The 72,089-nt window shown below is 44.3% G+C and overlaps 1 protein-coding gene and 1 long non-coding RNA gene across 7 annotated transcripts in view; both read left to right on the forward strand.

Annotated features, from left to right (window-relative positions):
• LOC120663318 overlaps window positions 1-1,575 on the forward strand; it is a 2,726-nt gene extending 1,151 nt beyond the window's left edge. The window contains exons 3-5 of one of the 2 annotated variants that reach the window (XR_005670469.1): window positions 473-532; window positions 743-802; window positions 1,244-1,575. This is a non-coding gene — a long non-coding RNA (uncharacterized LOC120663318). The remainder of the gene's footprint in view (window positions 1-472; window positions 533-742; window positions 803-1,243) is intronic. The other variant, XR_005670470.1, reaches the window with a different exon arrangement.
• A 25,019-nt stretch (window positions 1,576-26,594) lies between these two features.
• LOC120666046 (helicase and polymerase-containing protein TEBICHI-like) lies at window positions 26,595-57,434 on the forward strand. 5 transcript variants are annotated; one of them, XR_005671522.1, is made up of 29 exons: window positions 26,595-26,733; window positions 26,818-27,131; window positions 27,226-27,379; window positions 27,470-27,538; window positions 27,623-28,555; window positions 28,964-29,028; window positions 29,172-29,277; window positions 29,346-29,546; window positions 35,659-35,856; window positions 36,824-36,985; window positions 37,078-37,317; window positions 37,664-37,876; window positions 38,018-38,368; window positions 38,441-38,593; window positions 39,149-39,358; window positions 41,189-41,407; window positions 41,496-41,613; window positions 41,898-42,880; window positions 43,057-43,254; window positions 52,057-52,316; window positions 53,767-53,956; window positions 54,045-54,158; window positions 54,279-54,631; window positions 55,634-55,742; window positions 55,818-55,958; window positions 56,062-56,158; window positions 56,250-56,439; window positions 56,525-56,698; window positions 56,783-57,434. XR_005671522.1 is itself a non-coding variant. In XM_039945835.1 (28 exons), the coding sequence occupies exons 1-27, from the start codon at window positions 26,698-26,700 to the stop codon at window positions 56,668-56,670; spliced, it is 6,333 nt and encodes a 2,110-aa protein (XP_039801769.1). In that variant the 5' UTR covers window positions 26,595-26,697; the 3' UTR covers window positions 56,671-56,698; window positions 56,783-57,434. The 5 variants fall into 5 exon arrangements, 3 of the variants coding, with proteins under 3 accessions (XP_039801769.1, XP_039801770.1, XP_039801771.1); XR_005671523.1 differs by having other exon boundaries at window positions 27,626-28,555; XM_039945835.1 differs by lacking the exon at window positions 56,250-56,439.
• Window positions 57,435-72,089: the final 14,655 nt, after the last annotated feature.

A 72,089-nucleotide genomic window follows, 5' to 3' on the forward strand; every position in this document is an offset into this window, starting at 1 on the left:
AAAGCAACAGTAACAGAAATACATATTAATGACACGAATTATAGTAAAGGGAAGACTACATCCAAAGAAGACTACATATTTAATTTTTGCATATTTTTCGATTCGACACAGTTCAGATATCTAGAAAAACTTACTTTGTTATGCTTCACTTATTGAAATAGCATGCTTATTTTAAAAAAAAAGGACTAGATTTTTTAATGGTTACTTTTTCTGTACTTTTGGTATGATTTGTTATAAAAGAATAAAAACTATGCCTTTTTATTGACTGGATTGACGAGGTTAACCTGATTAGGCTTATAAATGCCAGGTGGTCTTGTGGATAAGATTGTATATGTAGTGATGCATTTTATATTACCACATTTTTATGACTACACAATTAATATGGATGATATAACTGTATCTGTGTTAACTATCAATTTTGTTCCTCAATACTTGGTGGTTACTAATTAGTTTTTACCTGAAATTCTGGTAGGTTCCAACTGCTAAAGTATTCTCATCTCCTTTGTGATTTGGATCTACTATAATTAATCAGGTACATCACTCTAAATGCTTCTTGTGGATAAGATTGTATATGTAGTGATGACTTTTATATTACTATATTTTCATGGCTAAACAATTATTACTGGTAATATAACTGTTTCTGTGCCATCTATTATAACTGTTTCTTTGCCATCTATTTAGTTTTGTCCCTCAATACTTGGTGGTTACTAATTAGTTTTTTTTTCCTATGAATTTCTGGTAGGTTCCAGCTGCTGAAGTATTCTTATCTCGTTTGTGACTTGGCTCCAGTTTAAATATTTAGGTACATCACTCTAAATGCTTAATAGTTGTTAATTTCAGAATTATGATTTTGACAATGCTGTCCTTACATCGAGCTAAAAAATATTTATAGAGCTATATGTCCTCTTAAATACTATATTGCATATTATTGGTACAACAAATTGATGATTTTCTTGGTACACGTGTGTTTTAATTTGTCCAGTAACTATCTTAGATCGCTGCCTGCGTGTATACAATATGATTCCGTCCGGTGGGAGCTCCATAGATTTTTCTTGCTATCTTGTCTAGACATTACTGCCTGCCATATACCTCTCTGATAATCGAGATTGGGTCTGACGGCGATATATTGTGCGGAGTTGAATTGGCATTACCTCAACTAGAGCTTGTTATACCTTGCCATCGTTATTTTTTTAGTACTGTTACTACCTTTTTTGTTGTGGCTTATGAGCAGTCGGCTTTGCAGGCTATAGCTTTTACCTCCTCAAGAACTCCTCTCCTCCAGTGTGAACTCGGCATGCAACACTGAGAAGCTAGCATCTTCGCTCACAATTCAAAATCAGCAACCAGGTACACACAGTTCGACAAAGTTGCAATTCCTAATTCAAAAGGAAAACTAAGAAACCTTCTATTAATATTCTCAGATCTGATATTTCAGCTGAACTATATGTTTGCTTGGCTTTCTAAACAGTTTTTATCTTTCCCCTCTCTTAGATTACCTCTAACAAGCATGTTGGTGCTCTTCTGTTACTTGAGTTATTGTAAATTGTAATATCTGTATATTATCATATTATTTCTCTATGCTTATTGTGACAACTAAATTTAAAAGGGTTCCAATGCATGGAAAAGTTAGGTCACTCTTTCAAAAGGGTCAACATGAACGTTTCAAGGTATAATCGCATCCACCTTCCTTTATAAAACTTTAACTCTGACCTTCCTTTATCCAGTTTCCTATCAGATCTTAAAAAATTTACATACTAAACATCTACTACTACCATAATAATTACCAGTAAAATTACAAAGGAATTATGCACGCGCAACGCGCGCGCAATCCACTAGTTCGTTCTCGTGCCACGTGCTGTGCAGGATCGGTGCTTCCGCGAACCCTGGTGCGAACGGGCAATTTGTATTCATTTTTGGTAGGTTTTCGGGAAAGCTTCTTTAAAATTAGGACAGGTTGAGAGGTTGCTTGAGTTGACTTTTAAATTCTACAAGTCAAATAAATTACTAAAAAGTCTTAGAAGTTTAAGAATTCTTAATAGATCCAAACACGATAGGTTACTGCAAATGTAAACACTAGGTTAGCTGGCATACCTAAACAGGCATGCAAGCGGGCTTTAGCCCGGCTGGTGGAAGTCTGTGATGGGAACCAACAACTCAGGAGTTCAACTCCTGGCTTGCATGAAAAAAATTTGTGTCCCATGTACAAATCATAGTTAGAGATCCGGCCTTTCTTAGGGGTAACGGACCACTATATATAGTACAGTGGAGCAGGGGTTCGAAGATTTTCTTGACCTGTATGAAAAAAATCTTCTTCTTAATGTCATGGGACGATCCTTCCTCCTGCAGGTTAAGTTTTTTTTAGGTTAGCAGGCGTCACGCAGCGAACTAGCGGAAACGGCTATGTTCGTACGGAATTACTATGGTTGTGATTGGTTAGGTGGATAGGTTATAGTTTGGGCAAGAGTTATGCATGGCTAATTTAATTAGTACAGATGAAAAGGTTGTGTCAGACCCGGGGCAGCGGGACTACTTATAGGCATAGAATGTTCTAGAGTAAGGGATAGCCCATGGATGTACCTTACCTCTTTTGTAACTACTCGAATAAGCGTAGAACTAGCTGTAGTACAAAGGAAACTACCCGATTATGTTGTAGTAGGATTCCAACTGTATTCGGCTAGGACTTTCCATGTAACCCTGTCCCCCCGAATATATAAGGGCGGGCAGGGGTCCCCTCTAAACAATCATCAACACATAAGGCAATATAAACCACACAGAATGTAGGGTATTACGCACACTCGCGGCCCGAACCTATCTAAATCTTTGTGTTTTTTGTACCATCGAGTTTCAGAGCAGTCGATCCCTACCTACAATCCCTACTGCTAAGGGTATCCCTCAGCAGATTTGGCGGTAAACACTGACAGGTGGTGCGCCAGGTAGGGGATTCAGCGAGTTCATCAGCGAATTTGATGGCCAGATCAAGCGACGCCAACAACGTGCCGGAAGGCACAACCCTCGTTTTCGGTTCATGGGCTTGCACGGCTGACGAAACGGGAGGCTTCTCCAACCACCTTGTCATGACTAATTCGCCTAAACCGAAAATCAGCTCCCCAGTCACCGACATCCACGAGTATGCGGATCTCGACGAAAAAAGAGTTCCAACCGAACTCGTTTCGGACAACCCAGAAAACGTGTCAACCCCAAACCGAACCCTTGGTTCGGTCGGGTTCGACACAAACTCTGACTCCGAAAAACCCCACTTTTCCAAAACTCTTGCAAAATACTTGAATCATCTCAAGACGGTAAAACGCCCCAAGATCAAAAACTCAGAACTACTCGCTGGAGTAGATCAAGTTTCACGGTCAATTGAGGGTTGTATTAAACTTGCAGAAACTGCTCTCGGCTCATAAAGTGTTAAACCCACCACAAAAAAAGGTCGGGTGATATACTCTCAGGGATCGATCAGGTGAACTCCAAGCTTGCCGACAACATCAAGTTAGCTGAAAGCACTCTGCAAAACAAGGGGTAGAAAACGGGAGGAGGAATCTGTGGGGGATCTGGTGAGACAAACCCCCGGCTTGTTCGAATGGGACCGTCTATCTCGAGGATACCTCAGAGCCCTTCACTGAAACCTGCTCACACTCGGATTCCAGAACCAGTCAAGTCCTCATTCGATCAAGACTTTGATCGTTTCATGAATGGCCTCGAGAACTTTGAACCATTCGATGATCTCGAAGATTGGTCTGATAACGTCGAGCTATTCATGGATGCTATGGCCAATCCACCCGAACGCGCTGACGCGCTGTAGGAACTAACCAAGCTTAAAAAAGGAAAAGCCAAAACTTCAGAACAATCCAGTGAATCAACTTTTGACAAACCTTGGATTAAGGAGCCTGAAGGGTTGACTCCCACTCAGTCATGGCTACACTGGATGAACGAGAACGCCCTCCGTTTAGAGATGGGCATCCCGCTTCTCGCTCACCCAAAGCATATATACTCTAAAATCGGTGGGCTAACCAATTCTGAATCCGAGTACTCTTCCAACTCGGAGGACGAGCTGGATAACTTAATCCAGTACAGCAAACAAGTCGAGTCCAACTCGGCTAAGTACTCCAAGTCCGATCAGTACTCCCTCCCTAACTTGGTCATATATGCAACGCCGCAAGGACGGAAGGTGCATCTAAGGAAGACTCAAGATCCCAACACCTCCGGCGCACTGCCATCGGATCTATCTTACCAATAGAGTACCCCTCTAGACCCGTCCTCAAGCAAACAAGACAAAGAAGTTCAAGATCTCTGCCGTGAAATCCTCATGGTTCGTATCTCCGAAGAACCTGAGGGCGATCCCACGGAGTGTGTCAACCTCGATGACTATAACTCTGATGATTTCGACGAGTACCTCTCCGACAACATGGAAACTACTCCTCCCACAATCACAGAGCCCCAAGCTACTACCAAGCAAGATTCGCCTGCTCCTCCTCCAGCAGTGACTGTCACTGTCCAGCTGGAAGAGCAGCATCCACCGGAGGATCTCTACGAGCGTCGTCACCTGCTCAACCAGAAAAGGGCGTTCAGGTGCCAGCGCCTCGCTAACAACCTACAGGAACAGCAGGGCGACAACTATGACTACTCCAACTGCGATCGCCGCAGCGTGATCAATGTTGGGCGCGACGCGCGCAATATCATCTTCTCAAGGAGAAAGGAATGTGAGGAAATCGAGGCATACAACCCTTCTTCCAACTACCGCATCCCGCCAAAGGCTTCCACATCCTTCAAGAAGCACAAGCCGGCAACCACCAGTACCCGTCCTCAGGGTAAACCGCGCACCCCACATCAAGGAGAACCATCTCAGAGCGGAAATAGGATCAAGAAAGTACTGCTACGCAAGTGCTTCATCCTCCCAAAGAGCTCTCACACGATCTTTCAGTGTGACTCACTCTGCAAGGCCCTTGGGGCACCACTCCTGAAGGAGACCCTGCCACAAATCTAGTCGACCCCACCATCGACTAGTTTTATCTTCGAATAAAGTTTCGTTCAGTCGTATAAACAATTGCTCACGTCCAACGAGCAAAGGGGTAGGTCTTAAGAGTCAGAATCTGTCAATTTACAACTATTGTAATTTCGACAAATCCAAATAAAGTTGATTTTTTCCTATATCGACTACTTGGCTCTCGCTCACAGGGAAAAATACCCCATCTCGAAAGTAAAGCTCAGCATTGGAGCAACTATCGAGTAGATTTCATGGTTTACACTTGAGTGCTTCTATGACATTTACGTCTTGGGCAACCCGACGGGGTTTGTACCTAACAGTTCTGTCTTAAAAGTTACTCCAGTCCATGTTATGGACATCCTACTCGCCCCGCTCGAGTAGGCCTTGGATATCCCTTTGACATTTACGTCTTGGGCAACCCGACGAGGTTCGTACCTAATAGTTCTGTCTTACGGATTACTCCAGTCCTTGGTTAAAAGGACACCTTACTCGCCTCGCTCGAGTAAGTTTTGGATATCCCTTCGACATTTATGTCTTGGGCAACCCGATGGGGTTCGTACCTAATAGTTCTGTCTTACGGATTACTCCAGTCCTTGGTTAAAAGGACATCTTACTCGCCTCACTCGAGTAGGTTTTGGATATCCCTTCGACATTTACGTCTTGGGCAACCCGACGGGGTTCGTACCTAACAGTTCTGGCCTACGGATTACTCCCGTCCTCGGTTAAAGGACACCCTACTCGCCTCGCTCGATTAGGTTTTGGATATCTTTTCGACATTTACGTCTTGGGCAACCCGACGGGGTTTGTACCTAACAGTTCAGTCCTTGTTAAAGGACACACTACTTGCTAGCTCGAGTAGGTTTTGGATACTCTTTCGGCACCTTCATCTTGGACAACCCAATGGGGTTAGTACCTAACAGACTTGCCCTAGAGTTACTCCAGTCCTCAGGTAGGACACCTTACTCGCCCTGCTCGAGTAAGTTTGGGATATTTCTAGAATATTCATGTCTTGGTTAACTCGACGGAGTTCAATCCTAACAGTCCTATCCTAGAAATAAATCCAGTCCATGTATAGGACATACTACTCGATGCAATCGAGTAGTCTGGGATACTTTCGCAATAGTTGTACGCTATCTGGGCAGCCAAGCAAGGTCTATCCTAAATGGTCAACTACGGAATTCCCTTAAAGAGTTTAGATAAGTTCTTGATACTCTAAAATAGGTCGACACATGTTTCCCCGTCTACTATGGGAATCTCTGTTACAGAATCTTTTCGCCTCGAGTACTTGACTGGTGTTACTTGCTTGCTTGAGACACTAAAGAAGTCCTATTTTCCCTTAGCATTCTGAGTAGTTGTTGAGAGCTGCTTATCGTCCTATCTATCAAGTAGCATCTTATAGCTCCTAAATACTCGATAAGAGTTCTCCCCTGGAGTGGACAACAAAGTCCACAATAGCTGCGCGCTAACAAAGAATTTCCTTCATAAAGGAAATCCACAATAAGCTACGGCTTTTACACTCTTGTAGTGCTATTCCCACTTGGTTAATCCTACGGGATTCAATCCTAACCAGCCAGCACTATTGTTTCGATTCAGGACCATACAAACTCGATCCTATTCGAAGAAAACTTTGCCGCCCAAGGCACCGACGGATACAATTCCTTGTATCTACTACTATGACTGAGTAGGCGCGATGCTGCCTACACTCAGGATCTTCGAGTACCACTACTCGGCACAGCAAAGGATTCCACAATCCTACCAACAAGTACTTAACATTACAACAAATATTCAGTATTTGTTCAACAGTACTCCCGGCCCACACACCAACTTAATTACAATAAAAAGTTCAAGGAGACTCAGCCTTGCTCAAGAATTCTACGATTTGATCAGCCACCCTAGAAGTCTCCGCCAAATACTGACGGAATTGATCATCCGTACACTCTGCTTTGGCTCCTTGTCCAAGCGCGTCTAGGCGAGTGGTTGGCCAATAAGATTTCACCAACCCAAGTACGTGACCTACGTACTGGCGGGTGATGGTGGAGACAAACCTTTCGAAGGCTCCGGGCACTTTGCGAAGCCTCCCTGCCAGCGTGAGTGGTTCATTTCCATCCCTTTCTGGGATATCCATGGCTTCGACTACATCCAGGGCGGCATCTCTGACCTCTCTCAGCGCCACGAGTTCTCGATGCATCGAGTCTCGTGACTCCGACAGTGTCTTGAGCTGTTGTAGAGTCGATGCCGCCTCCCGATCAGAGTCCTCCTTGATCTTCTTGAGCTTCTCTATTTCATCTGTGTTGCGGTACATAAGAATCTTTAGATCCAGTACCAATCTTTTCTGAATCTTTAAAGATTCTGCACAAGCTGTGTACTCGATCGAAAGAAAATTTTATAAACACCAAGCAGATCTACTAGTCGAATGCATATTAAATGCTAAAGACTAACCTTTCTTCGACTGGGAGAGCTTCTTCAGCTTTCCCTCGAGAGCACTCTTCTCGGACGAGAGCGTCTTGACCCACTCTTTAAGAGCATTCAGCTCTGTCTCATCCGCTTACTGGATGCCCTTCCGTCCCAGTGCTTCCTGCCAAATAAAAAGATTAGTATACTACTCGATCTACTACAAAAAGTACTCGAAGTATTCGACTACTTACCTCCAGCAGCTTCACAGCAAGCTCCACCTTCTCTCGTGGCAAGCCACTTCCCGATGTGACCTGGGAAGTACTCGCCAGCACCTCAGCTACGGCCCTTTTGGGCACATCTTCAACTCTCCCTGCCGCATTCCCTGTATTTTGGGAATCTAGAGGAAGAACATGCTACTTAATCACATTAAGAGCAATAAAAGATACCTTTCCTACAAGGTGTTAAAAGCTTAACTGTAGGGGTCGTCTCGGGCTGTTTATTATTGCCTCCCTCAGGAAGCTTCTCGCCTTCTCCCTCTTCTAGAAGCTTGCCGCTTCCGCCATTCTCCGAAACCCTCTCATTAACCCTTTCAGGGTCAGACAATGGAGAATCATGAAGCATGGCGTTGGCCATGGCCTCCGCATCTAGAGCACTCATTTCAGGAGTGTTCGGGGGCTTGTCCAGCGCCGATATGGAAGTCGAGGTGTCCTTAACCACCAAATTCCCCCCTAGGACTGCATCGCTGAAAAGTCAAAAGTAGTTAAAAACTACCAGACTCAAAGTCAGATCATATGGCTACAAGTTCTAAGGAACTTACGTAGGAGCTCTTATTAGAGTAAGCCCCTTGATGCCAAATTTGCGGGCAGGCTTTACAATCATAGCCCGCTTACCGACATTGCCGGCAACATTTACATCGGAACTACTAGCCGAAAGAGTAGCCCCGATCCCACTTGATGGGTCCACTGTGGTGGAGGGGACAGTCTGTCTCACCACAGTATCATCCCCAGATGAGGATATCCGTGGCACTTTAGCCACCGGACTTAAAAAAGAATACAAATTAGCAAATCGATATTAAAAGTACTCGATTCTAAAAACAACTAGCTATTTACCTATCGCTAGTAGTTTTGGAGGAGCTACGACGCTTCCTCGCTGCAGATCGAGTACCCCTGGGATGTCCAGTTTGGGTATCGGTGCTTGGAGTAGGGCTGAGATCCCTATCACTCCTCCCCTAGCTTCTTCTTCATCTGCACAATCAAAATTATGCATAAGTATTGTTTGTATGAAACTTCATATGAACATACTCAGACTTGGTTAGCAGATCGAAAAGCTTGGAAGAACAAAAGAGGCGAATAAATGCCTGGTAGTGAAGGACTACTTTTAAAGTGCTCCACGTCCTCCTACAGAAAGCAAAATCCTATCAGATTTGTACTATGGTATAGTACTCGATTTCTACGCATCGACTACTCTTGTCAAGTACCTGCTTTGGTGGATTCGCAGCAGAAAAAGTATCAGGAACAATTGGAACTTTCTTTATGTTCCTCAGCAGTTGTTTTACTCGACTAAATGCTACATCATCCGAGATCTCTTCCTTCGAGTATCTTGATGGATCAGCTGTACCTCGGAACTGAAATCCAAGCGTTTCCTGAGCCTGCAACGGCTGGATCCTTCTCCTCATCCAGTCGAGTACGACTGCTTCTCCAGTCAACATATTTTGCCTTAAAACGGCAATTCGCTCGAGTAGTTCAGGAATCTGACTCTCGTCGACTGGCTTTTTATTCCACTCAGGCCATTGGATTGGAGGGCCTGGAGTAATTGGTGGGAAGCTTCCTAACTAGTTCTCGACATAGAACGACTTGGGTTTCCACTCGATTACTTTATTGCTAAGACTATAAGAGATGTACTCTCTATTCTTTCTTTGCCTAAGTTGGAGACCCACACCTCCTACTACATCTAAAACAAAGGAGTCGGGCTGCGGCTTCAAATGGAAAAGATAGCGGAAGAGCTCAAAATGGGGCTCAATGTCCAGAAAAGCTTCGCACAAATGCACGAAGATAGACATATGAACAAAGGAATTGGGAGTCAGATGATGCAGCTGGATACTGTAGTAGCGCAGCAATCTAGAAAAGAAAAAAGAACAAGGAAACCCCAATCCTCGTTCCAAGAAAGAGGTGAAAGCAACGATTTCCCCCGTATTTTTATACGGATGATCTCTTACCAAGGCAGGACCCCATTGAACAACAGATCTGGGAGTCAAAAGACCTTGCTTTGCCAAAGATTCCAAATCAGATTGGGAACACTTACTTGTGTTCCAGCCTTCATCACGGGTTGGCTCCGCAGCCACACCCTTCCCCTTGGTTGCCTTCTTGGGTGCCATCCGAAAATCTACGGATCGTTTCACGCGCATAAACTGGCGGAAACCCTAGGCCGAGAGTGGGGAGCAGAGGAGAGCAAGAACTTTAGATCTGGTAGTTTCAGGACGAGGACAGATCTAAAGCAGTAAAGGCAAATGGCGGACGGTGGGGTAAAACCTAAGTTACCGTTTTCATTTTATAATGGCGGTGGAAGTATGGTAAAAACACCCAATAGGCCAGTAGTCCGTTGCAAATCGCGGAAAGGACAGTATTTTAAAGAGTCATTCCTTTTTCCAAGATTACATTTTGGAAAAAGAAAAACACTTACATCCTTAGTCAACTACTTGATTTTCCCTTCCTTAACTGGGATTACATTCCAGAACAAGAAAAAGTATTCGACACAATACAACTACTCGATATTACAACTCGAGTACTTTTTCTTACATAACTTTACAAACGACTCGGGTCTGCACGCACACTTCTTGGCTTCCTGAGAAGCCTGTTGTAGCTAGATCAGCCCGAGGTCGTGACAAAGTACAAATGTGTTATTCCCATCAAGGGAATAATGATACACGTACTATGGAAGAAAAGTTTCAAGAGTATGGAGGGAGATTACAGTAATCACCTCGCAAGTCCTCTTGTAGCATCTTCTGGAGAAAGTTCACCTTCTCCCAGAATACGTTGTGACAAGATTAAGCCTTCCCGCCAGAGATGTCAGTTCTTGGGCACCCAGAAACAAGCAACCTGTGACACCTCAGGTGTCAGTACACTTAAATACAATCACTGTACCTTACTTAAACTTAAAAGAAAAATGGGGGAAATTAATTCAAAGAGAAGGGGTCAAATAAAAGTCAAAGCATACAAAAGAAATTAAAGGAGAAGGAAAAAGGAGTGAAAAGTTACTCAAATTTCAATTCAAAAATGTGCACAAAATTTTAGTTGGCTCATGAGAGGTACTTCAATTGACATGTGCTCAATTGAACTTCAGCCAAAATCAAGTCAAAAACTGAATAAAACCAAAGTCCTTTTGTGCAGGTTTGCAAATTTACAAATAGTTCAAAATGTGAGTTTCAAATGAAAATTTGCATAACACGAAAGTTATAGATCTTGAAAAGTTATGCAAAATTGGTGTTCAACACTTTTTCATTTGAGCCCTCAAAAATAGGAGATATTTTTAGATTACCGACAGGTCCCTGAAATTTCAGAAATCGCAGATATGCCCTTATCTCCATCTCTCTCCTCCCGGCTTGCTCTGTTTCGCCGCCTGCCTGCCGTACGCCGCCGGTGGACCTCGTCCATGGCACGTCCGCAGCCAAATGGACCCAGGGAGCCCTCAAGCGCCACCTGGCCTCCCCTTGGCACCTTCCCACGCGCACACGCGTCCCAAACGTGCTCCCGAGCCGCCACGCCACCCCCGCCATGCGCAGCGCCACCCGCTCGCCCCGCCAGCCCGCCGTCGAGTCGCCCAGGGCCAAATCGACCGCCCCCAGACGCTACTCACCTCGCCCAGGAGCTCCTTGGCCTATAAGAACCCCCAGCGCCCCGCCGTTGCGCGGCTTCCCTCCCTTCTTCCTCCTCCCGCCGTTCCGCCATGGCCGGCGAGATCTAGCTCGCGCGGACCGGCCATCACAGCCCTACATTGTCCCATCAAACCACCGTAGCAACTTCGCCACCTCCTAGTTAAGCTACACGCGTGCGGAATCGAACCCAGACGCACCCTCGGCGCCGTTCCCCTTCTGCGCCGCCGCCGGCGAGCTCGAGCTCACCGCGGACCGGCCAGCCCAGAGGGAGACCGAGCACGACAGCTACCCTAGCCGCATCCTCAAGCTCACACGGTGCTCGTGCGCGCCCTGTTCCCCTACCCCGAGCCCTCCTTCACCTAAAACGCCGGCGACCCGAACATCCGCTCCGCCATTGACGCCGACGAGCTCGATTCCGTGCACCAAGCACTCGAACGCCGCCCAGGGTAGGTGTTCCTCGATCCCTACTCTCCCACGCGCCTCCCCGTTGCAGCCCCGGTAAGCCCTGCCTAGCAGAACACCACCGGGCGAGCTGCAGCGGCGGAGAAGGCCGGCGAAGGGCCCTGTTGTAATTTCTTTTTTTGTTCAAGTGTGTGTTTGCAAGTATTCCAGTGTATACCAGTGAACTTCTAAAATGCAGAACAAATCGCAGAAAAATCGTAAAAATGCAAACTCAACGGATCTGGAATCCCTGTAACAAGATCTACAAATTTTGTAACAGTCACATCTGCAGAAACTCAAGCAAATTTAATCTGAGAAAAAGAATAAGAAAATCACCCTACGCATGTTCAAGAAGTTCTACTCAACAACTGACCTTGATTTTTGGCTATGTTATCACTGATGGAATGTTAAGTATACAGTAAAAATATGGCACCCAACCAAAACAGTTATCATGATGGAACAATCAAGATTCTCTAATCTGTTGTTGGACTTCTCGATTTAATGCCGGAAGATATATACATGAACTTGTTCTGGAATTTTTATTGAATGCATATGCAACTGAAACCTTGATAATACATAAATTTCAGATTTATTAGAGTTCATTTGCTATATACCATGTTTTATGCTTGTTTAATCAACTTAATTCATCATATATATTTCTTATGCTCAGAAAAATCTATATTTATTCCTGAAGTCTCTTTTTAGTTCTGTGTTCCTGCCTAGAAATTTTGAGCTGCAGTTACTGAGTTTTTCTCTAGTTAAAAATCATGCTTAGCATCTCATGGCTAGTTTTACCATTTTTTTGTGCTGAGTAATCTACACTATATCTGACGTTGATTTTTGGACATGTTCTTGTTTAGAGTATGTTATATCTATACTAAAAAGTTCACATGCAATACTGGTCTTTTGAACTTTGAGAAATTTATGATAACTCATGTTAAGTTAACTGCATAACTAATTTATCGTAATGATATAAAACTTGATAATTTTTCTAGAGTATGTTTTTTATCTTATGATTGGGCTCTGGTAAAAATTTGAGAACCATATTCCTAGTATAACTCTCTGTAGATTTAATCTTAGTTAAATGGCTTGCTGTTTTTATTCTTTTTGTCACCACTGTTGTATAAGTGAATAAAATCTGGATAAATTACAGTACTTTGTAGATGCTCCCATAAAATTTGTAGCACCAGAACCTATGTTTAACGTTCTTTACAAAAAGGTGAAGCAACTAGAGTAATCCACTTACATGAATAGTTATGGTAATTGCTTTATAGTTAGATGCTGAAATTTATACCATAAATGCTTAAGTTTGGATCTGTGTTACTTTAGTTTTTCATCACTAGCTCATGAGTAGATTTGTTGTTATGAAATAATGAAAGCATGCTATGTGTTGAATTTGAAAATGAAAACCAAAACCCCCACTCATTCGTGAAGAAACATAATTGTGGTTACTACTCTATAAATGACTGCCCATGAAATTAAATGTGAAATCATCACTAAGTAAATTTTTGTTGAACTACAACTTTATAGTGAAGGAAAGAAATCATTATCCATGAATAACTCATAATCTTGCATTGCATATAGAAACGGCCAATCTCGCGGACGGTGACTACGAGTTGGTGCCCGCGGACTCTCGTGTGGATCAGGAGGTCAATTTGAACTGTGCTAACTTGTCGCAAGACCTGGGCCAAGCCCCAGAGGCTTTTCTGCCTGACAGTGCCCAAGAAGGCAAGCCCCGGTGCATTATGCCTTATTTTCCAAGTTATTATTCATTCAGCTATTTTATAATGTGCTGTAATAGCTTCTTTCTGCATTTAAGTTTTCTAGGCGTTGATCGAAAACCTTAGATGCATGATCCCTAGGTACCTATGTTTGACACCGGATCTTTTATCGACTAGTTGCCAAGCTAATTAGGTACGGTAGAAGTCAAGGGGTTTCCTGCCTCTCGTGAGCAAATAGGATTTTGACTGACTTTGATTCCTGCTGAAATATAAGGACAACGGGCGGGGTTGTGTAGTTGTGATACCCCGCGGGTATAGACAAAAATGGCTAAGGTCGCGGTATGTGGCTCATTTCGTTAAGCGTTTGAAAGTACAAGCCACATACCGAGAAATATGGTAATCGGAAAGCTTAAGTACCTGATTGGACCGGCGAGTGGAACGATCTCGTACCCTCCTGGTAGAAGTAGGGTTTATATTTTTGTCGCGACGTACGGGTGCAGAGTGGTCGGACTCTGTAGTCGGGGAGGGCGTTCCAGATCCACGGACTGGAAAGAAAGGGGAAAAATAGCGTGGGCGGGAGCGAAGTCGATCCCCATGCGTGTGGTCTAGGTTCCCCTGGCCAGGTTGAAATTTGATTCGGAATCGTCCGCCCCTCACGTCATGAGATTGCTTAATGTTTTCGGTCACACAGAGTAACAAGTGGAACATGATGATGATAATACTGCTGGATGATTAAATGGTTGCTCTACCATGTTTTTGTATGGTTAGTTGCAAACGTAGAATGGTCAATCCAACTGGAAGATGGCTAATTAAAATCTGAAAATAAGGATCAACTCTTAGTGGCGTTTTTGGCAAAACAAAACCCACCAACCAAGAAGCCTTGCATGTCTAGTTATCGGACTATGATGTATCCGGAGACGGGTCAGTCTTGCTGAGTATTAGTATACTCAGCCTTGCTTGTGGCACTATTTTTCAGGTACTAACTTCGAGGATCTGTTTGCAAGTCTTACTTGGCCGTGTACCTTGCCTCCGGGTTGGTCTGTAGAGTGGGATGGCCCTTCAGCTGGTGCTGACCACCCTCCCGCTGAGTGACGCTTTCGTACGGGCTTTATCGATGCGTCACGTTATTTCACTAGTTATCTTTTACTGCTTCCGCTGAATAATGAGACTTGAATAATTGGAGTAGATGTAACTCTGTAGTACTTTGCTACTCTGAACATGGTTGTAATAAATTTTCCTTCCGTTGCAATCACTCTGAGATGTATGAAATGTTCTGTGTTGTAATATCTGGGCTCACCTTCGTGTGAGTGTTGTCTGCTGATCCTGGAATAGCGTGGCTTTTATCGAGGCTTCACTCGAGGAACTACCGGTGAGTGCCAATTTGGGTCAGAGTTGCTTAGCAACAAAGATCAGTGCACCCGGGCCCAGTTAGATTGGGTGGTTCCGCCACACAACCCCAAGGATGTGACACAACAAAACTCAACCCAGCGACCCCCAAATCTGCCTCATTGGAAGATGCAAGGACATCATGTCCAAAATGGATCCGATGAGAGCATTGGGGATGCCGGATGAGGTAGCAGGGACTTCTCTTGGCACTCGCAAGTTCTCTTCTAGCATCTTTTGCTAGGACGAACTACACAAATCTCTGGAGGGCGAGAGCAAGAACACCAAGGATAAGCCATGGCTGCTACACTTTGATGCTTCTGGCAAAGGCCTCTCCCCTACCTTTTATAGCCACAAGGGAGCTTGCTGAAGGAGAACCCGTGACTCAACAGTACACGTTTCACGGACGCATTCATTGCAGTGTTCATGGCAACATTCATGGATGTAGTCAAAAACACAATAATACAGATTCTCCAAACAGTAACGTCCCACGTGAGCACTGAATAAAGAGCCGTACATCCCGGGTTTTATTCCTGAAGTTATTTCGGGTGCAATCAATGTGGCATATACAATTGCATCATTTTTCTGGGATTTTGCCCGAAAAAGAGGTCTTTTCGGATACTGGATCTGATGAATCCTGCAAATAATCTGAAGGATAAAATTTGATGCCACGTCTTAAATTCTTAATTCCAAATATACGCTCGGGGGCTACTCGCAACAAAAGGGATTTTGATTCAAGGCTCGGGGGCTGCGGGATATGTGCATCAAAGTTTTATTTTTTAATTTTGTTGGAAAATAATGAAGCAAAAAGGCTGAAGTGACCCTCAGCCTGATTCTGCAATTCAACCTAAGGCTCGGGGGCTACTCCATATGGAGCGCGAGTATTTCGTGCACCATATATGATCAAGATTTTGGGGCTTGAGCACCTCACAGCCTCGAAGCAAATGGAAGTACTTGGAGGACTACTCGACGTATCTGAAGGAAGGACCAGAAGCAACCAGAAGGATGTTCTGACTACTTGAAGTACTCGAAGACGCCCAGCCAAGTAATCGATGCCTGTAGGACTCGGCTACGAAGAGCTCGGGGGCTTGTCAGACTCGGGGCAGCGGGACTGCTTATAGGCATAGAATGTTCTAGAGTAAGGGATAGCCCATAGATGTACCTTACCTCTTTTGTAACTACTCGAATAAGCATAAAACTAGCTGTAGTACAAAGGAAACTACCCGATTATATTGTAGTAGGATTCAAACTGTACTCGGCTAGGACTTTCCATGTAACCCTGTCCCCCCGAATATATAAGGGCGGGCAGGGGTCCCATCTAAACAATCATCAACACTTAAGGCAATACAAACCACATAGGACGTAGGGTATTACGCAAACTCGCGGCCCGAACTTGTCTAAATCTTTGTGTTCCTTGTACCATCGAGTTTCAGAGCAGTTGATCCGTATCTACAATCCTTACTGCTAAGGGTATCCCTGAGCAGGCTTGGCGGTAAACACCGACAGTTTGCTTGAGTTGACTTTTAAATTCTACAAGTCAAATAAATTACTAAAAAGTACTAGAAGTTTAAGAATTCTTAATGATTGACATATCCTAGATCCAAACACGATAAGTTACTACCAATGTAAACACTAGGTTAGCAGACAATACGCAGCGAGCTAGCCAGAACATCCCTGTTCCCATGGAATTACTATGGTTGTGATTGGTAACATGCTGGCCAGGTTCAGAGGAACATCATGTTGGATGCGAACGGCCTTCCACAAAACCCGAGAGCTGGTTAGAACATCGCAACAGCAGCAATACTCCTCTAGAACCTGTCTGAACCCACTGATCCCCAGCAGCAGGACATGTACCGTCTGTTTGGTTGCGGGTTGGGTGGGTTGGAGCCACTCCAACCCAGGTTTTAGGGATGACTTCAACCCTCCTCATGTTTGGTTGGCTTTGTTGGGATGGGTTTGCTCCAACCCTTAATCTTTGTTTGGTTGGAGGAATTGGGATATGAAATGGATGGCAGATTCACTCCGTTATTGGGTCCCACGTGTCATTCTCCTCTCTCCATTTCCTCCTTTCTTCTTCCTCCAGCGGCGTGCTGCTCTTCCTCTAGGTACGTCGCCTGAAGCTCCACCGCGTGCTCCGCCGAGGGCGTGAGCCGCCGCGGGTCGAGACGAGGACGACGAGGACGGGCGGCTCGGTTCGGGATGAGGTTGAGACGACGAGGACAAGACGAGGACGGACCAGACGGACGCGGACGGAACCCGGACAGGTTCGCTCCGTCCCTCGAAATTTGACGGGCGAAGCGAACCCGCATCTTGGGCGAATATTCTCTCCTGGAGCCGCTCCGCTCCCTCTGCCCCTCATCCAAACAGACCAAAAGTGTGTCGGCTCCAACCAGGTTCGCTCCGCACCTCCAACCAAACACACTGGTAGAGAAACATTCAGGCCTTGGTGGAGCACGTCACTATCCAGCAACCGAAAAGCTTGCCCGCCTAGAGGAGCAAGCTCTCGGCAGCCAAACCCTTCAGTCGATCAGCGGTCACCACGGCTGCATCACGGCCGTTGCTCGCACCGACACTTGCCTCGATGCATGCTGTTAGTACATGTAAGCTTTTATTGGGTTTTGATGAGTTGATTGACAATATGACTAAAAGACTAACGCTTCTATTGAATATATCATGAGCAGTGATCTATTTGTAAGAGGATTTATGTTATTGGCTCATGTATCATGGAATCAAATAAAAGGGATATGTTGTTGATTGTCAAGCAAACTGTGAAGGAAAACATAGACAAGTGTACATGCATTGATCATTGATGGTTTCTAATTATGGCATGGCATTATGGAGAGTTCTTTCTCAAAAGGCTCAAAAGGTTCATGATTACAAAGCAAGACAAGACATGATAACTTAAAAATAATAAGTGAAATTCATTGTTGACGTACAAAGCCTAACTCAATAACGTAAAGGTAAGTGATGAAGAAACCAACCGAGATGACTAGAGCGAGAGACTAAGCATGCTTTGGCGAAGCAATTGTTTACCATATGTGTTTTGCTAAAGTGAAGTGGCTTGTATCCGTGGGGTTTTCGAAATATCATATCTAAATCTTGTTGGGAGAAACAAAGCAATGCATCAAATATATTTTGGATGATACAGTGGAATGACTTAAAGCTTCAATGTCAGATTTGCAAGAACGATGAAAATTCTAAGTAACCAGCTCAAGTATGGTTTTGCTCATGAAGAATTGCAATGTTGAAATCCTAACTTTGACAAAGTCAAAATATGAAAAGAGTGAGGTGATTCAAAGCTCAAGTAGTTGAGTAGTGATTTATATTTAATTTTGAGTATAGGTACATCGTACTATTAAGAGGGATGCAATATTGGTTGTTTGACAACACTCAAAAGTCCTCATAGGTCGCCCAAGTGAGAATCCTTATAGAAACCCATGTGAACTAACTAAGAGCTACTTACTTGATCAAGTCTTAACTTGGTGGACCAAGTGAGGCTCTCTATTGGGTTTGGACCGGTCTGATGGTTAACAACTAGTTTCTGAGACAAACTAGTTAGACCGGTCCCGGACCGGTCTGACCGTCTGTACTAATAGTTCAAAATGCAAGTTTTCTTGAGTGGGGTATTTACAATCTTGGGCCTTGGACCTCTTCTTCATGGGCTACTGGTTTCTTGGCAACTTTGAGCTTCTTGAAGCTATTTTTTTCAATAGCAAGATCTCTACAACACTCTTTGTGAGTTGTGCTTACTAGATTTCATATACTTTTAATTGGGTTGAGAGATTGAGTGTGTGAGCATTGTGAGAGCTCCAAGTTGAGATGTAGTGAGCAATCCCTAGCTATAGCACTTTTGGTTACGTTAAGGTAACTTGTGAAGCATTTGTTACTCTTGGAGGTTTGCCTCCTAGAGGGCTACGAGTTGCCGGTTAGCTCCCAACATGTGGTGAGCAGCAACAAGTTTGTATGGAAGTGATCTTGGCCCCTTGGGGAAAAGATCAACATAGTGAAGTGAGGAAAGGGTTGTAAAAGACCCAACTCGGTGGAAATGAGTTGAAATAGACTCACGTTTCTAAATAGTTTCTCAATGGAGACTAGGTTTCACTTTGGTAAATCTGAATTTCGGTCAAACAGATCTTCTGTTTCCTTTGTGGTTTGTCTCACTCTTGTTGTTCTAGTTTTATTTGTGCTTCTGCTTCGATTTACTTGGTTATGCTGTCTTTATGAGTGCAGGGACATGTAATATACTTGGTATCACCTATCGAGGAATGACACCAAGTTTATTTTGTGCTAGAGCTCAAAGAGGGGAGAAATTATGATTTTGCTCACTGCTGGTTAGTGTGCTGTGAGCTGGTTTGAGTTTTTGTGAATTGCAGAATCTGTAGAAACACCTATTAACCCTACTCTAGGTGACATCTAAGGTCCTTTCACCTGCTCTGCAGCGTCCACCGGTGCGCCACCGGATCGAGCCTAACTATGACATGCGCAACATCATCGGCTCGCGGCAGCTGGCTCGTGACGATGCAGACCTTGAGTCGGCAATCGCACGTGCCGCAAATGCCCGACAGCTCGAAGCAGGACTCCAGATGCCACCACCCAAGCGCGGGGGCGCTCCTATGCCCGAACCATGACCGGAGCCCGAGCCTAGACGGATCGGGCCCCCGCACCTTTGGACGTCGTATCCAAAAGGCGCCTTTTCCACTGCAGTTCCGGCCGCCGATCAACGTCGTTAAGTACATCGGGGAAATGAACCTAGTTTGTGACTGGAAGACTACTGACTGACGTGTCAGGTCAGAGGAGCATATGACATTACTTCATCATTCAGTATCTCCCCATTCGTCTGGGGGAGTTTGTTCAGACATAGCTCGAGTACCCTCCCGCCTAACAACATTCATGATTGGGCGGACCTTAAGAGGGTATTCATCGGGAACTTCGAGGGCACATACATGCACATACGTCCTGGGAATTCCTGGGACCTCAAGAGCTGCAAACAGGAGCCTGGCGAGTCCCTCCGGGACTACATCTGTCGGTTCTCCAAACAGTGCAACTCACTTCCCGATATCGTCAATGCTGATATCATTAGCGCATTCCTCACCGGAACCACATGCAAGATCCTTGTCCACAAGCTCAGCTGCCAGAAACTGCACACCATAGTGGAGTGGCAGCAGTGGTTTGCGACGGCTGATGGGATCGAAAGGGAGGGGCAGCAACAGAAGGCGGCGGTCGAGGGCCGGTGGGAGCTGAGGGGAGCAGGGGCGATTGAGAAGAAGCGAGCGAGAGAGGAAAGGCAAACGACCAGTCAATGCGGATCGATACTGATCGATTGGCCTAGGGGCAAAACGGTCAGTTTAGATGCAATATAATACGAATAAAAAAGAAAATCTCGAAATTAAGAAAAAGAAAAGAAATCCCTCGAAACAGCTCATTGACACATGGTTATATTTTGAAAGGTTCGTAAACTGAGTGTCAAAAGAAATGAGGTGTGCAAATTCGATGTCAAATATCGGAACTAATAAAGCGATGTCGGTGCGATGTCGGTCTCGCTCCACGGATGGTAGATGAAAAAATAGTGTTGCATGGGTCCCACAAAAATTTAATACGCGGACTAGAAGTCTTTTATACATAATTTAGTTGACATGGCATACCTTATAGGTAGCAACTAGCTGCAACTGTTGGGGACGGCCTGTGGCGGAACCACCCAAACTAACTGGGCCCGGGTGCACTGATCTTCGTTGCTAGGCAACTTAACCCAATTCGGCACGCACCGGTAGTTCCTCGAGTGAAGCTTCAATAAAAGCCACGCTATTCTAGGATCCCACAGACAACACTCACACGAAGGTGAGCCCAGAGATTACAACACAGATCATCTCATACATCTCAGAGTTTGCAGCGGAAAGGAAATTTATTACAAACCATGTTCAGAGTAGCAAAGTACTACAGAAGTCCAAACTACACAAATTATTCATGTCTCATTATTGCAGCGGAAGAAGTAAACAACTACTAGCGGAACGTGTGACACATCGATAAAGCCCGTACGAAATGCGTCACTCAGTGGGAGGGTGGTCAGCACCAGCTGAAGGGCCATCCCACTCAACAGACCAGCCCGGAGGCAAAGTACACGGCCAAGTCAGACTCGCAATCATATCCTCAAAGTTAGTACCTGAAAAATAGTGCCACAAGAAAGGCTGAGTATAGTAATACCCAGCAAGACTTACCCGTCATTGGATATAACAGTCCGATAACTGGCATGTAAGGCTTTTTTGTTTGTGGGGTTTGTTTTGCCAAAAACAAAACTAAGAGTTGATCCTTATTTTCAGATTTTAACTTTGTCATATTCTAGTTGAATTAACCGTTCTAAGTTTATATCTAACTCTACACAAACATGGTAGAGCAACCATTTAATCAACCAGCAATATTATCATCATCATGTTCCACTTGTTACTCTATGTGACCGAAAACATTAAGCAATCTCATGCCGTGAGAGGCGGACGATTCTGAATTAAATTTCAACCTGGCTAGGGGAACCTAGACCACACGCATGGAGATCGACTTCGCTCCCGCCCATGCTACTTTTCCCCTTTTTTTCCAGGTCGTGGATCCGGAACACCCCCCTCCCCCCGACTACAGAGTCCGACCACTCTGCACCCGTATGTCCGGACAAAAATAAACCTACTACTACCAAGGGGGTGCGAGATCGTTCCACTTGCTGGTCCAATCAAGTACTTAAGCTTACCGATTACCATATTTCTCGGTATGTGGCTAGTACTTTCAAACGCTTAACGAAATAAGCCACACACCGCGACCTTATCCAATTTTTTACTACACCAGCGGGGTATCACAACTACACAACCCCGCCCGTTGTCCTTATATTTCAGCGGAAGGTAAAGTCAGTCAATTCCTATATGCTCGCGAGAGGCAGGAAACCACTCGACTTCTACCATTTCTAGTTTGCGGGGCAACTAGTCGATAAAAAGATCCGAATGTCAAACATAGGTTCCTAGGGATCATGCATCTAAGGTTTTCGATCAACGCCTAGAAAACGTAAATGCGCAAATAAAATTATTACAACATATACAAATAGTTAGATGAATATTAACGCGGAAAAATAATGGGTTATGCACCGGGGCTTGCCTTGTTTGGCACTGTCAAACTGAGAGTCCTCTGGGGCTTGGCCCAGGTTTTGAGCTAGTTAGTACAATTAAGATCAACGTTCGCCGCAGCACCAGAGTCCGAAAAAATCAATTCGTAAGTGCCGTCAACGAGATTAACCGATTCTATATGCGAATGCAAAGATGTGTTATTACCACATGATATGATTTTTCTTTCCTTCATGATAAAGTTATAGTCCAACATAATGTTAATTCAGTGATGATCTTAAAATTTCATTTCATGGGCAGTCATTTATGGAGTAGAACTTCTAATTTACTTACTTCATTAATAGATGTGTGGGGTGTGCTTAATTTTCTAGAATCAAAACATAAGCAATTGTTCCCAATTTCATTACAGAAACTTTATTCATGATATCCTGTAAACAGATTAACCTAGAGGCTTCACCAATTTGTACAGGTTGTTATACATGGTTTCTGGACTTAAAATCTTTACAGAAGCATCTAGACATGACATACTCAGTACTGTAAAATTTTTATATTTTATCTATGCATGCAATAGGAGTGATAAAATTAATAAAACTAACATACTAGCAACAAGAATAATTTCCATAGAGAGTTCTGCAGAGGATATGGGTCTCAAAATTTTACCAGAGCCTAAAAATAGTCTAAACATGCTTCAAAAAAATTATCAAGCATTATTTCTACCAGATTAATTATTTAGACATTAAACTAGACATGAACATGCATATTTATTTGGGCATCAAGATTACTAGTACTGCACATAAACTTTTTACCACAGGAAGCATTCATTCCAACTAAGAACATGTCCAAAGATCATGACCAGATCTGAAGTATTGCATTCAGAATGAAATTAATAAATCTAGGCATGATATAACAAGCATGGATTATAACTGCAAGAATATCCAGTAAATGGTGTTCAAACTTTGCAGGCATGGTTAAATGACTAAAACAAAGTTCCAGAATTAAACCTAGATTTTTATAAGCACCATATCATGAATTAAGTTCATAAAACAAGCTATAAAATAGAACATATAGTAAACTAGATCTAAAATTTCCCAAACTTGTACAACAGCAAGAATTCAGTACCATGTTCATATAGAAAAAGTTTCATAACTAAATCATTTATATTTTCACCAGCATGAAACTAGCTAGTAGATCTAGGGAACTTGATCATTGGTACAAGTAAAAGAACTCAAACTGTGCTCATATATTTACCAGAAGCTCCTGACTCTACTAGGTTCCACATATCCAAAAATCAAAGCCATCTAGTGAACCAAACTACTAGAACATTTAGGGGGTGTTTATTTTATTCTTTTTTGTAGATTAAAATGTGAACAGAATCTGAAAGTTTGCATGTAACAAAACTTGTAGAGTTCATCACATAGATTCCAGAACAATTGGATTTATATTTTTCCGATTTTTCTACGATTTTATACGCATTTTTAAAGTTCACTGAAAATCATATTCTTGAGTTCATGTATCTTTTGCAGTTTAACCCCTAGAATCAAGTTTTTCTCTTGGAAAAATGTCCCTGGGCGCATGTACATGCACGGAATCCGAGCGATTCTGGCGAGGTCCGTCGCCGGCGGTGAGGAAGATGTGGGGGGAAAAGGGTCAGGGCTCGTCTGCGCACCTTGGGGTGGTCAGGGTTGGATCGGGGAAGGTCGGAGGAAGCGGCTCCATGGCGGAGCAGAGGCGGCGGAAGGGTTCATCCAAGTCCGGCGAGCTCCGGCGACCTCGAGCCGGCGGGGCTGGGCTTGACAGCTTCACTGGAAGTCGAGGAAGTCGCGACGGGGTTCGGTCGGGGCAATGCCGTGGCCGAGGAGGCTCGTCGGCACGACGCAGGGCATCGCCGGCGATGGAGGAGGAGGCGGAGCAGGGGAAGTGGCGTTCGCACGTGCAGGGCTGGCTCTGGGGGTTTATTTAGGCGCGGGAGAGAGAGAGAGAGAAAGGGGTCGAGTTTACTTCACCTGGGAGGAAATGCGCTGCCGGGGAAGGTCGGAGCCGGCCTGCCGGCGAGCGGGCGGCGCTGGCAGCTGGCGGGGTGTCGTGGCGGCGGGAGAGCGGGTCTGGGCCGTGTGTCCGCGCGAGGAGGGTCCAAGGGGCAGGCCAGGTGGCCTTGGATGGCTCCCTCAGGTCCACTTGGCCGCGGACGCGCCATGGACGAAGTCCACCGGCGGCGTACGGGCGAGCGGCAGCGAAGCAGAGAGGTGAGGGTGGAGCAGGGACTCGTTTGTAAATTTCAAAAGTCTAGGGACCTCTCGGTAAAATAAAATTATCTCATTCTTAGAGGGCTTAAATGAAAAAGTGTTGAATACCAAACTTTTGTAACTTTTCAAGATCTACAACTTTTGTTTTAGGCAAATTTTTATTTGAAGTTCATATTTTGAACTAATTCATAATTTCAAACTTGCAATAAAGGGCTTTGATTTTTATTTGATTTTTGAGTGGATTTGGCTGAAACATGAATTAGGCACATGTCATTTAAGGTACTAGCTGCAACCCAAACTTGTTTTTGTGTAGTTTTTCAAACATGATTTGAATAGGTTTTTAAAATGTTTTTGCCCTCTCATGTAATATCCAATGTGTGGTTTGAATTGTATTTGACTTTTTCTTATGAATTCAATTTCCAAATTCCCCTCCATGATTTATTTGAATTAAATGGAGTGTCCTTTAGTGTACAGACACCAGAGGTGTCACATGGCCTAAGGCTACCCGCGCTGGGGTACTGCAAAGCTTCCTGCAGTACCCTTTAGCGGACCAAACGCCTGCAGCGGGGACCGCTACAATGTCCTTTATGCGAGCTGAAGGCCGTTGCTCCGGCATTCCGAGAGGAAGTAGAGGGCCTCGGCAATCCGCCGACATGGCGTGGGCTCGCCTCCCTATACGTGCTCTGCGCCTGTTCGCGCTTGCCCGCGGCAACGAGCAGAACCGCCGTCACCGCCCGCCATGGCCGCCGCCGGCCCTGCACGCCGCGCCTCCTCCTCCGGTGACCCTTCGCCCAAGCAGAGCTCGCTGGACCTCGGATCGAGTCGAGCATAGCCATGAGCAGGAAGGGGGAGAGAGAAGGGATGGCCGGGCGCCGGGCCGCTGCCGCCGCCGCCGTCACGCGTCGGCCCACTGCCGCCGCCGCCGCTACCGGAGCTCCACGCGTCCGCCGCGACGCCCCCACGGTTCACCTGCCCACCACGCATCCGCAACTGCCGGAGCTCCGTGCATCCGCCGCGGGGCCCCTGCGGCTCGCCGGCCGCCGCGGGGCCCCTGCGGCTCGCCGGCCGCCGCGGCACCCCACCGCAGCTCCGCGCCTCTGCCACCCCGCCGAGCAGGGGCGGCCGCCGCGAGCTCCACCAGGGAGCCTCTGCCGCCGGGTGGCAGGGGAGGGCGCCGCGAGCTCCACCGGGGGAGCCTCTACCCGGGGGGGGGGGACAGGGGTGGGCGCTGACTCACGCGCGCGACGCGGTTGCCGGATAGGGACGGGCGCACGGAGCTCCACCACCGGGAAGCAGGGCCGGGCGTCGCGACCGCGCCTCCACCGCGGCCCGGCCGCCACGCCACCCCTGCGGCGTACCAGTGGAGCGGCGCCGGCGAGAGGGGAGGGAGTTCCACATGATGTGTGCGGGAGAGAAATGGGGCGGGGAAAGAAAGGAGAGATAGAGGTGGCATCGAGAGAGAGAGTGGGTTTTGGTTGGATAAAAAAATCTGACTTGTGGGTCCTATGGGTGGATAGTTGGTATAGAGGATGTGATATAGAGAATGTGATATAGAGGATGATGGGTGCAGCGAAACTGAATATAAAATATAGAATCTTGATGATATGGATAAAATATTCTTTATAGAGGATGGAAATAGAGTATGACGAGTGTGGATAGCCTAATCCACTACTGACTTACTAGATACTCCATGTACTCGAACTTCTTATCATTTAATTTTATGCTAAGTCAAATGTTTCGAAGTTTAACCAACTATTATAAAAGATATGTAAATTTTCATGATACTAAATATTGTACAATAATTAAAAATATCTTTAGAGTGTTTAATTTTAATTTATGAGATGGATGGTTCGTGAACATTCTTCTCGTTCTCTTTTATCCGTATCCTCACATATTTTATGTAAAACGGCATGAGATAACCTACAAATCAAAGTAGAATAATTTTACCTAATATTCTTTCTAGATTTAAAAATTTAGGGTATTTTTCTAGACTTCATTAGTACAAAGGTAGAGTGACAACGGACAACTATGCGGGCAACTATGGCTAGGGGTGTGTTTAGATTTTTTGGCGTAAATTTTTGAAAAAAAAATCTTAATATTTCGGAGCACTAAATAAAGTCTACTCCCTCCGTCGGCATCCTGGGAGTGTTTACAAAACGTTTTGTATGGATGAGTTGTAAATCGCGAGACGAATCTAATGAGACTAATTAATCTATAATTAATTTATAATTAGTAGATGGTTACTGTAGCATCACTGTTGTAAAATTATGGATTAAATAGACTCATTAGATTCGTCTCGCGGTTTAAACCCATACGTGCAAAAAATTTTGTAAATAAATTTTATTTAATACTCTATACATATGTTTATCCAAATATTTGATGTCTGGTGTAAAATTTTGGAATCTACACAAGGCCGTAGAAGAGTATTGCCGTGAGCCCCTTCCGGTCCCCTCGGTTTTCAAAAGTGAACGCTGGCCCGGCGAGCGACGAAAGTGTTTGTTCCTTCCCCTCCGCCGCCCATTTCAAACGAAACTGAATTCCTTCCTTCCCCTTCGCCTCCGCCATGGCGTCGGGCTCCTCTCACCACCAAATCGACCAGGTAAAACCCTAACCCTAGGTCCTGGCCGCATTCCCCTCCCTACCTCCATGCCCTGACGCCTCCCGCGATCTGCCCCCTCCGCAGTTCTTCCCGGCCACGAAGCGGAGGTCCTCGTCGCGCAAGGACGACGCGCCGCGACCCGGGCCGCAGCATGGGAGCCCCGGCGGCGCCAAGGGGTCCCTGGAGGGGTACCTCGTCCGGTCGCCTTCCACCCGTGCCACGGTGGCGGCCTCGGCGGCCCTCGCGGGCTCGCCGAGGGGCGGGGACGCGGGCGCCAGGCGGAGCCTCACGGCCGCTATGGACGTCGATGTCGCCTCCTCCCCTCCGGCGCCGGCGGTTGATGGGGCCGATTTGGAGCTCAGGAGATTCACGACGGACTTCCTTTCCCATTGCTGCAGGTGAGCCATTAGTGTGTGAAGCGGGAGGGGGGATCTTGTGCTTGTTCCAAGAACTGTTCCTTTGCAAATGACGGGTGTAACCTTGTTATTGCAGTGCTATCCCACCTTTGAGGGATGATTCTGAGTATCGTGAGCAGTTGGAGAAGAAGCAGAAGCGGAGTGCGAGTCAGTCGATCTTGGTTCCTTGTGACAATGCCTCTGCCAAGAAGCAGTGCATTGCTCATTGCAGTGGCTTGGAGGCTCTAAAGGTTGGGCCAGGATACATGATTCCTCCAATCCGGGCAGCTTTGTACAAAAGGTGATTCATGAGCTTCAATTCATAGTTTGGTTCTTTGCAGGAATCAGATGATAGTGTGGCCTTCAAGAAGCAATGCATCAATCACCATGGTGGCTCGGAGGCTGTGGAGGTTTGGTTCTGTCAGCAAGTCAAATCTAGAAAGTGGAAACCCTTTTCTCTGCTTTTTTTTTGAAATTTTTATTTTGCCTTTTAGCAGGAATCAGTTGAGGGGGTAAAGGTGAGTTGTGTGGGATTTTCAGCATTGCAAAGATGTAGCTTTACCCCAAATACTACACAGAAAAAAGTTGGGTTTTCTTTAGCCCCTGGGGACACCCCAAAATCTGTATCAAGGAATTCCCTTACTTCACCTGGGGAAGAATTCTGGAATGCAGCAATTGAATTTGCTGATGGAATATCTGCCCAGACAGACAAGGTCCGTGGAAAGCCTAAGTTTGATGCAGCAGAGGATAAGTTATCTTGTGCAGTAGCACTATGCTCTAAGACTCTTCCTAGAGCAGGAAAGGATGAGCATGACTGTCTTAATACAGTAGGCAGCAATGATACACATCAGATGGAGAAGTTGTCAAACAAAGTTGAATTTCTGGCAGCAAAGAGTCAGCATGTAAACAGCTCTCCTTTGCCTGTGAAGCACCTGGACTTCTGTCATGAGGATGACATCCAAGTTTCAGGTTTGAAAAAATGTGAAGAAAAAGGCAGAAATGAAGCTGATAATGTACAAACAAACCATGTTGAATTGAAAGATGGTGGCCTTCAGAGAAAAGAAAATATAAGGAAGGGTTCAATAGATCTTGTAAATGCAATGAAGACAAGTGCTCTTGATTTGCATACGGATTCTGCAGCCATGTTCCGATGTCATGGTGTATTCAAGTCAACAACCGAAGGGAATGTTCACTCAACTCGAGAGGGTGACAAAGATTCTCATCAAAATAAATCACTTGCCGCATATTCAAATGGTTGTCTGCCTAAGAAAGACACCAAAAGTAAATTTGTTTCTCAAGAAGTGGAAGCTAGCACACCTACTAGCTCTGTTCCTCTGAAGGACCACTCAAAGCTATCAAGTTGGCTCCCTCCAGAGCTTTGTGCTGTATACATGAAAAAAGGCATTTCGGAGCTGTATCCTTGGCAGGTTAAGTTTCTTTTCCCTAGTTATCTCTTTGATCCCTGGCAGGTAGCTTTCTGTTTCCTGACCATTTTTCTCCTGCGTAAGTTGTGTAATATTTTAGTATTGGTGTGGTGGCACACTCTGGTTAGTCATATGTCACAATTGTTACTCACCTTTATTTCAGTGAGTTGGTATATTCTTTGCTTTGATTGAAACAAAACAATGTGTTGGTAGTGAATTGCGTATTCTCAATTTGTTCAATATAGTCCACCATCTTTTATGACATCAAGTATCAGGTGAATAAATAAGTAATCAAGTATGCTATGTTGAAAAGCAATATTATTCTTTTATTATCATTTAAATATAATCCTTGTTCGCCACTCTTTGATTGTATTGATAATCCTTTGGCCTTTGTTCTCATGTCCATCGCAGGTTGAGTGCTTACTTGTGGAAGGTGTCTTGGAGAAAAGGAATCTTGTGTATTGTGCATCCACGAGGTACTTGCATCTCTTGCATGTTTTTCATACTTGGACATTGCCTGGATGCTTCATGTTCTCAGTTGTCCACTATTTTTATTTTCAAAATTTCTGTTCTATCTTGCTTTAATCTTATGTATATTTTTTTTGTTCTTATATTGCAGTGCTGGTAAAAGCTTTGTTGCTGAAGTTCTGATGTTGAGGAGGATACTGTCAAGTGGGAATATGGCAATTCTTGTCCTTCCCTATGTGTCGATATGTGCTGAAAAGGTTTCTAGATATTTACAGCTCTCTGATGTTCTGAAACTTCTGTCTGACTATTCATTTAATTTTTACAGGCTCAACATCTTGAACAACTTCTTGAGCCACTGGGTAGGCATGTCCGTAGCTTCTATGGAAACCAGGGGGGAGGATCGCTTCCTAAAGATACAGCAGTTGCTGTGTGTACCATAGAGAAGGCAAATTCTTTGGTAAATAAGTTGTTGGAGGATGGCCGTCTCTCTGAACTTGGTGTAATTGTAATAGATGAACTTCATATGGTAAGGTTATCTAAAGCCAAATTGCTACTCAGAAAATACTCTCTTTGCTTTTCTACTTTTTTTACTTACATGGTTATTTGTACTCAATCTTTTTTGCAATGTAATCCCATTGTCTTGGGAACTGCCACTTCGCAATATAAGTTTGTGGTGACATTGATAAAACTAACATAATTATTTTAATATTTCTATTCTTCCCCTTCCTTAAGTACAAGACATCTATGTTACACGGATACGGATACGGGTATCGGATACGATATGTATCGGATACGATACGTATCGGATACGCGGATACGCCATTTCTCGAAAAACACTGATACGGGGATACGGCTAGGATATTTTTAAAATTAATAATTAGAAGGCATTTGTCCAGCATTTGATGGATTTGCATCACTAATTCATATATTTATATGTTCATTTGTGAGAAAATAGAAGTTCTAGGGACTAGAATGTGAGAAGAGAATATAGAAGTTTCAGGGGCTAGAATGCGTTATAAATTCGTATATTCTTATGCTCTATAATTATTAAAAAGAGAAAGGGGCAAAACAAAAATAGACCAAACCTTATTTGTTCCACCCTCCACCCACAAACTGCTGCCAGGCGTCTCTCTCCCTCTCGACCTTCTCTCACGCCCCCCCGGCCTCCCCAATCTCTTCGTTCTTCTTCTCTCCCCCAAATACCATCTGCCATGGGCTCCCCGTCACCGTCGCCTGGCGCGTCACCTACCTCCTTCCTTGCGCGCTGCTCGTCACCACGGGGCTCGCCGTTCTCGTATCCAACACGTATCTATGGCGTATCCGTATCCGATACATATCGGATATGGATATGCCACCTCCCTTGCGTATCCGTGCAACAGAGCAAGACATTATTGACATCTAATAAGGGTATGTATTGGCCCACGTTATCCTAAATGGTATTAAACGGCCGTCTAAACGCATTTAGATGGTAAATGGCAGGGTTCCGTGGAGTTTAGGGCCTGGGCGGATAGTTAAACGGGTTTCCCGTCTAGACGGTCAAAGACGGGAATAAACGTTGAAGACGGCCTAAATGGAACGGCGGGGAAACGGTTCTGGACGCCGAAACGGGCGTTTCTCGACGCGTTTAGGTGATGGCCACTGCCCAAATCGACGGGGCGGGAGCAGCAGGCGGGAAGGGAATGGAGTAGCGGGAAAGTTGGCGGGCTATTGAGAGAAATTTGGGGCGGATATAAGTACCGGAGGCTAGGGTTAAGAGGAGATTTCTCCCGTTCCGCCCAGCTCGTACGCACGCCGCCGCCAGCTCTCGCGCCCGTGGCGTCGATCTGCAGCGCGCCGGCGACTAGGCCCAGCTCTAGCTGTGCGCGTGTCTCGTCTCCATCCTACGCGCGTCCCTACTCCGTCCTGTGCGCGTCCCTGCTCCAGCCGCCTCCGAGCAGCAGCGGCTCCAGCCGTGATGCCGCCTCCGACCGGACTGCCTCCCAGTCCCAGGTTCTGCTCCGTCCTGTGCGCGTCCTTGCTCCAGCTGTGACGCTGCCTCCGAGCAGCAGCGGTTGCAGTTCTGTGACTTCTATCATTTTCACTTGTAAAATATTCATTCTTACATGTAAAATTGACATCTATATATGTGCAAAACTGCTGAAACCTTGATACAACAACAACATAGCCTTTCATTATTCTTATTATTTAACTTTCCCAAGCAAGTTGGGGTAGGCTAGAGATGAAACCCGAAAGAAATAAGTTCAAGGTTCAGACACATTGATAGCTAGTCTCCAAGCGCTCCTATCCAAAGCTATCTCTTTAGAGATATTCCAATCCTTAAGGTCTCTCTTAACCGACTCATCCCACGTCAGTTTAGGTCTACCTCTACCCCTTTTTACATTATCGACCCGCTCAAGAAACCCATTACGCACCGGCGCCTCAGAAGGCCTTCGTTGGACATGTCCAAACCATCTCAACCGATGCTGGGTAAGTTTCTCCTCAATTGGTGCCACCCCGACCCTATTCTGAATAACTTCGTTCCGGACTCTATCCCTCTTTGTGTGCCCGCAAAACCACCGCAACATCCGCATCTCTGCTACACTCTTTGCTGGACATGTTGCCTTTTTGTAGGCCAACATTCAACACCGTATAACATCGCCGGATGAATTGCTGTCCTATAGAATTTGCTTTTTAGCTTTTGTGGCACCCTCTTGTCACAAAGGATGCCAGAAGCTTGCCGCCATTTCAACCAGCTAGCTGAAATTCTATGCCTAACATCTTCATCAATGTCGCCATCCTTTTGTAGCACCGATCCTAAATACCGAAAAGTATCCTTCTGGACCACCACTTGCTCATCTAGACTAACGTCTCGCCCCTCATGCCTAGTCGCGCTGAAATCGCACAACATGTACTCGGTCTTGGTCCTACTAAGTCTGAACCCTTTCGACTCTAACGTGCGTCTCCACAGCTCTAACTTCCTATTAACCCCTGCCCTATTCTCGTCAACTAGCACCACATCATCAGCAAAGAGCATACACCAAGGGATCTCACCTTGTATATCCCTTGTGACCTCATCCATCACTAAAGCAAACAAATATGGGCTCAATGCTGACCCCTAGTGTAGGCCTATGTTAATAGGAAAGTCAGTGGTGTTGCCATCACATGTCCGGACAAACGTCGTCGCATCTTTGTACATATCCTTAATGAGGGTAATGTACTTAGTTGGGGCTTTGTGCTTCTCCAAGGCCCACCACATGATATTTCTCGGTACTTTGTCATATGCCTTCTCAAGGTCAATGAAGACCATGTGCAAGTCCTTCTTCTGCTCCCTATATCTCTCCATCAATTGTCGTATTAAGAAAATTGCCTCCATGGTTGACCTTCCAGGCATGAACTCAAATTGGTTTTGGGTCACACTTGTCACTCTTTCTAGGCGATGCTCGATAACCCTCTCCCAAATCTTCATTGTATGGCTCATCAGCTTAATCCCACGGTAGTTAGTACAACTTTGAACATCCCCATTGTTTTTGAAGATAGATACTAATATACTTCTCCTCCATTCTTCCGGCATCTTGTTTGACCGAAAAATGAGATTAAAAAGCTTAGTTAACCATACTATTGCTCTATCTCCTAGACATCTCCACACCTCAATGGGGATACCATCAGTGCCCATCGCTTTACCTCCCTTCATCCTCTTCAAAGTCTCCCCGATCTCTACCTCCTGAATTCTCCTCACAAAACGTCTGTTGGTATCGTCAAAAGAGTCATCTAACTCAAGGGTAGGGCTCTCACTCTCCCCATTAAACAACTTGTCGAAGTACTCTCTCCATCTATCCATGATCTCCTCATCCTTCATTAGCAGTCGATCTGTCCCATCCTTAATGCATTTAATTTGGTTGATATCCCTTGTCTTCCGCTTGCGGATCCTAGCAATCCTATAAATGTCCTTCTCCCCTTCTTTCGTGCCTAGCCGCTGATACAGGTTATCATACACCTTACCCTTTGCTACACTCACAGCTCGCTTTGCAACTCTCTTCGCTAATTTATAGCCCTCGATGTTGGCTGCACTCTTGTCAAGGTGGAGGCGTTTGAAACACTCCTTCTCCTTAATAGCCCTTTGCACCTCGTCATTCCACCACCAGGTATCTTTCCCCTCCTGTTTGCCTCCCCTACTCACGCCAAACACCTCTGAGGCCACCTTCCGAACACATGTTGCCATCTTTAGCCATATGTCATCTGCGTCTTTTCCTTTTTCCCAAAGCCCCTCACCTAGCATCCTTTCCTTAAACGCTTGTGCCGCTTCCCCTCTAAGCTTCCACCACTTTATTCTCGCAATCTTGGCACGTTTGTCCCGGTGGACACGTACCCAAAGACGAAAGTCTGCCACCACAAGTTTGTGTTGAGGGACAACACACTCCCCAGGTATCACTTTACAATCTAAGCAATCCCGTCTATCCTCCTTCCTAGCAAGGATAAAGTCGATCTGGCTCGAGTGTTGTCTACTACGAAACGTCACAAGATGGTATTCCCTTTTCTTAAACACGATATTCACTATCAACAAGTCGTAGGCTAACACAAAGTTCAACACATCCCCTCTTGACTCCTGCTACCATACCCAAAACCCCGTGCACTCGCTCGAACCCTACATTAGTCGCACCCACATGGCCGTTGAGATCTCCTCCTATGAAGAGTTTCTCGCTGGTAGGCACGGTACTAACCATGCTATCTAGATCTTCCCAGAACTGCATCTTGGTGCTCTTACTAAGACCTACCTGAGGGGCATAGGCACTGATCACATTCAAAACCGAATCTCCAACTACCTACCGGATTAGGATAATCCGGTTGCCTTGCCTTCTAGCCTCTACGACTCCATCCTTAAGGCTCCTATCAATCAAGATGCCTACACCATTCCTACCCGGAATTGCTCCCGTGTACCAAAGCTTGAAGCCTGTATCCTCAACCTCCTTCGCCTTCTGCCCCTTCCATTTAGTCTCCTGAACGCATAGAATATTTACACGCCTCCTAATTGCTGCATCAACTAGCTCTCGCAACTTACCCGTTAGGGACCCTACGTTCTAGCTACCTATACGAATTCTAGTTGGCTCGGCTAGCTTTCTTACCCTTCGCACCCGTTGAGGGAAGTGCGAAGACCCTTGCTCATTTTTCACTACACCCGGGAGTAGATGTAGCGCGCCATTCAGGTGACGACCCGACCCTTGCTCACTTATCATCGTACCCAGGTCACGATACGACGCGCCCTTGGGGGGATGGCGACCAGGCTCTTGCCCATTTATCACCACACCCGGGTTCCGATGTAGCGCGTCGCTAAGAGGGTTACGCCCCAACGAGTTTCTTGTGGGTTTCAAATCCATTAGAGTGGCTATTTTTTATACTGGTTTGCCAAAACCTAACGCAACCCTCCTCCTTTACCCGGGCTTGGGACCGGCTATGCTGAGACGACTCAGGAGAGAGAGAGTCTTCCAGTCAACATAGACGGAGTTAAACCTTGATACAGTAACAAAACCGTTTAATCCGTCTAGACGCCGTCTAAACAGCGTCTACACACTCTAAACGCTAAACGGAGGGTCACCGCCCGTGTAGCGTTTAGCGTCTAGGAAAACATGGGTATTGGCCCGATGTTAATAACTTTAGTTCCTTGGTCAGTGTGCATTGTGGGTTGGATTTGAATCGTGGAACATATGGAGGGTTGCAAAATCCGGTATAGGTGTATCTGGGATCTCTGCACAATTGAACTAATGTACTACTGTATATGTACAATTATAACATATGCTAGATTTATCTGGTCAGTGTGCATTGTGGGTTTGGATTTGAATTGTGGAATATGGAGCATTGCAAAATCTGGTATAGGTTTATCTGGGATCTCCACACAATTGAACTAATGTACTACTGTATATGTCCAATTATAACATACTAGCAGTCGAGCACTAAAAAAAATAGAAGTTTTATCATACCCAACTAATTGAAAAGTGAGACAAGAAGGTACAGATCATGCTTCCAATTAATTTTGGTCCAAAGTGATGTACTTTTACGCTACTGCATTGTTGTTTACATTTTCTTTGGGTAACTATTTTTTGCCCAAGGCTTTGAATCCTTGGTTGCTAACCATCTTATCTAATCTTATGTGTTACACTGTTACTTTTACCTTTTACCTAAGTTTCCATATTATTAGACATAATTATTAAGAGCAATTTGCAAATAGCAAAAGGCCTTGCATCCTTGGCAATTGCCATTTGACAAGAAAGAATAAAGAAAAGAACCAATTTATCCTGGCTCTGGATGAATTATGGTCGCATGCTTAAGTCTTGAGTCCTAGCACATGTAAGTTAACAGGAAGCATGCTTTTTCCTTCCTCTGAGCTTCCCTCAGAGCTTTGTAATATCTAGGGCCCAGGATACAATCTAGCCATTCAAGGACTAAAGCTCTACTCTGACAGTATAACAATCCCTGGCCCTCCAGCCCTTACCTAAAGAAGCACATACGATGTATCTTTACCTGTTTGTGTTTACTTTCCCCCATGTCCCTGAGTTGGTTCTTTCTTCCTTTCTCCTACTTTCTTCCTTTCACCTGCTTTCTCTGTTGAACAGTATGTAATAATGTATACTAGTTAAGGTGTCTTCTATTATGCAATTGCATTATAGGTTGGTGACCAACACAGAGGGTACCTTTTAGAGCTGATGCTGACAAAGCTTCGATATGCTGCTGGTGAAGGGAATTCAGAGTCATCTAGTGGAGAAACTTCAGGCTCTAGCAGTGGGAAGATGGCAACTCATGGATTGCAGATAATTGGTATGAGTGCTACTATGCCCAATGTTGCTGCAGTAGCTGATTGGCTTCAAGTAAGATATTTATCGTTTTTTTATGTTCCTAATTCTATATACTTGTTTAAGTGATGCTGTAATATGTGGTAGAAAGAACATTACTAACCCCACAGAAGTTCAACTTAGTGTTGAACTTCATTTACCATTTTTGAAGAAAAGGTAAAGTTACTTGTATTTTTAACTAAGATCTGCTGACAAAGTAATTAGTTCGTAGGCGAATGTGACTATTCTGATATATCTGAGCAATTGTACTTCTTAACAACTGTACGTTGTCATCATTTTTTTAAGGCATTATAATGCCACTGTCTTTCTTCAGTTCTGAAGCCTAACTTGAATTTCTTGCTACCAAGTGACATGGCGTTGTTGTTTGTTCTGGTCAAATGGAAAAACATTTGGATCATGCTGTATCATTTGATTGATCTTTGATCCGGAATTCCGGATACAATAATCAACTTGCCTCTAATTTGCTGCGCAACTTAAAATAGCTCAGTGAACTAGACAAAAAATATGCTATCTATCTACGTATTATGGGCAATAAACCAAAGTTAATAATGAAGAAAACCTAAATCCTCAATAGTTCTGTTGGTAGATAGAGCCTCCAGTTGAGAGGCTGCCCACCCGGTCTGGAACCTGGGTGCTCACAGGTCGTGTGAGCATCACCTCAAAGGTATTCTCCTCTCTTAAGGTAAAACCATGCAGATGTGTTCTCTATGTTGTCTTCTTTTGCACAACTATTTTTTTTATCATCAACACACAGCAATGTTAGTCTCTCAGGATTTAGGTTTTCTTCATCATTATTAGCATATTTAGTTGTCTAGTTACTTTGTTATAGTATGCTGTTTTGTGATGGTGCTGACGTTTGATCTGTTTGGGTAATATGAATGATATCTAGTCAAATTTATATTATATTTTCCATATTAAAATGTTATTATACCTCATTACAACTTGTAGTTGATGTTTATCTTGTGCTGTTTTGTAATTCTAGGCTGCTCTTTACCAAACTGACTTTCGACCAGTTCCACTGGAGGAATTTATCAAAGTTGGTAATCAAATATTTGATAAAGACATGAATGTTGTTCGTGTCCTTCCAAAAGTAGCTGATCTTGGTGGCAAGGATCCAGATCATATTGTTGAAATGTGTAACGAGGTAATTTGATATGTACTCTGCAGGTCTCAGTTTTTCTCTGTTTCCCACCACATTTTCCAAGGAAATTGAATACTCTACTTGTTTTTTTCCAGGTTGTTCTTCAGGGTCATTCTGTGCTTTTGTTTTGCTCCAGCCGTAAGGGCTGTGAGTCAACTGCAAGACATGTTGCCAAGTTCTTGAAAGTAAACTCTGTTGGACCAAGTGATGTTAGTTCAGAATTTTCAGATGCTGCATCAGCTATTGAAGCCTTGAGGAGGTGCCCTTCTGGATTGGATCCTGTATTGGAAGAAACCCTTCCTTTTGGCGTTGCATATCATCATGCTGGTCTTACGGTATGGAAGTTACCATTTCTATCTTAATAAAATACACAAAAAGTCAACAATATTTTTTTTTCTTCTTGAAGTGTATATTGCTAACCGTGGAAGCAATTCCAATTTCACCTAATCCACAACTGGGCAAGGGTGTCAGGAGGAACAATCAGCCACCTCCACCCACTACACACACACAACAATGTTAGGTTTTCAGTTTTTATAATCATCAACAATTCTATATTTTTGGGTGCTGTTTCAGGGTTTGCTTTATCTACTCTTGACAATAATGCCAGCCAGATCATTGAGCTCACCATCTATGATTTGTTCTGTTTGATTCAATAAGAGTTACAACCTGTTATGTTGGCAGGTTGAGGAGAGGGAGATTGTGGAGTCATGTTACCGTAAAGGCCTCGTCCGTGTGCTGACTGCCACTTCAACTTTAGCTGCTGGTGTTAACTTGCCTGCTAGACGGGTTATATTTAGGCAACCTAAGATAGGTCGTGATTTTATTGACGGGACTCGCTATAGGCAGATGGCTGGTCGTGCTGGTCGAACTGGAATAGACACAAAAGGAGAAAGTGTAAGTGCAAGTTCTTTGTTCCATTTTATTGTACTTACAGAATGGTTCTCATAATTTACTAGCTTTGTTTTCATTTTTTATTTTGTATGTTCTAAATGTTTCTGTTTTTGTATGCTATTTTGACATTTGAAATCCATGCAGATACTTGTATGCAGGCCTGAAGAGGTTAAGAGGATTACAGGTATTATTAGAAGCAATTGTCCTCCCTTGGAGTCCTGTCTCTCTGAAGATAAAAATGGAATGACTCATGCAATTATGGAGGTTGTTGCTGGTGGGATTGTGCAAACTGCAAGTGATATTCATCGATATGTGCGGTGCACGCTGCTTAACTCCACTAAACCTTTTGACGATGTTGTGAAGTCAGCTCAGGACTCCCTTCGCTGGTTATGCCATAAAAGGTTTCTTGAATGGAACAATGAGACAAAAATATACTCCTCTACCCCCCTTGGTAGAGCGGCTTTCGGAAGTTCACTCAATCCTGAGGAATCACTGGTAGCTTACTTTATCTTTCCTTTTCCTTTATTTCATTTCATTTTGTTTAATCTTGCATGTTGCTGCCTGTAGGTTGTGCTTGATGATCTTTCAAGGGCAAGAGAAGGCTTTGTTCTTGCATCTGATTTGCATTTAGTTTACTTGGTCACACCCATAAATGTGGATCTTGAACCTGATTGGGAATTATATTACGAGAGATTCATGCAACTTTCTTCTCTTGAGCAGGTATGCAAGTCTTATGTTGTTCGTTCTGTCGCACTTTAAAAATTTATTGTCGAACTGTAATTCGAATGCACGTAGAGCTTTATCTGTTTTGACTACATAATTGTGAAAAAACTTTTATAGCGAACCAAATGCGATGAAAAAGTGAATTAAGAAAATGATAAGTCAACATCAGAATGTGTGAAACCTGTTTCAGTATTTTACATAACTATATGAATCTGACAATAATATGTTAACTGGAACTCTTTGTGTTGTACCTGGTTTCAGTTTACTTTTTCATAAAATTGACCTGGCGCATAAAGCAATGAACTGTTTTTATTAGTTTTCAGAATCCGGATGTGACACACAGAAAAATTGCAAACATCGAACTTTTATTGGTGGTGTTGCCATTACAGTGTCATAAAATGTATATAGCTGTGTCTTGCTCAACTTTATTGGTTGCAAAATTAAATCGTTGCGTACTATGCTAATTTGGAATGCGCAATCTCAGAAAGGGGGGGGGGGTCTCTCCTACTCTATTAAAATTCTGTTTTTTTTTGTTGGTATGTCTTAATGCAGTCAGTGGGCAATCGGGTTGGAGTAATTGAACCCTTCTTGATGCACATGGCTCATGGGGCGGCAATGCTTGTTCGTGGAAGGCCTCAGAGAAACACTGGTTTACGCAACAAGTCTCCCGCACAAGCTGGTGGAAGTTCACTTATTAATGAGCAGACACTCAGAGTGTCCAAACGCTTTTATGTGGCTTTGATGTTATCAAGGCTTGCTCAGGTATCTTCTTATAGCTACTTAGCAGCTTTATCTGCTAATTTATAATTACTCAAATTTGACATTGCCTGTTAGTCATGTGTCAATGCATAGTACTTAAAGTAGGCAGAAAGTCTAAGTTGCAAAGTGTAAAAATTAGTTGGTGGCACAAAAGTTGAACGTTGTCGTATTATATAGATGGCAACTTGAAATATTAGGTCATGTTTGATATTGAGATACAACAATCCGTTAGCAAACTCTATTTTTGTTAAGTAAAATGTCATTCATTTTATGAGTTCAGTATCTGCGACAGCTAACATGCTTTCATTTGTCCTCTGCCTTTACCCTTCTTCCCCTCATCTCTCCACAAATCCACCTGCTTACCTTTTACTCATCCACCTGCCTTGAAATGCTGAGAGGATGGTGGCATGCATCTGGGAACAAATACTGAGGGGAAGATGGTTTCCATCACCTCAACTATTGTGAACCTTGATCTGAGTAGCTATGTAACATGGACACGGATACATGTATCATTATCGGACCTGATACGGATACTCGGATATGGCATTTTCTCAAAAAAAAAAAATCTTTACATGAGTACAATTTATTATTTTTAAAATTAATAAATAAAAATGCACACTATAACTCTAAACATGCAGTGGCAGCCTAAGGAATGTTGAAATCACCATGCAATTGCAGTTTTGCAATTTTCCAATTAATCAACAGGCATGCAAAGCATCTCCATCCACCAATTCTCCAACTCAAAAGTCTAAAATTGTAAAAATCAAACATGAGCTTGTTGAGGGCGGTCAGCGGCAGCACTTGTGCGTGCTGTGTGTCGGGCATCCATGCTTGCCCGGATTCCTCGCGGATGTGCGGCGCGCGCATGTGCTCCTGGACACCAGGGGCAGGCCAGTTGGGAATTTAAAGGATAAGGCTGGTGGCTGTGTCCTATCCCAAAACAGAGCAGATACGTGTCAGCCTACATAAATATTACTGGATTTATTTTTTTGGATACTTGACGGACACGTATCAGGGCTGTATCCATGTCTGATACGTATCGGACACATGATAAATGCCTTCCTGGATGAGTCCGTGTAGCATAGCTGAGTGGCCCTGAAGGTGGGAGCTGCACCACAAGGGCAGGGATAGAGGGAGATAAGAATTCTTTTTGATATATTTCTTGCCTGCTGACTCGTACCAGAATTAATTACCATTATAGAGCAGGCGCCATCAAACTAATCTAACTTAGACTCTAAGCAAGAAAACTAACACACTGAACGAGTCTAAGCTGACTTGCTGTTCTTGAGGGGCAAGGCTAGCCCCACGGCCCAGGCCTAAGGGCTTTGCATGTGAAAAATATGTATAAATTATAAATATGTGATTCTTGATGTTTACTCATCTTACATTGTTACCTTTCCTTCAGTATCTGGTAGTATCTTCTTTGTTATTTTGAACCCTACATCTGTTCTTTGTTTCATTTTCTTACATTTCTGCTATTATAACAAACAATAAGGCCAGAGTCTTGTCATATTGTTTTGAACATTGATTTCTGCATATGGCATCCACATCAATGCAATTGATTGGTGGACCATTTTACTTTTTAATGTCCCAGTTGATATATATATCTGTTCTCTGTTTTTTGTTCTGCACAAGCAGAAGATTATGCTTTGTAAGTTGTAATGGTCTTAATCTATGCAATTTTTGTAATACAGGCTTTATGGATAGTTAGTTGTGATATTTCCGGTCTCTTGTATTTGTTAATTTTTGTTCCATGTTTACAGTGTTCTGTGTTTCCATCTTTTTTCCGTGAAAAGATTGTGTTATCTGTTCTCATTTAATATTTTCTTTCAGGAGATTCCTGTTGCTGATGTTTGTGAGGCATTTAAGGTTGCCAGAGGTATGGTTCAGGCGCTGCAGGAAAATGCTGGCAGGTTTGCTTCAATGGTTTCTGCATTTTGTCAGAGACTTGGTTGGAATGATTTAGAAGGTCTTGTTGCAAAGTTCCAAAATCGTGTCTCTTTTGGAGTTAGGGCAGAGATTGCTGAACTTACATCAATTCCATTTGTCAAGGTGTGCTTCCATTTATCATGCATATATGAGTTATCCAAGTGTGCCACATCTCATTTTCTTATGTACGGTTATGCAAAATATGAAATAGGGCTCACGTGCAAGGGCTTTATATAAGTCTGGTCTTCGTACTCCTGTTGCCATTGCTGAAGCATCTATTCCTGAAATTGCAAAAGCTCTTTTTGAATCTTCTACTTGGTCTGGGCAAGGTACATTCTCTAAATCTATATTCATGCTTGATCCTTTCTTTGTTACTCTTTTTGATGTACTTCTTTACTTAGAATCCAGTTGTCGTTGACGTGTGGTGGTGGTAGTGATAAGGATTAGCAATAGCAGTAGTAGCGTTACAGATGCACTTTTTTTTTTCATTTGCTTCTAGATGTGTTCTGTAAGCTTGCAGATACTCTTCTTTTTTGATAACAGTAACAGTCACTCAACCTATTGCTTGTTTATTTTAAAGCTTACTCTAATGGCAATCTTTTCAATTGACTAGATGATTCTGGTTTACGACGAATACAATTTGGTATAGCCAAGAAGATAAAAAATGGAGCTCGCAAGATTGTCCTTGAGGAGGCAGAAGCTGCCAGAGTAGCAGCATTCTCAGCTTTCAAGTCACTTGGTGTAGAAGTTCCTCAGTTCACTGCACCTGCACTCCCAGCTATTGAGGACTCCCCAACTCGAGATATGATAGTTTCTCCTTGTGGAGATCAAATTAAGTGCAATAAGCTAGCTTTCGGGACCGATGCTGTAGATGATAAAAATAAATCATCTGATGATGGTGCTTCAAGAACTACATACAGTCTAAGAGAGGAACACCCTGATTCTTCCATTCAAATGAAAGAGAATCTAGGAATAGCTAACAGTGCAAAAATTACTGCACAGGAAGCAGCATCACCTTCATCAACAGGAATTATTGCTGGATCGAGTAGTACGAATGTGGCTGACAAAGGTCCTGTCAATGCGTATAACTTCCCAGGGGGATTTGACTGTTTTCTTGATCAATGGTCTGCAGTTGGTGAATTTTCCTTTGATGTTCATTTTATCAAGAAATCAATGAAACCATCTTCCACCCTTTTCGAAGTCTTTGGGTTGGCGATCTGTTGGGAAAATTCCCCCATATATTACTGCAACTTCCCAAAAGATCTAGTCACTACTGGTATCAATGATTCAAGTGAAATGTGGGGTCATTTCCAGAGAAGATGGAAAAAAATAGCTGACATTATGCAACATAAGAATGTCAAGAAAATGACATGGAACTTGAAGATCCAGATTCAGGCACTTAAATCAGCTTATATCTCTTGCCAGCAGCTTGCAAGGTTTCATCTTGACCATAAATTGCTGGACAATATTGAAGTACTTGACAACTCATATGTGTTGCTATCACCAATCTCTGTTTATAATGGATTGGATTTATGCCTGGTGGCATGGGTTCTTTGGCCTGATGAAGAAAGCAGAACAGTGCCAAATCTTGAGAAGGTACATCATATATTGTGTTTTGAAATACCTTTAGCTTTTCATTGCTGATACATTCTCTTCATTGAATTTTTAGGCTGATTTCTTCTGATCTTGGTAATACACAGTAGCTAATTTTGAAATTGAGTTATGTATGACATTGTAGTGCTTATGTGTATTCATCGTTCTGTGATAAACAGTTAGTCAAGAGACGACTTCATAGTGAAGCTGCTGCTGCTGCAAATCGGGATGGAAGATGGAGAAATCAGATGCACAAAGCAGCACACAATGGCTGCTGCAGACGTGCTGCACAGACTCGGGCTTTGTATACTGTCCTGAAGAAATTACTTGTTTCTCAAAATCTCAATGATTTGGTTGACACAATCGAGGGTCCATTGGTATAACTCTTATCCTTGCCTAATACTTCCTACAGTCACAAAAGAGTACCATTTTGGGTTGCATGTGTTACCTTTGGATAATTAGACAAGAGAGATCTCCATTAGTCCTAGGTGGACATATATGTAGCCAGGGTATGGGCCACTATGGGCCTAGATAACATATGGGCCTTAACACCTCCCCTCAAACTCAAGGCGGATCTGAAGCATTGAGTTTGAGCAAATGAAGACGATGATGCTCTCGAGTTTGTGCTTTAGTGAAAAAATCAGCAAGTTGCTGCTCCGATGAAACATACCCAAGAGCAATAGTTTTTGATGACAATGAGACCGTGTAAAGGAGGCATCAACACCAATGTGCTTCGTAAGTTCATGCTTCACAGGATCATTAGCAATCTGAATGGCTCCAGTGTTATCACAAAGAAAAGGTGTAGGTGTATCACAAGAAACTCCAAAATCAGCTAATAACCATTTGATCCACACAATCTCAGTAGTAGTAGTGGCAAGTGCTCTAAGTCCTGCCTCTACTAGAGCGGGAGACAGCAGCTTGCTTCTTGGACTTCCAGGCAAGAGAAGAACCAAGAAGAATGCAATAACCAGAGACAGAACGACGATCTGTTGGATCACTGGCCCACGTGGAGTCTGAATAAGCATGAAGCTAAAATGAGTTGTCATGAGCATAGAATAAACCCCGAGAGGATGTCCCACGTAAGTATCGCAGTACACGAAGCAAATGCCCAAAATGAACTGAAGTTGGAGCACTCACAAACTGACTCAAAATATGAACAGCATGAGCAATATAAGGCCTTGTGACTGTGAGATATACTAGACTACCAATAATATGGCGGTATCGAGCAGGATCTTCGAGAGGGGTACCATCCGTAGGACGAAGCTGTAAGTGAATATCCATAGGGGTGGAAGCTGTCCGACTATCAGTAATACCAGATCGAGCAATCAGATCTTAAATGTATTTAGATTGAGAAATGTAATACGCCTTGTCAGATCATGAAACCTCAATGCCCAAGAAATAATTGAGGGGACCCAAATCAGTCATCTGAAATTGTTGACTAAGGTGCCTCTTGACCAAAGAAATATGCTCGGCATCATCACCCGTGATCAACATGTCATCAACATAGAGAAGAAACAGAGTACGACCACGTGAAGAAGTATGAATAAATAGAGCCGGGTCATGAGGACTAGGTGAAAAACCAGCTTCTATTATCACGGAAACAAAACGCTCATACCAAGCACGGGGAGCTTATTTGAGGCCTTAAAGAGCACGACGAAGACGACAAACCTGTCCTGAAGGGACATCAACACCTGGAGGTGGGTGCATATAAACTTCCTCATGTAACTCACCATGAAGAAAAGCATTCTTGACATCCATCTGAGAGATAGTCCAAGAATGACTGGCAGCTACTGCAATCATAGTACGAACAGTAGTCATATGCGCAACGGGTGCAAAAGTCTCCTCGTAATCCCGCCCCTGAGTTTGCTGAAAACCGCGAGCAACGAGACGAGCTTTATACCTCTCAAGTGATCCATCTGATTTGGTCTTGATTTTGAACACCCATTTACATGTAATAGGTACAACATGTGATGGAAGGGCGGGCTTGGTGCAGCGGTAGAGCCTACCGTCTGTAACCGGAAGGTCCCGGGTTCGAGCCCCAGCCTCTGCACATTTGTGTGGGTAAGGCTTGGGGCTTAAAAACAACCCTTCCCCAGACCCCGCACAGTGCGGGAAGCCTACGGCACTGGGTACGCCCTTTTTTAGGTACAACATGTGATGGCAAAGAAACAATTTCCCAAGTACCTGTCCGATCAAGTGCAGAAAGCTCTTCTGACATAGCATTCTGGCACTCTGGAATACCAGATGCTTCCTTGTAAGTGGATGGTTCAGCAACAACAAGGACAACACTGACATGGGGAAAACCCAATTTATCAGGAGGAGCAATAGCATCATGATCCCGTAGATTATATCGCGGACCAACCTGTGGCTCATTAGAAATAGAATGAGACTCATCAGTAGTGTTAGATGCATCTAAAACAGGAGTATCAGGACTGGCCAAAGGAGAATCAGACGGAAGGACTGTGGGAGCTTTGGGACGACGGGTGTAGACTTGTGTGACGGGAGGTTTAGCGGGTGGAGGTGGTGGAGGTTGTGGTGGACATGAAGGCTGTGGTGGACATGAAGACAATGGAATAGGTGGAGGAAGACACAGGAAGCTAGTGGACTCTGTGGGGGAAGATGAGGATTTAGTGGCAGAATTATAAAAGAAAGGGCGATTCTCATCAAAGGTCACATCACGAGAAATACACATACGACGAGAGGAAGGATCATAACAACGATAACCCTTATGTTTAAGACTATACCCCAGAAACACGCACTCAACTGACTGAGCAGTCAACTTAGTCCGCTCACGAGGTGCAAGCAAGACATAACAAGTGCAACCACAAACCCGAAGATGATCATAGCGAGGTGGAGTACCAAATAGAACTTCACCAGGACATTTTCCAGACAGAGTGGAAGACAGTTGTCTATTTATGAGATAAGCAGCGGTAGAAACAGTCTCACCCCAAAAATGAGAAGGAACAAATGAGGAAATCAAAAGGGTACGAGCAGTCTCAATGAGATGGCGATGTTTGCGCTCAGCAACCCCATTCTGAGCATGAGCGCTAGAACAGGAAAGCTGAGGAAGAGTACCCTCAGAGGCCAAAAATTGGCGAAGAGCATCAGATATGTACTCGCCACCAGAGTTAGAACGAAACACTTTAATAGAAGTGGAAAACTGAGTATGCACCATGCGAGCAAAATTCTGATAAATGGAACACAACTGGGAGCGATGTTTCATAAAATATATCCAAGTATATCGAGAGTAATCATCAATAAAAATAACATAGTACTCATGACCACCCTTGGTGGGAAAAGGTGCTTTACCCCATACATTAGAATGAATAAGATCAAAAGGTCGAGCTGAATGAGATGTACTAGACAAATATGGAAGTTGTATTTGTTTTCCAAGTTTACATCCCTTGCACTGAAAACTAGACTCGACAGAAGTATTGCCTAGACAACCACTACTTATTAAGGTCGACAAACGAGACCCACATAGATGACCGAGGCGATGATGCCCCATGGCAAAAGGAGCAAATGATGATGCAACAGATGACACATGAGTTGTAGAGGTAGCGGAAGCAGGAAGACTCAATGTGTCCAAAACATAGAGGCTAGAGGAACCTCTACGACGATGGCCAGTCCCAATCACTCTCTCGGTTCGACAATCCTGAACAAAACAAGATGAGTCATCAAATCCAATAAAATAATTCTGATCGGTAATCTGTCCTACTGAAAGAAGATTCATGGACAACTGAGGTACAAAAGAAACATTGGGTACAGAAAAATGTGGTGTAGAAAGGGAACCATGAGAAGTAATAGGACAAGATGTACCATCTGCTGTCTGAACAGAAGCACCATTATGGACTGCTTGGCAATTAACCAACTGAGAGTGATCAGAAGTCACGTGGAAAGAAGCACCTGAATCAAGGACCCAAGAGGATTGAGGAGCATGAACAGGAGAAGCAGCAGCAACAGACACAGAGCCCCGAGGAGTAGCAGATGTACCACGACCACGAGTCGCACGACGAGCACAGAACTCAGCTAGCTTCTTTGGATAGTAGTCTTCTTACAATGTTCACAAGGTGTAGAAGTGTTACACGAGACCTGTGAGCAGCAACAAGAACACTCTGAGGTGGCAACACTGAAGTAGCAGATGACAATGAACGAAGTTGAGCCTCTTCAGTTGTCAATGAGGATAGAACCTCTGATAAGGATGGAGTGGGAGATCTGTTGAGAAGCTGTGCACGAACAGGCTCATATTCAGACTTGAGTCCCATATCAAACTGATACATCATGAACTGCTCCATGAACGTGTTCTTCTTGGAGCACCCATCACATCCGGCAGTAGATGAAGGAACATAGATAGCACTGGTCCCATGAAACGATCAAAAGCACTATAGTAGTCATCAATGGTCATGTCATCTTGCTGAAGTCCACGAAGACCTTGCATCAGAGTATGCAGATGAGCACCACTAATATGAACAAACCTGTTTTTTAGATAATCCCACATCTCCTTAGCTGTTACAAAGGGCTGAAGACTCATCATCAATGATGGTTTAACACTTGTGACTATTGCAGTCTTGACCCTGCCATCATCATTAACCCAAGAAGTGACTGCACTAGCATTAGAACCATCAGTCGCAGCAACTGGTTTAGTACCAGTAAGATGTGAGACAAGACCATATCCACCAAGCACTGTCTCAACACAAAAAGCCCATTCTCTATAATTGGAGCCATCAAGCTGCACAGGGATGGTGATAGCAGTAGGATGCGACATGCTGTATATGTCCAACAATAGCAAAGACCAATAGCAGTAATCAAGAAAAAAAAATCCTGCTCACAGATGAAAGCACACCAGTCTACAACAATGGCGCTTGATGAAGATAGCCGGGAGAGTGAAGGCAAAATCAGCATAGTAGGTGGACTGAAGATGGCTCGGCGCAGAGGTCTGCAGGGCGCGGATCCGCGGAGGTCGGGGATGGCTCGACGCAGAGGTCTGCAGGGCGCAGATCCGTGGCGCAAGATGAAGCCGCGGAGGTGTGCAGGACGTCGATCCGCGGAGGTCGGGGATGGCTCGGCGCGGATGGCGCCGATCCGCAGCGCGAAATGAAGCCGCGACGACGGCTGACAGCCGCGAACAGGGGACGCCTACGACGGGCGTCGAACAGAGGAGCGCCTGCGATGTCGATCCGCGATGGCCCCTTCAAGATCCGCGACGGGCGGACTGATGCAGGGGGCAACGGCGTGGACGATGGCCGGCGATGAGTCGCGACTGCGGCGGCGACTGGCCGCGACGGGCGGCAGAGTAGAGGCGGTTGCGGATGGCAGGGCCGCGGAACAGAGGAATGCGGTGGATAGGCACAGGCGGAGTAGAGGACTTCACCGGCAGCAGAACCGAGGACTCGCCGGTGGGGAAAAACTTGGATCGGGGATAGGATTAGATTAGTCCTAACTCTAACCCTAAACCATGCTCTGATTCCATGTTACCTTTGGATAATTAGACAAGAGATATCTCCATTAGTCCTAGGTGGACATATATGTAGCCAGGGTATGGGCCACTATGGGCCTAGATAACATATGGGCCTTAACAGCATGCAGTTAACTTGCTGAAATTTTGACCATTGATAATATTTTTGAATACTTTGATTGATAACATATGGGCCAGGGTGTAGTCAGGGTTTTATTTCCCAACCGCTAACCGGTAACCGCCGGGCTCCGGTTCCGGTTTACCGGACCGGTTTGACCGGTTACCGGTCGGAACCGGTTGAATTCAAATCCAAATTCAAATAAATTCAAAATCTCCCGTGCAACCGGTTCCGACCGGTTTACCGGCCGGTTTTACCGGTTTACCGGCCGGTTTGACCGGTTTGAATTCAAATCTAAATTCAAAAGCTCCCGTGCAACCGGTTTACCGGCCGGTTTTACCGGTTTACCGTCCGGTTTGACCGGTTTACCGGCCGGTTTGACCGGTTTGACTGGTGGGCCTTAATGGGCCGGCCTATTTTTTTATTTTTCTTTTTTGATTTAATTTTAAATTCCCGCAAACTATACTAAATGAACGAATTTTTGAGAAAATTTGATACTATTAGATTCATCACAACTTGAAGTATTTTTAGGAATTTTTTGGGAATTTTTCATTTTTTGAATTTAAATTTAAATTTTGAATTTTGGCCGGTTGGGTACCGGCCGGAACCGGAACCGGTCAAACCGGACCGGTTCCCACCGGTAAGGTTAACCCTGGGTGTAGTCGTCTTGATTGATAGGAGCCTTAAGGATGGAGTCGTAGAGGTTAGAAGGCAAGGCAACCGGATTATCGTAATCCGGTTGGTAGTTGGAGATTCGGTTTTGAGTGTGATCAGTGCCTATGCCCCTCAGGTAGGCCTTAGTGAGAGCACCAAGATGCAGTTTTGGGTAGATTTAGATAGCATGGTTAGTGCCGTACCTACCAGCAAGAAATTCTTCATAGGAGGAGATCTCAACGGCCATGTGGGTGCGACTAATGTAGGGTTCGAGCGAGTGCACGGGGGTTTTGGGTATGGCAGCAGGAGTCGAGGGGGAGGATGTGTTGAACTTCGCGTTAGCCTACGACTTGTTGATAGCGAATACCGTGTTTAAGAAGAGGGAATCCCATCTTGTGACGTTTCGTAGTGGACAACACTCGAGCCAGATCGACTTTATCCTTGCTAGGAGGGAGGATAGACGTGATTGCTTAGATTGTAAGGTGATACCTGGGGAGTGTGTTGTCTCTCAACATAAGCTTGTGGTGGCGGACTTTTGTCTTCAGGTACGTGTCCACCGGGACAAACGTGCCAAGATTGCGAGAATAAAGTGGTGAAAGTTTAGAGGGGAAGCGGCACAAGCGTTTAAGGAAAGAATGCTAGGTGAGGGGCTTTGGGAAGAAGGAGAAGACGCAGATGCCATGTGGCTAAAGATGGCAACATGTGTTCGGAAGGTGGTCTCAGAGGTGTTTGGCGTGAGTAGGGGAGGCAAACAGAAGGGGAAAGACACCTGGTGGTGGAACGACGAGGTGCAAAGGGCTATTAAGGAGAAGGAGTGTTTTAAGCGCCTCCACCTTGACAAGAGTGCAGCCAACATCGAGGGCTATAAATTAGCGAAGATGGTTGCAAAGCGAGCTGTGAGTGTAGCAAAGGGTAAGGCGTATGATGACCTGTATCAGCGGCTAGGCACGAAAGAAGGGGAGAAGGACATTTATAGGATGGCTAGGATCCGCGAGCGGAAGACAAGGGACATCAACCAAATCAAATGCATTAAGGATGGGACAGATCGACTGTTAGTGAAGGATGAGGAGATCATGGATAGATGGAGAGAGTACTTCGACAAGTTGTTTAATGGGGAGAGTGAGAGCCCTACCCTTGAGTTAGATGACTCTTTTGACGATACCAACAGACGTTTTGTGAGGAGAATTCAGGAGGTAGAGATCGGGGAGACTTTGAAGAGGATGAAGGGAGGTAAAGCGATGGGCCCTGATGGTATCCCCATTGAGGTGTGGAGATGCCTAGGAGATAGAGCAATAGTATGGTTAACTAAGCTTTTTAATCTTATTTTTCGGTTAAACAAGATGCTCGAAGAATGGAGGAGAAGTATATTAGTACCTATCTTCAAAAACAAAGGCGATGTTCAAAATTGTACTAACTATCGTGGGATTAAGCTGATGAGCCATACGATGAAGCTTTGGGAGAGGGTTATCGAGCATCGCCTAAGAAGAGTGACAAGTGTGACCCAAAACCAATTTGGGTTCATGCCTGGAAGGTCAACCGTGGAGGCGATTTTCTTAATATGACAATTGATGGAGAGATATAGGGAGTAGAAGAAGGACTTGCACATGGTCTTCATTGACCTTGAGAAGGCTTATGACAAAGTACCGAGAAATGTCATGTGGTGGGCCTTGGAGAAGCACAAAGTCCCAAATAAGTACATTACCCTCATTAAGGATATGTACAAGGATGCGACAACGTTTGTCCGGACATGTGATGGCAACACCACTGACTTTTCTATTAACATAGGCCTACACCAGGGGTCAGCATTGAGCCTTTATTTATCTGCTTTAGTGATGGATGAGGTTACAAGGGATATACAAGGTGAGTTCCCTTGGTGTATGCTCTTTGCTGATGATGTGGTCCTAGTTGACGAGTGTAGGGCAGGGGTTAATAGGAAGTTAGAGCTATGGAGATGCACGTTAGAGTCGAAAGAGTTCAGACTCAGTAGGACCAAGACTGAGTACATGATGTGCGATTTCAGCGCGACTAGGCATGACGGGGGAGACGTTAGTTTAGATGGGCGAGTGGTGGTCTAGAAGGATACTTTTCGGTATTTAGGATCGGTGCTACAAAAGGATGGCGACATTGATGAAGATGTTAGGCATAGAATTTCAGCTGGCTGGTTGAAATGGCGGCAAACTTCTGGCATCCTTTGTGATAATAGGGTGCCACAAAAGTTAAAAGGCAAATTCTATAGGACAGCAATTCGTCCGGCGATGTTATACGGTGCTGAATGCTGGCCTACAAAAAGGCGACATGTCCAGCAACTGAGTGTAGCAGAGATGCGGATGTTGCGGTGGTTTTGCGGGCACACAAGGAGGGATAGAGTCCGGAACGAAGTTATTCGGGATAGGGTTGGGGTGGCACCAATTGAGGAGAAACTTACCCAGCATCGGCTGAGATGGTTTGGACATGTCCAACGAAGGCCTCCTGAGGCGCCAGTGTGTAATGGGGTTCTTGAGCAGGTCGATAATGTAAAGAGGGGTAGAGGTAGACCTAAACTGACGTGGGATGAGTCGGTTAAGAGAGACCTTAAGGATTGGAATATTTCTAAAGAGATAGCTTTGGATAGGAGCGCTTGGAGACTTGCTATCAATGTGCCTGAACCTTGAACTTATTTCTTTCGGGTTTCATCTCTAGCCTACCCCAACTTGCTTGGGAAAAAAAAGGCTATGTTGTTGTTGTAGTACTTTGATTGAACAATTTAAAATTCTTTAGCTAGATTTTCTCCGAAAGGTAGTTTCAAAACATTATTATGTTGCTGTATTTTGCATACATTTATACTAGAAATTAGCAGTCAAACTAGTGTATTACGTTTTGCCTTGATATCCAAAAAACGACACTCTTTTGGTTTCTGTAATATAAGATTGTTCCTCATATGCTTTAATTTCTTTTATGCATTCATTTTGATAGGTAAATGTTCTTGCTGATATGGAACTTTGGGGAATTGGTGCTGACATGGATGCTTGTCTCCATGCGAGGCATATTATAATAAAAAAGCTAAAGGAACTAGAGAAAGAAGCTTACAGACTAGCTGGCCAGAGTTTCTCACTAAATGCAACTGCTGATATTGCAGACATTCTATACACACACTTAAAATTGCCAGTTCCAAAAGGTTGTGAGAGAGGGAAGCTGCATCCTAGCACTGACAAGCAGTCTCTAGACCATCTAAGGTATTTTCATTTCTTTCCAGTTTCCAGCTGTTAGTTCTGATGTCAAACTTGACTTTCTTGGTTCTTTGGAACTACATGTGTATTCTTTCATGGCAGGACATTATTTGTGCAAAAACTTTATACTTTTGTTGCCGTATATGTTCTAATATTAAATATATGTGCCGATATGTCTGGTGTGTCAAGTGTTAATGATGGTCAGTGGTAATTTATATGAGTTAAGGTATATTGGAGACCTGCATTTCATCTTAAGAAGGGAGCATAACACAAAGAAGGGATCACAAGGATCCCATCCTCAAAACACACCCTCACTCATTCTCACTGAATGCAGTTATATACACGTCACACACAAAGTTTTAACGACCACATAACCTAAACGGACTAAGAGTTGAGGTATATTATTATGTTTTCTTGATGAAAGCTTGTGCTTGTGGGCAGTGATATTACTGGCATTTGATCATCTTCTGGACATGCTTTAAGACAGTTATTGTGCTAATAGCGACTATTTTTTCTGTTTTTTGGAGTCACATTAAGGGACTAACTCATGTTTCTCCCTAATATGTGTAATAATTTCAATATCAGTTAATCGAAGCTACCACACCACAGAGAAGAGAAGTTCTACCTTTACCTTCGACTTTCCTACTCACCTGTCCCTCTGGCCTCATGTTTAATGTTATGGTGTCATTTAACTTTCCCTAGGAAGAATGTCAATTTCATTCCCTATTTTCTGATTCACTTCATTTGGCAAATGTAGGACTAGTAGGGTTCAAAATGATTCTGTAAAATTCATAAAATACAGGCTGATACGGCCAGGGGACATGGGGTTTTATTGGATTAAAACAAAGAAGAACAGAGGGCAGGTTGCGCTAGATTGCGTCCAATAGAGGAGATCTTGCTCAATCTTTGCCTAACCAACTAATCACTCCTCCTGGCTTATATAATGCCAGCTCTAACAGACAGGCTAACAAATCTCGCCCAACAACTGCGAACAAACCCCTGACCAACTCATTTAATCTTCTAAGCCTGATCCTGCTGACCATGCTGATGACGAGGCTTCTGTTTTCTTGAGGCACTGTCTAACATAAGTCCGGCTTACAAATGTGTCCATAACACAGGCACATGTACCACTGCCACTACACTGTTTAATGTTTAGCTTATTTTCAGTTTATAGTTTGTTATACTCTGAATATCTGTAGCAAGGCAACAACACTACATCTACCTTGCCAGGGAGGCCTTAATTCTGTTTTGAAATATATGGCAGCACTCTTTTGATTTCACTTGTCCCTGAATTTTCATCGACTTAGCTTGCCTTGGTTTTATTATTTACTATAAAGTCCTTATCAATCTGGATAAAATGCTTTCTTGAAGCTTCTATCAATTATCGCCAGTAATGTGGGAGCATTCAATTGTTTATTTTTAATAAAAAAAACTTTCAATTCTTCTCTTTGCTCAGGGACCTACACCCGATTGTCCCAGTAATTAAGGAGCACAGAACATTGGCCAAACTGTTGAATGGCACATTGGGGTCCATTTGTTCACGTGCTCAATTGTGCACTCAATCACAAAGGTACATCATCCATGGAAATTGGCTTCAGACATCAACTGCCACTGGCCGCTTATCTATGGAGGAGCCAAATCTGCAGGTTATTTTTTATTTTAGTAAATGTTTTGTGTGTTATGTTTGCATTTCACTATGAAAATAACTTACTGTTTTACCGTGTTACTTTGTAGTGTGTTGAGCACTTGGTGGAATTCAATACAGGGAAAAGTGATAAAGATTACTCAATTGTGTCAGTGGTTGATCGTCATCAAATCAATGCCCGTGAATTTTTCATTCCCACACAGGTTTTGTTCATTTGGCTTTTAGTTACTTATTGAATAAGTTTTTTACCTGTAATTAGGATAGTTGAATATGTTTTCCTGTAAAAATACTTTAGGTAATGTCATGATGTTTTCCTTTTGTAGGAGAACTGGTTGTTGGTAACTGCTGATTACTCACAGATTGAGCTGCGTTTAATGGCTCACTTTTCTAAAGATCTTATGTTGATTGAGCTTCTAAGTAAACCTGATGGTGATGTTTTTACTATGATCGCTTCAAGATGGGTTGGCAAAGAAGAGGCCTTGATCTCTTCCAAAGAGAGAGAGACCACTAAAAGATTCATATACGGCATCCTTTATGGAATGGGTGCAAACTCCCTTGCAGAACAACTTGAGTGCAGCACAGAGGAAGCTGCACAGAAAATTCAAAGCTTTAAGAGATTTTTTCCTGGTGTTTCCTCATGGCTACATGAAGCTGTAGCATCTTGCCGCCAAAAAGGGTTAGTCTACCTCGCAGCAATATCTGTTCTTAGTCTTTTTATATATGACACCATCCCTTTGATATGCTAGTGTAGAATTAGGTCTGTGATAAATATGTTACTTCAGACATCACTTTTAGACATTTGAACATGTATCATCAAATGTTGTACAAAATTAGTGTGTGGAGCTGCTTCTCATCAAGAATTTCAATTGAATTTGGATAAAGACATGATAAGTTAGTTGTGTTTGAATGTTGACTTTATAGAAAAAACCTTTAGGATTACTGCCCTTGCCTCTGTTATTTATTTATTTATATATTTATTTATTTTTCTCGAACACGCAGGAGAGCTGCGTGTCATTTCATTAAGAAGGTGCATCTGTTATTTATATGACAACTAGTTAAGATCACTTGGAAAGATGGAGAGTTGACATGTCCACCCTCACTGCTCTTGGGAGCTACCTGCAATAACATGATTTTATGAACCATCCTTTCCATATATCCTATGCATCACATATGACTCATATCTTTTCTTCAAAGAGAAAACTATATATGACTCATATTTCAGTTCTATCCGAACTTTAATCTTCTGGATTATGTCCAAGATCTGGTTATTCTAAACTAGGGAATTCATAAGTTCAGTGCTATGATATTTCCAGTGGTCATCTCGATCATTTCAAAGGGTCGCTGGTCCTTAAATCTCATGTATAAGAAAAGTAGATAGCAAATAAAAAGTTCTAAGTCTCAAAGTCATCTTTGTATATGTTGTATGACATATGTATGATTTCACTATGTACATAAGCATTTCGTTCACTTGTACTGTTGAGATAGAAGAATGGGTCCCTATTGGTTTTATCTCCAATGATGATAAACAACAAAGCCTTATAGTCCTGAACAAGTTCGGTAGGCTTGTTATGGAACCCCAAAAAGAGACATCATTAAATTATGAAAACACACAAGAAACATCAATGTAGATCTCAACTAAGCACACATCAAAGTAATTTCTGTTTAATACACTTTTCAGATATGTGGAGACCTTGATGGGCCGGCGACGTTTTCTTACAAAAATAATGGCTGGCAATAGCAAAGAGAAAGCTAAAGCACAGAGACAAGCAGTAAATTCTATTTGCCAGGTAATAGAGCATTGTCTCACATATTTTAGATGCTTGATCTTTTTGTGTTTATGATTAATATGCACTTGTTTCCAGGGTTCTGCTGCTGATATAATCAAGGCGGCTATGATTAGAGTTCATTCGGTAATTACCAACAGGACTGGGGAAGTTGATTCAACTGATGAAGTTACGAGGAACTTTTCAGAAATAGGTGGCAAGTGTCACCTTATTTTGCAGGTATTTTATGACACTGACATGATAATGGTTTTCCTTGAGTTTTTTTGTCTGTTTGGCTCTTAAATATGGATAATATATCTACTTTTTTGTTTTTTTTGGGTAGGTGCATGATGAGTTGGTATTGGAAGTTGATCCATGTATGGTACAACAGGCTGGAAGGCTGTTACAGATATGTATGGAGGAAGCGGCTTCACTCTTGGGTATTACTTTTAACCTGAACTTTGATGGTTGACTTGTGTTCAGTTCTTCATATCCAAGCTAAAACTGAATTGCTGTTTGTTCTTGGGTTAGTACCTTTGCGTGCAAAAATAAAGGTGGGAAAAACTTGGGGTTCTCTAGAACCCTTCTATCCTGAGCCTCGTTGATACAATATCGTAACTTGGACTTAAGCTCCATGGAAGTCAGTTTTTCATGACATGCAAATTCAAGGGGCAAGATGAAAGATTCTGAGCAAGTTCCAACATGCCCCTCTGAGGCCATGGTTTTGACTCTTCTTTGTCTACAGAATTTCAGTCTGTTTCTGAAATTAACTTCTCTAAATCTCCAACTTATTATCTTGTTTCCAGAAAATTCACCTCCTGCACTACCAATCTCATGGAGCCTGCCTTTTAACGTTGTGGCATCTTGTTCTGCATTATCCATGCATTCAACAAAAGCATGGCTGTTGCTGTGGTCCGTCTGTGCCTTCGGCTTTGAACTTGCCATTGCATGATTGGACCAAGTCACTGAACTGTATATTGGTGCGTACCTTTTGTTAGGTTTGTTTTTAGAAATTAGTTTAGTTTTTTTTTCTCACAATCTTTTTGAAACTTCAACTGATTCAGGTGATCCTTTCTGACGTTCCAGCAGTTGAGTTGAGCCATTTCTATTGCTATGGTTGCGCTCAGATGATCCTTTCTGGCGTTCCAGCAGTTGAGTTGAACCATTTCTATTGCTATTGTTGGGCTCTCTCTCCTATCATCACTGATTGGATGTGAAATCAAGTGTACAGTGACCAGCTCAATGATGAGGATAAAGCATGAAAGACCAGTGATAATGATTGACGTTACGTGTTGCATGCCTGCCATTACTGGGTTTTCATATATCATCTGTAGATGCTGTCCAAGGGACATGCTGCCATGCTGGCATCAAATGGGCATGCATCCCTTCAAGGTTCGTCGATTTTGTATAGGAATTACTGGAAGAGAAGGGCAAATTTCTCTGAAGTGTACATTTTTTCTTCTGAGGTTATCCACATTGTATATAATTGCAAATTTTGTAAAGTTTTTGGTTAGCAAGCATGCATGCAAGAGGATGTTTGCTTCCTTGTAAATTTTGAGTGCTATCATGTTAGGATTTCGAAAACTGGGCAGGTCCTGAAACCAGGACCAGCCGACCATTTCGGCCAGTTTCCTTTGTATTTCTTATTGGATTTAGTTTGAATCTGTAAATTTTCATAATTTGTTCAGCGAAGTATGGTTTGGATGTTCTGATGCATAGTATCGCACATATTTTCATAAATTTGGCAGGCTCGATATTTGTTGTTATATTTGATGAAGAGAATAATGGCTTGTATTTCTCCAAACCCTAGAAGGGTGGGATATATAGATCCTATACATGGACATCTAGATGTGCCTCTATACATGGGCTCACATATACACCAACACCCCCGCAGTCTGAACTACCGGCGCCTCCGACTTGGCGGCGAGGAGGGCCGCGGCGAGAGCGGTGTCGGCCGGCTGCTCGCGGAGGGCAGTGGCGGAGAGCGGCGCATCCGCAGGCGACATCTCGAGCCCGGTCTACACGGGATTGGGCGCGGCGTCGGCAGCGGGCAGCAGCGGCTGTGGGATTGGCGGCCGGCGGCATCCGTGGGAGCCGCAAGGCGGCGAGATCGGCGGCCGTATCCCCTGGAGCAGCACCCGCGGCCTGCAGCAGTTGCGCTACGGCCTGCAGGACCTGTTGTATCGGCGCCCGCGGCCTGCAGCAGCTGTGCTGCGGCCCGCAGGGCGGCCGGATCGGCACCGGCGGCGGCGGCGGCTTGCACGGGCGGCTCCACGACGGGCGGTGGCACGGGCGGCTGGTGCACGGGCGGCGGGTGCACGGGCGCGGTGTCCGCGGCGGCATCCGATCCAACGTCCGGCGCAGGCGCGATGGCGGCCAGCGCGACGGCCGGGGCGCGCCAGGCCAGAGGAGGCCAGGCAGCGGCGCCAGCAGGGAAGACGGCCGGAGCAGAGGAAGCCCCAGTGCCCACGCCAGCTGCGGCGGCGGCTGCATGGGTCAGCAGGGGTCGGGCCCAGGCGGCGGCGACATGCTGCAGGGGTCTCGCAGGTCGGGCCCAGGCGGCGGTGGCGGGCTGCAGGGGTCCCGCGCCGCCCGCTCCCCCTGCACCCGCAGCCCCGGCGCCCGCGCCAGCTGCAGCGACGGCGGCGGCGCGCGGGCTGCAGGGCGGCGACGGGCCTGATCTGGAGCCAAGCTGCGGCAGCGGCCCAAGCAGAGGCGGCGCTCGGCGCAGGGGAGGAGGAGGAGGGAAGGAGGACGAGGAGGGAGGCGGCGCCGGCGGCGGCGGCTGCAGCTGGAGAGAAGAGAAGGAAACCATAGGCTAATGATACCAAGATGGAGAATAATGGCTTGTATTCCTCCAAACCTTAGAAGGGTGGGATATATAGATCCTATACATGGGCCTCTAGATGTGCCTCTATACATGGGCTCACATATACACCAACAATATCAGAGTTGTGCCTTGGTTAATAATGGGCCCTATTGTTTTTTGCATATATTTCATGCATTGTCTCTGCTGTTTAAACTTTTGATGAATTGGTCCTGTCCAAAGAAATTTCTATGCCATATATTGATGAAACCACAGATTTGATGTTCCCTCCGTCTCATGAAAAGTTCAATCCCGTGTTTGAAATTTTTTTCATAAAGAGTGTAATTCTAGAAATTGGATCTCAACTACCTGCCTAATTAAGTGATTAGATTTGATTTATATGCTGAAACTAAATGCATGTGGCCAACATATGAGAGTATAAAAGTCTTTTCATGCTATTACTATTCTACCTTAAAAAAATAAATTGCACTTTTTATGGGATGGAGTATTTGCTTTATTGCTTACTACATCGAACTTTGGGATGTCTGAAGCTCTGTAAGAAAACGCCCATTAACCATGTATAATAGCGGAAAGGCTCAGTTGATTGTAGCCTTACACCGACATTGATCCATGAATGTACGTTTTCCATCATTCCATGTGCCTCTTACAGGAAGCGCAGGATCCGTGCATGTAGTTTTCGCATTTGAATATGCCTTTCACAGGATACAGAATATTTGTTGCCGTTTGTACCTGGCCGGGACTGTCAGGACATCGGCAGCGGTGATCCGATGCATGTAGGGTACACACACATGTACCAGGATTCAAGTCGAGTCCCCAATCTACAGCGGTGTCGACCCATCTATTCCCCTTTCTCACTCAATCCCCTTCCTCAACTCAATCCCATATATTCCTCTACAAATTAGATTCAGAAGTATGCAGATTGATGTTGCTACAAGAGATTTGGTGGCGCTCGAAGGTCACGGGCAGTGGATCCGTTACTGTCAGGATCCACAAGAATAATGACAATAATCTACCCTCATTTGAGGAATTAAACTGCTAAATGCAGTAAAGTAGAAGAGGAACGGACTACAACTAGAATGAAAAAGGGAAGAATAGATAGATTGGTCTTGAGTATTGATTACTCAGGCCAGCGCACCGGAGTAATATACCCCCTGCTACTTCCGGTGAAATAAAGTTACAGCTCACTCAGCTGTTTAGTTACATTAGAGTAAACAATAAATAATCTGAGACGTCTAATTTAACTCGAACGGTCCAGAGAGATTCCCGCCATTACTATCCAAATAAGTATTCTCTTAATTGGAGCGCATTCTTATGTTATTCCTCCCGTTACCTGACAATACCCCCCTATGAACATCCTTGTCATCAAGGATGAAAACCTGGGAATGTCTTCCTGATAAATGAAGCATCCTCCTATGAAGAAGCTTCTTCAGGAGATAGATTCAGCCACTGAATGAGCCATTGAAGACTCATTATTCAGAGGGATCAAATGACGCTCCAGAATAGAGACTGGTTCAGTTTTGACTTTACCATCATCATCCACCAAGGGCAATTGAGGATTTGGAATTGCCTTGGAACCAAGATCCTTCTTAAGCTAACTAACACGTGAAAACAGTTGCTTTGGTGACGAACAGTTTTTGTCACCGTAGAAGCCAAATATATCGTAAAAACCGTTCAATGACAAATTTCCATTTGTCAAAAAAGCCGTGTCAAGTTAGGTGTGCCGCGACGTGTTGCACGACAACGCCACGGAACTGATTTTTCCTATGACGAAACAACTTTCATCACCGAACCATTTTTGCTTCTGTAACGCATCATAAAAACGTCACCAAACGTCCGGATCCACGTGTCTCCGTCCGCGCTGGCAGGTGACATGGCACACCTTTAACGCCATTAGGCGCCGTGCTAGCAGCACGTTTCGCCGGTAGATGGATACATGGTGAGCTAGGGAAAAGCCACGTGCCGAAATTCAGGAGCCACCAGGTTCGACCACGTGTCGTGTTCCAGCTTGCCCACGTGTCACTTTCATGTTTGAACACGTGTCTCATCTAGGTTCTGACACGTGTCATCTTTCTACTTGTCCACACATCATGTTTGCCATTAGGCCACGTGTCACCTCCAGGTTCGGGCACATGGCGTCTTCCTCCATATCGACATGGCACGTTCGCATTCCGCCATGTGCCCCCTCCTGGATGTTCCGCCACATGTCTAAGTGGCACTTTCTTGTTTGCCCACACGTCATTTTCCTGTTTGGCCACATGGTGCCTTAAGATTGAACACATGGCCTCTTCCTGGTTTCCCACGTGGCTGTTGGCGCCTACCAAAGTCACCTGGCGATGACGCCCGCAGATGCCAAGTTTGGAGTGGCAGTATTTCATGAACCACGAATAAATCCGCAAGCGCACGGAATACCGCTGTAGCATTTTACCCGGGAGTATACCGGGGTGTCATTTATATTTCCGCATGGAAGGCGATGAGTGGAGAGTATATAGATTAGTTCGTGAGCTCTATCTAGATTGGATATTCTCATGCATAAACAGGGGTAAGATAATAACATGGTAGGAGGTAGTGTGACACACACACAAACTACCCTCTTGGATAAATAAAAGATAAAGATTGCTTTAGGCCGGGAGCAAGGTAAAAGTCAGAGCTTGAGACAGCTGTGCTAGGCTAGCTATATCTACACTTTCTCATTGGTTAGCTTGTCAGAGATTAAACTACACAACAGAGAGATCGCTATTGAAGTAACGGGAGGAGCCTGTATACCCCGGCGACTTTATGTACCTCCTACCCCCCATACCGAACATGGAGGATTACTAAAAGTCTCGGACAGGGCTGTCACCACCTGCCGGCTACCTCTACAAACCATGGGTATAGTTGACATCTAGCAACTCTTATCTAATCTAGACATCATGTCTACACTAGTAAGGGATACTCTAGTGTCCCGTGCGGAGCCCCCACCCTCCGGATGGACAGACATCACACTAGAGCAATCATACGAATACTGGAACAATTGATAGAGTTCTGGGAACAAAAGACTAACTATCTCCAGCACAGGGCAATTATGCAATGAGATCATTGAATAATAATGCAATCATGATAAGAAGCATATACTCGATAACTCAAAATATACTTCAAGCAGATATCGGTAACCATAGTCTAATTCTATTACAAACGACCGAATATTACAAGAGAGAGCTAGAGATGAACCCATACCAGACTCTCGAGCAACTCCGGCGACTCGATGACTCCTAAACTTCTCCTAAACTCCACTAAGCCTAAAGACTATGCAAGAAGGAACTTGAGAGGTGAGTGAAGTGAGGTGTGTGTGTCCTATTCTCTACCCCCCCTTGTATTTATAGGAGGGAGCCACCGGCCGCAGCACCCCAAACCGACCTAAAGGAGCAACAGGGAGGCGCCACGGGGCAAAGTTGAGGCGGTGGGGCCCATGGGCCTGGTCGGCCGGCCTGCCCTGGTCGCCAACCGCCCCCAACTGCTGGGGGTTGGGCTTGTTTGGGCCTCCTTGTCTGATCCACGCTGGGGTTGTCTGTCTTGACTTGTTTTGCTTCGGTTCTTGGGCTACACTTGGTCCATTTGTGCCTGAATCGATACTCTGATATTTTCTGTGATTTTTTGCTGGGCCAAAGTGTGCTTGCAACCTGCATATTAGCTCAAAAAGATAACTTGCATATTCTAGAAGGTAAAGTGTTGTTTAGGGAATTTATTGAATATAAGTATGTGTAAGAAATGCAAACTCTCATGATTTTCTGATCAAGTTGACGCCTGGAAATGGTCGTTAGTGAGCGTCAACATGATCCCCCAAGCTGTCTTTTGCTCGTCCCGAGCAAAGTAGGACAAATCAGGTTGTTGATCAGAAAATCACTTTGACTTGTACCTTACCTGTCATGTCATAGCCTGAAGCAAAGAGATTCATCTTTAAGCTCAAATAAGTTGGTTAGCATACCTTTGCTCAATTACCTTACTCTCTCATGGGGCTTTTCAGCTGTATCCTTGTCTTGGTCTATTGAGAGTTAGAACGATGCATAAAGTAATACTTACTCGTTTCTAGATCTGCAATCCATCTGTAGATACCTTTTTGAAAACATGGCAAAGCTCCCATGATAACTCTCTCGAGGCACTCATCTTGTATTTCCTTACCAGGGCAGTATTTGCCTTTGATTTTCCCTACTGCTATAAGCCTTTGTGGAGCTCAAGGTAGAATAAAAACAGGTGTTGGCGCTCCTTAAGTACCCATTTTATTATATAATTAGGAGTGGTTTTGGTAATTTCTTCGGGAAGATTCATGTACTAACCCGCCACTTGGCACCCGAACTTGACCGTTTTCGATTTTGTCTTGGATTTTGGAGCATGTTGCATTTTGGCAGAAAATTGGACATTTTCGGAGATGTTTTGACGTAGGGTCACAACTGGGCTAAGATGAAGAATAAGGAGAAGAGCCCGCACGCGAAAGATGGAGCCGAAAGGGGCCAGAAGGAGCCCAGGCCGGCCGGCCTAGAGCCCTTAAGCCGGTCGGCCTTGCCCATTCCAGGGCCCAATCGGCCTCAACTTTCTTTAGCGCGAAGTACTCGTCAACCCTAGCCGGTGTTTTACCAAAACCATCGACCAAAGCCGCCTATATATATGCCCCGAAGCTGCCGTCAAGAAGGGAGAGAGCATCCAGAGACGATTTCCAGAGATCCATTCGAGTTAGACATAAGAGAAAGGCGACACCGGAGGCCTCATCGTCCCTCGGCGCCGCTGCAAGTTGGAGGACAGCAAGGGATCCATCCCTTGCCGGAGATTTCGTCACCATGATCGACTACGCTTCGCCTAGCTTCATGGGGTAAAGTCCTCGTTTGTTCATGGGGTTGTAAGGAGATCTTGAGTTGTAATTGCCGAATCCTTTATGAGATTGATCTATCATGATTCTTGTTAATGATGCTTTGATGCTTAATAGGTCGCAACTTGGCTTTGGGTTTGCTTTGCTCTTGCATGATTTACTTAGGTTACAGCAACTATCATGTTCTTGTTGTTCGTTACCGATTATCCTCATGTAGTGACAGTATGCGGGAGGGAAAGGTTTTGATCTTGGAACACACCTTTGGTAGATTAGATCCGTTCTTTGTTACTCGACGATTACATCTCTAGTGATCCTAGACCCTATGGACAAATGCTCTTCATATCTTGTGCACACACCTATCATTGCTCACTAGTCTAGATTACATTAGATTGGTTAGATTAGATCTATTTCACACTCAATCACTCAATATATATCTTTTACCAACATCATTAGTGCTTAGTTAAGCATAGTAGAACGTTTGTTCCGTGGATTGATAAACCTTGGGGAAATACTCTAAGGGAAAAGCTACACGATCCGTGCACTTGCGGTACGTAAATTGGGGATCTAAGGAGCGTCAACAAGCTTTTCTGATGCCGTTGCCGGGGAACAAGTGATTTTTCTACGTTTAACTTTGTATTAATTTTGTTGGTTACTAACACCTAACCTTTTCCCTAGAAAATTTTTATTTTTGTTTTGATTGTCTAGATGGCCCTTCTCATTCAACACATGGAGGAAGGAGAAAAATCACTAAGGGATTATGCAAGCCCGCGATCGGAGGACTTCGACATGCAAAAATCAGATTCGGTGTTGCGAGCCACCGAGTACGAGATCAAGCTTGAAATCATCAAGATGGCGGCGGCAAACCCCTTTAGAGGAGATGAGACGGACAACCCATATAGACATATCAAGTGGTTCACAATGCTATGCAACACGGTACAACAAGACGGAGTTCCGCTAGCTTGGTTTAGATGGAATCTTTTCCCATACTCACTTGCGGAAGAAGCGAGAAGATGGTTTGCACTTGCATCCTTCGAGGTAAGAGGAAATTGGGATGACTTGATGAAGAAATTTTGCGAGCAGTTCTTTTCGTTAAGCAAGGTTCAACATATTCGGAAGCAAGTGATCAACTTCGTGCAAGGAGAAAAAGAAGGGATAGATCAAGCATGGGATAGATTCAATGGATTGATTTAACAAGGACCAAAGCTTGGATTTTCCGGTGATGTACTCTTGCATACCTTTTATTTTTCCCTAACCCCCGAGTGCATGCAATTTGTTCAAATGTGTGCAGGAGGAGATCTCATGGAGAAAACACTCACGGAAGCCGCCCAACTCCTACAAAAAATAAGCAAGGGTGCAGCCATGCGAAGAGATTGGGAAAAACGATGTTCGGCAAGCTCCAAGGAAGAATCTCAAGTGTGGGTGCTTGCTGGAATTTTCAGAAAAAGAGACATCGGAAGTGAGGGAAGAACAACCGAAGCATGGGAAAGTCATAGAGACAAACCACGATGAAGAAGCATCGATCCGGAGTGCAACGAAAGACGATCCGGAAAAGAAAGGAAGAACCTTGGGCACCGCCAAATCGCTAAGGGAATTCGAGCAAATGGATTGGATACCAATTGACTTCGGAAGATTGTTCGACAAAGCAAGACCGCATCCAAATCAACGAGGAATGGCGAAGGTGATAGCGGAGGACTTTCCGCCGGATAATCACATGGGATATACATTTGGCAAGGAATCGGCTGGTGATATTATTCGGAAACTTTTTGAAGAAAAAGAGGAAGAAATTGACTTGGACGAAGTGCTGGAAGTCAAAAGGATCATGGGAGTGAAATCAGAATCATCATCCTACGCGCACATAGCCCAAGTATATGCGATTGGAAGCAATCAAGGTGAAGGTAATCCATCACCCACACCTCGTGTTGATTGCATGATAGACGGAGTAAAATGTTGCAATGTTCTATGTGACGTTGGCGCCCATGTTAGTGTGATGAGTTCCAAGGTTTATGTTGGGCTTTTTAACATAACACCGAACCTAGATTCTACAATCATTAAATTGATCATGGGAGATGTAGATTAATCAAACCGCTAGGAGCGCTTAGAAATCTAAATGTTGCCATAGCGGGTAAAGATATTCCTACCGACTTTTTTGTGATTAATGCTAGTGATGATGAACATGAAAGCATAATTCATGGAAAACGCTTTCTCAAATTAGTAAATGCTATTCTAGATGTTGGGAAAGGGATTGGCACTTTTGATCTAGATGGAGAGAAGCACACTTTCAAATTTCATTCAAAACCGTCTCGTGCTTTACCTCTACCTCTTGATAACGAAGGGGTAGAGAGCATTTGTTTCATTGATTCTTTCAGGGATACTCTCCAATGCGCTCTGGAGGATGGGGACGCTTAAGATGATCAAGATGGAGAACTAGTAGAAACAATGGAAGAGTTGAAGCCGCAACACGGGAATTTGGAGGAAGAAAAATTTGAAGACATTGGGGAGTTAGATCAATAAGAGGATGGTGCGCCCGATGTTGAGATGAAGCCGCTCCCCAAGGGATTGAAATATGAATTCTTGGGAGATGGCAAGACTTTCCCGATGATTGTTAGTGATGAATTAAGCCCGGAAGAGATGGAGAACTTGCTGAATTTATTGAAGAAAGACAAAAAGGTGATCGGCTACTCGATTAATGACTTGAAAGGTATTAGCCCCGCTTTTTGCACACATCGTATACAACTTGAGGAGCAATACAAGCCGGTCGTAGAGCATCAAAGAAGGTTGAGCCATGCTATGCGTGATGTGGTGAAGAAGGAGGTTATCAAATTTTGAGTGCCGGAATAATATAAACCGTGCCACATAGTGAATGGGTAAGCCCCGTGCATTGCGTTCCAAAGAAAGGAGGACTCACGGTTGTGAAAAATGAGAAGGAGCAATTGATACCGCAAAGAACCATCATGGGATGGAGGATGTGCATCGATTATAAAAAATTGAATAAGGCAACGAGGAAGGATCATTTTCCACTACCATTCATTGACGAGATGCTAGAAAGGTTGGCAAAGCATTCACACTTTTGTTACCTTGATGGATACTTGGGATTCTTCCAAATACCTATTCATCCGGATGATCAACATAAGACCACATTTACTTGCCCGTATGGAACTTTTGCATATCGGAGGATGCCTTTTGGATTGTGCAATGCGCCCGCTTCTTTTCAAAGGTGCATGATGGCTATATTTTCAGATTTCATAGAAGAGATTATGGAGGTATTCATGGATGATTTCTCGGTGCATGGTACTAGCTTTGAAAATTACTTGGCAAATTTGGAGAAAGTTCTTAAAAGATGTGGAGATGTTGATCTTGTGCTTAATTGGGAGAAGTGTCATTTCATGGTGAAAGAAGGAATTGTCCTCGGTCATGTTATCTCCGAGAGAGGGATAGAGGTGGACAAAGCAAAGATAGAAACCGTGGAGAAATTGCCACCACCTACGGATATCAAATCTTTGAGGAGCTTACTCGGTCATGCCGGATTCTATAGGAGGTTCATAAAGGATTTTTCAAAAATCACCAAGCCATTGACACAACTTCTCCAAAAAGATGTGGAATACACATTCGATAGTAATTGTCTTCACGCCTTTCGAACACCCAAGCAATCTCTCATAAGTGCTCCTATCATGCAACCTCCGAATTGGAATCTACCTTTTGAAATCATGTGTGATGCAAGCGACTACGCCGTAGGAGCCGTTCTTGGACAAAGAAAATAGGGGAAGGTAAATGCTATCTACTACGCAAGCAAGACTCTCAATGAAGCCCAAGTTAATTATGCAACAACGGAGAAAGAATTACTTGCCGTGGTATTCGCCTTCGAAAAATTCGGATCATACATAGTAAATTCAAAGGTGATAGTTTATACCGACCACGCGGCAATCAAGTATCTCTTGTCCAAGAAAGATGCTAAGCCACGCTTGATTCGATGGATCCTATTGCTACAAGAATTCGATGTGGAGATAAGGGACAAGAAAGGGGCGGAAAATGTTGTGGCCGACCACCTATCAAGGATGTACCATGGAGATGATGGAAAAGAACCTATCAAGGACCAAATGAGAGATGATCACCTATATAGAATTCTCGACAAAGATGGTTGGATGAATGATATAATAAGGGCAATAAAAGGGATGCCCTTAGATCACTTGGAAAAGAATGCAAAGAAAAGAGTGATCGCGGAAAGAAGAAAATACTATTGGGATCCACCATACTTATATAGATATGGAGAAGATGGAGTCCTAAGAAGATGCATACCGAGGGAGGAACGTGAAGAAGTTCTAAGAAAGTGTCACTCGTCGGGATATGGAGGACATTATGGGCACTTTAGAACTCAAGCTAAGGTATGGGCTAGTGGATTCTATTGGCCCGAGATTCATGAAGACACAAAAAGATTTGTTTCGACTTGCCCGGAATGCCAAAGGACGGGGAATATCTTGCAAAGGAATGCCATGCCGTTTAACTACAACTGGCAGATAGATCTCTTTGATGTTTGGGGAATCGATTTCATGGGACCATTCATGAACTCACATGGGTTTGAGCATATATTGGTGATGGTGGACTATGTTTCAAAGTGGGTTGAAGCTATGCCATGTCGGAAGGCATCAACAGAGGAGTCCTCACACATGATTAAATCGGTAATCTTCCCTCGATATGGCGTCCTGAGAATCTTGATAAGCGATCGAGGAACACACTTCACGGGCAAAGACTTTGGTAAATGCTTGAAGAAATTTGGAATTGAACATAGAGTGTCCACGGCTTATCACCCCCAAACAAACGGACAAGCGGAAACTTCGAACAAGCAATTGAAGGATATTTTAAAGAAGATCGTGATAAAAGGAGGAAAAGATTGGTCAAAGAGACTAGATGATGCGCTATGGGCATATCGTACGGCACACAAAACCCCGATTGGTATAACTCCTTATCAATTTGTTTATGGAAAAACATGCCACTTCCTGGTTGAGCTAGAATATAAGGCGTATTGGGCGATGAAGGAGATGAACTTTGATGCGGAAGCCATTGGAATTAAAAGGAGAATCCAAAGAAGCGAATTGGAGGAGTTAAGATTGAAAGCGTACAATAGTGCAACAATTTACAAAGAAAGGATGAAGAGATGGTACGACAAGCGATTACAAAACAAGGAATTCAAAGAAGGAGACAAGGTCCTACTCTACAATTCAAGGTTCAAACTCTTTGGCAAAGGAAAATTGCAAAGCCATTGGGACGGACCATACGTCGTACACACGGTTTCACCTACGGGAGCGGTGACAATCATGGATGCGAAAGGCGACCAATATGTGGTGAACGGGCAGCGACTAAAGGTGTTCTTGGAGCCCGACGTCATGCCCCTTCATTAAATCGACATATACACCATGGATGACGAACCAGAACGTCAAGCCTAACGACGTTAAGCAAGGTAAGTTTGTAAATATTCTCTTTTAGATTTTATTTTCATAGTTTTATTTTTATTCTGGATGAACTTTGAGTGAAACATAGGCTTAGAATTTGTTGGTGGGCACCTCGGAAAAAGTTGTTGTCCAGGGGGCAGAAAAACCCCCTGGGCCGGCCGGCCCAACACCCCTAGGCCGGGCGGCCTGAGCCCTCTCGTGCACGTCTCGGTCTCGATTTTTGGTAGGTACGAGATAGGGAAATTTTAAACCCGTGCTTTATAGATTTCGCATGCCAAAAACGCAGAGATATTGGACTTCTCATCCAAGTCTTTTCAGGACTTAAATAGAGGCGTGGTTTAGATCAATTCTCTCATACTTTTCAATCTACACCATCACCTCGTGAGAGACATCGACAATAGCCGTTCCAGCGAGCACAAGAGCCATGATTGTAGCGATGGAGATCAAGGAGGATGGCATGGCGCCCGACACCCCCACGCCAAACCAGCAGATGCCTAGCTCCACCTCGGCAACCGGTGCGCCGCCCCTCCTTGTCGAAGCAAAGCGATGTCAAGCGAAGCTCCCTCCGAAGAAATTTAATACCCAAGCACGGATGAGAGTCAGAGGGAAGGGCCCTCTGTGGCGCAAGGAGAAGCTAGCTCAAGCCCAAATGGTGGTCGTCGTCATTAGCGACGAGGACGAGGGCGAGAAGCGACAAGACAATGAGCCACCTGCACCTAGGCGTTCCTTGAGCCTTCTCGGAGTTAAAAGGAAAAACTACATCGAGCACACCCCGGAGCCAAAGGACTATGCGGGGGACAGCGATTGGTAGAGCTACATGAGCCCCAGTTCATGGGGCGCCGCCGGTCGTGACTACGACGATGATTGGCCGGGGTGGGCCGAAGAGGAGAAAAGAGAGGATGACAACCCCTCTAGAGGTGACCGCGATAAGGGGAAGAAGGACGACGACAAGCCCGAGGATGACGGTCCCAACCGCGGCGGTCATCACTTCGGGTGCTGTTTCAAGTGCCGCAATGAAATCGCGGATCTCTGCGCCACCATTGATAGGTGTCACAATCAACTCGTGGCAATGGATAGAAGGATGAACGACATCAAGCGCTTGGCCGAAAAAGATTACAACTTCCTTCTCCGCAACATAAGGAAGTTATTCGGGATGGTTGGAGATCTACGAAAGCAAGGAGGAGGAGGGCGTCCTAGGTGCAATTGCCCTAGGCACCGTTGAGAACACCGACGAGCGTCACACCCGTCTTTTATATCATTGCGACGAGGGCGCCACATAATCTAAGCATGGGGGAGAGGTGTGATGGCTCGTAGATTGAATTTTGTTAGTCTTTGTTTAGTCGAAAGTTTGTCGTCTTTAATTTCATTTGTGTGATAGTCATAGTCTAGGGTTGTGTGCTTTATTTTTTTGAATGTGTGAGAGTGAGTCTTAAATTAGTGTTGAGTCATGAAAATGAAATAAAAAGAGTCTTTGTTTTTTTGTTAAATTGTTGGATCGTGCAATTTTATTTATGCATTCAGTTTTACTTTATTTTCTTTAAAGCAATTGTTCATGAGCGTTGTCATGAAAATTAATTCTTATTTGTGGAGCTTAGTAAATTATTCGTTCATGTTAATACCTGTTGGCGCTCCTTAAGTACCTATTTTATTATACAATTAGGAGAGGTTTTGGTAATTTCTTCGGGATGATTCATGTACTAACCCGCCACTTGGCACCCGAACTTGACCGTTTTCGATTTTGTCCTGGATTTTGGAGCATGTTGTGTTTTGGCAGGAAATTGGACATTTTCGTAGATGTTTTGACGCATGGTCACAACTGGGCTAAGATGAGAAATAAGGAGAAGAGGCCGCACACGAAAGATGGGACCGAAAGGGGCCAGAAAGGGCCCAGGCCGGCCGGCCTGGGGCTCTCTGAGCCGGCCGGCCTAGCCCATTCTGGTGCCCAATCGGCCTCAATTTTCTTCAGCGCGAAGTATGCGTCAACCCTAATCTGTGTTTTACCAAAATCACCGACCAGAACCGCCTATATATACCCCGAAGCCGCCGTCAAAGGGAGGGGGGACAGAGAATCGAAAGGTCGCAGAGAGATTCGGAAGAGAGCATCCAGAGACGAGTTTCAGAGATCCATTCGAGTTAGACACAAGAGTAAGGCGACGCCGGAGCCCTCATCGTCCCTCGGCGTCGCTGCAAGTTGGAGGACAGCAAGGGATCCATCCCTTGCCGGAGATTTCGTCACCATGATCGACTACGCTTCGCTTAGCTTCATGGGGTAAAGTCCTCGTTTGTTCATGGGGTTGTAAGGAGATCTTGAGTTGTAATTGCCGAATCCTTTATGAGATTGATCTATCACGATTCTTGTTGATGATGTTTTGATGCCTAATAGTTCGCGACTTGGCTTTGGGTTTGCTTTGCTCTTGCATGGTTTACTTAGATTACATCAACTATCGTGTTCTTGTTGTTCGTTACCGATTATCCTCATGTAGTGACAGTATGCCGGAGGGAAAGGTTTTGATCTTGGAACACACCTTTGGTAGATTAGATCCGTTCTTTGTTGCTCGGCGATTACATCTCTAGTGATCCTAGACCCTATGGACAAATGCTCTTCATATCTTGTGCACACACCTATCATTGCTCACTAGTCTAGATTACATTAGATTGGTTAGATTAGATCTATTTCACACTCAATCACTCAATATAGATCTTTTACCAATGTCATTATTGCTTAGTTAAGCATAGTAGAATGTTTGTTCTGTGGATTGATAAACCTTGGGGGAATACTCTAAGGGAAAAGCTACACGATCCGTGCGCTTACGGTACGTAAATTGGCGCTCTAAGGAGCATCAACAATACCCACACTTGAGCTTTGATCTATCGCTTGGTTTTGATTACGCTTGCGAGTAAGGCATGATTTGGAGGACTTTAATTTCATAAAAATAATAAAACACCTACAACCATAAGGTTTATCAAGTTCTTGACAAGTCGAGAGTAAAAATCCTATCATCCACAAGCTATATTCGCTCCACCATAAGCATTGGATGTGCATTGAGTTGAGTTAGGATTTCTTTCTCTTGGGAGTTTTAATTTCAAGCGATGATCATGTCCGTATTTTTCATCTCTAAATTCCTAGTCCAATCAATATTCGGTAATGAGAATTCCTCATTGGAACAACTCATGAGGTCTACCGGATTCCAAAACCCGAACCGGAGATTATCTTGTTTATTATCCTTTTCCTTGACCACAACCCAATTATGAGGATACATTCT

This window comes from Panicum virgatum, chromosome 3N (assembly GCF_016808335.1).
Source record: "Panicum virgatum strain AP13 chromosome 3N, P.virgatum_v5, whole genome shotgun sequence".
NCBI classification, from domain to species: domain Eukaryota; kingdom Viridiplantae; phylum Streptophyta; class Magnoliopsida; order Poales; family Poaceae; genus Panicum; species Panicum virgatum.

What these genes read in the sequence shown, in the direction of transcription:
- LOC120666046 (XM_039945835.1), top strand. Translation starts at nt 26,698, where the DNA reads ATGGCGTCGGGCTCCTCTCACCACCAAATCGACCAG. An exon ending in AACTTTCTTCTCTTGAGCAG is followed by an intron (nt 38,594 to 39,148) that starts GTATGCAAGTCT and finishes GTCTTAATGCAG; the next exon opens with TCAGTGGGCAATCGGGTTGG. An exon ending in TTCTACTTGGTCTGGGCAAG is followed by an intron (nt 41,614 to 41,897) that starts GTACATTCTCTA and finishes TCAATTGACTAG; the next exon opens with ATGATTCTGGTTTACGACGA.